The 72089-nt window shown below is 33.5% G+C and overlaps 4 protein-coding genes across 8 annotated transcripts; 2 read left to right on the top strand and 2 right to left on the bottom strand.

The window, feature by feature from the left end:
• The first annotated feature begins 14354 nt into the window (after window positions 1-14354).
• On the top strand, window positions 14355-21727 carry LOC119607527 (tetraspanin-6-like). Its single transcript, XM_037961479.1, has 5 exons — window positions 14355-14619; window positions 14698-14886; window positions 15077-15253; window positions 19388-19513; window positions 21547-21727. Exons 1-5 carry the CDS (start codon window positions 14539-14541, stop codon window positions 21700-21702), a joined length of 729 nt encoding a protein of 242 aa, XP_037817407.1. The 5' UTR covers window positions 14355-14538; the 3' UTR covers window positions 21703-21727.
• A 14-nt stretch (window positions 21728-21741) lies between these two features.
• Window positions 21742-51466, bottom strand: LOC119607526 (G-protein coupled receptor Mth2). 5 transcript variants are annotated; one of them, XM_037961478.1, is made up of 9 exons: window positions 51319-51466; window positions 50718-51220; window positions 47183-48152; window positions 35175-35359; window positions 34833-35088; window positions 34685-34763; window positions 25275-25453; window positions 24816-25202; window positions 21742-24751 (listed from the first exon to the last, which is right to left on the bottom strand). In XM_037961478.1, exons 3-9 carry the CDS (start codon window positions 48135-48137, stop codon window positions 24591-24593), a joined length of 2202 nt encoding a protein of 733 aa, XP_037817406.1. In that variant the 5' UTR covers window positions 48138-48152; window positions 50718-51220; window positions 51319-51466; the 3' UTR covers window positions 21742-24590. The 5 variants fall into 5 exon arrangements, with proteins under 5 accessions (XP_037817406.1, XP_037817401.1, XP_037817402.1 ...); XM_037961473.1 differs by having other exon boundaries at window positions 24591-24751; window positions 50718-50869; XM_037961474.1 differs by having other exon boundaries at window positions 24591-24751; window positions 50718-50869; window positions 51348-51466.
• A 2290-nt stretch (window positions 51467-53756) lies between these two features.
• On the top strand, window positions 53757-56654 carry LOC119607530 (ATP-dependent RNA helicase DHX33). Its single transcript, XM_037961485.1, has 4 exons — window positions 53757-54777; window positions 54842-54917; window positions 55273-56058; window positions 56120-56654. Exons 1-4 carry the CDS (start codon window positions 53879-53881, stop codon window positions 56516-56518), a joined length of 2160 nt encoding a protein of 719 aa, XP_037817413.1. The 5' UTR covers window positions 53757-53878; the 3' UTR covers window positions 56519-56654.
• A 9389-nt stretch (window positions 56655-66043) lies between these two features.
• On the bottom strand, window positions 66044-67097 carry LOC119607531 (the record flags this gene model as incomplete). Its single annotated transcript, XM_037961486.1, has 4 exons — window positions 66044-66596; window positions 66657-66785; window positions 66848-66973; window positions 67036-67097. Coding segments are annotated over 4 exons (870 nt in total), but the record flags the coding sequence as incomplete, so codon positions are not given.
• Between the last annotated feature and the right edge of the window lie 4992 nt (window positions 67098-72089).

The following is a 72089-nucleotide window of genomic DNA, read 5'->3' as shown; positions in this document are numbered from 1 at the left end:
ACATTTGTTAAAAAAAATGATTTGAATATATTTTTTTTTAATAAATAATATGAGCATGTGAATTTAAAAAATTTGACTTATCCTTTGATGTGTTCATAACTTGAGTTAGGGTTCTTTTTAAATTGGTTAGTGCTATGAAGAACAAGGTTGGGAGGGTATAGAGCAAGGGGTTAAGATCTTTCCCCAGTTTTACACAAAATAAATTCCAGTTTAAAGTTCAATTACAGTTATTAATATCTATAGTTTTGTAATTATTTGGGGATCAATAGTTTCTTTTTATTTTTTACTCAATTAAATATCTTCTGAGGGACTCTTTAATAGAACTGTTAATGGTGTTGTTTTTTTTTTTTTTTTTTGTTTGTTTGACATAGGTCAAGAACCAACCCCAACACTGAGTCTAGCTGGTAATAATGGGTCCCACCGATCTAGGGTCAATCAAATATACAAATTCAAAATTTTCTCAATTTCAGAACTTGCCATATATCTCTCCAACAAGGCTTAACTTATCGAGTTATTTTTTTTTCTTTCCATACGGTTAAAGGAAATAAAATAATACACGAACTGTTTTGAAGAAAATTTGAAAGTAGACTTAATTTAAATCTCAAAAAAAACCCAATTACAATTGTCCATTTTCTAAAAATATATTATGCAATAAATTATATACCAAAACAAATGGCAACTATAATGCAATGAAAAGATATATAAACGACTGCTATAACATGAAAACTATAAAAGATATTTGCAACCATATCGGAGCCTTAAATTACCGCATTTCTAAACCTGTACCAATAAATATACCGATCTATCCAATTTTTGTACAAATTCATTATGCCACAAATTATACACCAAAACAAAGTGCAACTGTAATGCTTTAAAATGATGCATAAACGATTGTCCTGGCATGAAAACTGTCAAAGTTATTTGCAACCATATCGGAACCTCAAATCACAGCGTTTTTAAACATAGAACAATAATTCTACCGATCCATCAATTAACAATTTTTTAGAAGAACACATTTTGCGACAAATGATATAACAAGTTAAAGTACAATCGTAATGCATTAAAATGATGCATAAATGATTGTCACAGCATGAAAACTGTCAAAGTTATTCGCTACCATATCGGAACCTCAAATTACCGCCTTTTTAAACCTTCGAAAATAATTCTACCGATCTATCCAATTGGCCATTTTCTAAAAATACATTATGCAATAAATTATATACCAAAACAAATGGCAATTTTAATGCTTTAAAATGGTGCATAAATGACTGTCCTAGCACGAAAACTGCCAAAGTTAATTGCAACCGTATCGGAACCTCAGATTACAGCGTTTATTAAACATTAAACAATAATTCTACCGATCTATCAAATTGACCAATTTGTAAAAACACACATTATGCAACAAATTATATACCATATTAAAGTGCAATCATAATGATTTAAAATGACGCATAAATGACTGTCATAGCATGAAAACTGTCAATGTTATTTGCAACCATATCGGAACCTCAAACTACCGCGTTTTAAAGCTGTGAAAATAATTCTACCGATCTATCCAATTGGCCATTTTCTAAAAATATATTATGGAATAAATTATATACCAAAGCAAATGGCAACTATAATGCAATAAAAAGATATATAAACGACTGCTATAACATGAAAACTATAAAAGATATTTGCAACCATATATCACCAGTTTACAGTCTCGGCAGACTAGAGGTAGTGGTAACACCTCTTTACCCCGGGGTTGCAACACATCAAGATGAGGGTCTTACATCAAGTAATGAATGATCTCTCGGAGACCATAGAGTGTACCATGGGCCCAATAGCCTCCGTGTGTTCTAAATTCACTGAAAAAATTTTGTAGTGTTTCACTGTCCTATCCGTATGCTCTAAATTCATCTGATTCCGTTTCTCCCATTTTGTATACTTGTTTTCGTTAACCTTATTTATTCTTTGTATGCTTCTCGCCCTGATCTCGTTTGGGAAACCCCATAAGACTTAAGGGTCTTACCCACCGTTCAACTTTTCGAAATGGTTGCATGAAATCTCCTTTTTGAGCCCTCATTTTTTAGAACAATTTTGCTTTTCTTTGCATCAGCTTCCTAAAGTCCCCTTTCCTTTGTATCAAGTACATTAGACCGACATTTGCTGTTATGTAATATGATGTTACCCAAAATATTTTGGTTTTAGTGTTGTCCGTTCGTGAGCTGGACAGTTTTCAAAAAAATATCTTATGGGGGACACGATTTTTCATGTTCATTTCAAAATTTTACCCAGCTTCAAAAATATTGGTTTAGTTTTATGATGTTTTTCAAAATATTTTGAGCCTCTCGATGGCCGTTCGTGAGCTGGACCGGTTACAAAAAAGTCCCTTTTTAGTTATTTTTTTTAAATTTTACAGTTTTTTCTTGATCAAAATATACAATGTGTGGTATCATTTTAAATGTTTTTTTGAAGCCGCATCTAGTAGTGTGCAAAATATCCAACATTGTGCATAAATGTTGTTTATATTCATGCAAAACCTAAAAATTTTTAATTTTTTTGGAATACGACAATTATGAGCAGGCGGTTATTTATGATTAATACATCATTGAACGTGGCTTAAAGCCCCCTTTCAAACGATACCCCATATTAAATATATTGTTTCAAAACAAAACTAAAATTTAAAAAAATAATTCACAAATACCTTTTTTATATTTCGTCCAGCTCACGAACGGTCATCGCTAGACTTAAAATATTTTGGGAATCATTATAAAACAAAGCAAGGTACATTATTGAGTCGGTCTAATGTACATACATTCGCTCTTTCTTTGCCGATAATCCCCAAGAGCTACTCATATGATTCAAAGTTTACCATCGGAGGGGCATGCCGTTATGGCTCTCTTAGAGTCAAATACGTCTGCTAAATGTCGGAAAATATGTCATTTTCAATGTAGATCCCCAGAACCCTTTTCAAAGTTTAAAGCTATACGAGTAAACTTTGAGTAACAACATAGAGTTTCCTTTAATGTTCTGCTTTACCAAGAACTATTAAATGGAGCCAATTTCTGTTTCCGGTATACGATCGGTACATATAAGCGTTCAATATGTACAGTATAAATGGATGACGTGTACTGTAACCGTATTTTGTCAATTCGTCTACAGATAAGAGAATATAAACTCTGATCTTCTTGTATCGGTATTATGTTACACTTTTTGTCTGATAATATATAACAAAATAATCGATATTTTAAAACAAATTTTAAACCTATTCGAAAGACTTCGCTAAAACAATGTATAATTATTTCATATTTTCTAAAAGTTACAAGCTTCTCAATACTCCCAACTGTTGAAGTTTGGCGCCTTTATTTAAACTTCTTCCCTCAACAATAACATTTAATTTCTATAAAATATTTATATACAATTTATTTTGCAATCTAGTTACTAGTAGAAAAATCTTGTTTATTGTAGAATAAAGTTGGTAAATATTTGTACAGCAAAACAGAAGAAAGATTTCCAAATTAAACACTGATGTTTAAATTGTTGACTATTTTTAAATAATCTTAAGAAGACAACACACATGTAAATATTTAATTTAGTGAAATGCCACAATTCACAAACTTTGTGTACAGAGTCTTTCCTTAAAATAAATATTGTTGTTTTAAAATTTATATGTTAATAACTTAAATGTTTTATTTGTTTTAAATTTAAGAGAAGAAATAAGTAAGAATATTATGTTCGGCTATGACGACTCTTGTATACCCAACACCATAATGGGTGAATCCAGCAGTTCTACAAAGAGTGAATGCATTCGAAAATTACAATAATTTCCACAAACGTTTAAACACCTCTTTGTCAGGAATTAGTCTTTTGTCACGAACGTACTCTTTGTAAACAAGAGTAAAGACAGTCACTTTAGTGTGCCTTTAGTGTGCAGTAGTCACTTTACCATCACTAAGTAATCTAAAGAGTAGACAATTTGAATAGCTTAAACGAAAAAGTTCATTGTCATGTATTGACTGTTTTGGGAAGCATTTCTGGTTGTTATATAATACGGCCATTTGTCGAGGTGTTACAAACGACTTAACAACATCAAAATATCATCCACCTTTTTTTGTTAGTGGTTATAACAACAGATAAATATTAAATATGCATGCACGTACATATATACGTACCACTGTATGTATTTGTTTTGACACCCATGGAAGTCTTTGTGTGATAGGAGTGCGATTGTTTAATGACAGTCTTGAAAAGTCAATGAAATAATTATCATTCATCCACTTGTTGATGCATTTAGAAGAAATGGCGTTTGTAGAACACACTTATAAATAATTGTCTGTACTATATATTTTAATTTTTATAAATGCTACAGCAACCGACACCATCCCTTTTGGAATAAAAGAACAATATTGTTTGTTTGTAAAATTTGTGATTAAATGACTTGCAGTTCGTGCAAGTCATTTGTCCCGAACAAGTGATTTTACCTAACACGTGGATATGATTAGAGAAATAACAACAACTGCTTTTCATAGCTACTTTGGGGATAGATAAGTTTATATCTGCACTATGAGGCGTACAAAGTTTGTGCACAATGATCCAAAAACTATATAAATTCGGTACACTTTCACTTCTTGTAAAACTGCTGGGCAATTCTTAATCATTTGTGCACAAACTCGCATTTACACATTGCACAGTGGGGCAGAATGGAAATTTTTTGGAAATAAATCTGGCATTTGTAAACGGCTGATCCGATCGGGATAAAATTTGGCGTGAGCGTAGCCAAGGAGTATTCGAGTTTAAGTTTTGAAGATGAACCCTGCAGATGCCCCAGGGACGGCGCTGTGGCGGCTCAAAGTAGGGTACCTACGACATGTAAAATTTTTAAACTCGTGCCATTTTTTTGTTTTTCACCCAAATACAAAGATTTTTATATTTTGTGAAAGCGCTCGACGAGATCTTGAAAAAACATGCTTGGACATACTACTTATCTCTTATAATATCCGAGTTATAGGCATTTAAAAATTTAGTGATACAAAATTTACCATACCTTGGTCCGCCTTTTTTTGAATACCGGGCGTAATTTTGGACCAAATGGTTCTTGTTAGTTAGACAACAAAATTTCCAATAATATACAAAAAATTTCAGATCAATATCGTTTACAGATCCAAAAATATACGTTTTTTAATTTAAAAATTCAAAAAATTTTAGATTTTTGGCGTTTTTTTGCCAAAAATGTGTCTTAACTCTTTTATTAATAAAATAAAATTTTTATTAAGAACATATAACAATTTTATAGTTTTCTAAAAGGTATCTTTACGCAGAACGCTTTGGCGTAAAAAACTTGTCCTATTTTTTGAAAATGTTGCCACTGCGTCCTTCCGAATATGACCTATTTTTTATCAAAACTTCAACTTTGGGCGACATGTTCTAAAATCCCAAAGCTGGGATCAGAAAACAGAAAGCAGTTTTGGAAACCTCAATATGTTTTCTATTTACTCCAAAAGTATTTTCCCAGCCCTGAAAGAAATGTGGACCCTATGGGCAAAAAAGTAAAAAATCCCATTTTTGGGATTTTCATTCCTATTTTTGGGAATTGCGGGATGCCCTTTGACCTTTTCAATTTTTTTTTTTTGCATATTCTTATTTGAAATGACAAATTTAACAAGCGTTGGAAATTTCATTGAGTTTTGTTCATAAATAAAGATTTTGTCATATATTACATATTTGTTTAATTTCTAAAACTATGATTTATATCAAAATTTTAATAGGATCGCAGATAGCTACAACAATTTAGTCCATATTTATCCCTTAATATCATTTTTTAGTTAGATATGGAAATTCTCGACCCTTTACAAAAAATTTCAAGCCAATATCTCAATTACATTCAAAAATATGTTCATTTAAACCTGTGTCCTTTAATTTCATCTTTTTCATATTTTAGTATTAAGTATGACAGCACATATTTAAATCTTATATTTACCTATTTTCTATTTGTTTGCTTATCCTTATAATTGAAAGGTCCTATTATGCTTAAATTTTCAAAAATTTATAATTATTTTTTACCTAAATTTTTTCGACAGATCATTTCGTTCTGTTTCGTTTATGATCATGTAGGTAAAAATATACAGGTAATGATAATTTCGATTCATTCACTAATAAGAAATATCAATGACTGAATTACAGGTTATAGTAATATAGTCCTAAATGTTAATAGGTAGACAATTCGTAATTTTTTACTTTGGAATACCTGTATCGGAAATGACAAGAATTGGTATATAAGTAAACTTCTCAGTATTTAATAAATCTACAATGAAGATTACATTAAAGTACGAAGAGTTGTGTTCCGTTTTATGGAGTATATCTTCAAAAGGGCCAGAAAGAATTGAAGACATTTTAAATTATATAAAAACTACATATAGTAGAAAAGTAGACAAAACAGGCATATCAAAAATTGAAAACTTTTTAAAACTTTTTGATGTAAAAAGTAAGTCTGTGGATGGAAATCAAAAGAAATTTCGATTAAAATTTTGTAGTTGGATGGAAACTACTACGGAAATCTCAACTTACAACACATCAATAGGAGCGCCTTGCAAGTCATACGAAGACTTATGTTCAAGGTAAAAAAAAAGAGGGTCACACAAAAACTTTTTTCAATCTCAAATGAGGAAATTGCTGATACATTTAACGAAATGCTGAAAAAGGAAAACCAACATATGGATGTCGTACATATTGCAACTATTCTTCCTAATGCATCACCAAAACGACTTAAGCGAATTGTGGAAAGTATACCAACTCCAACATCATAATCAAATTTTACTGAAGAGGAAGCAATAGCGCTTATGTTGGAACTGGGTCTCAGTCGAAATAAGTACCAAATATTAAGGAAAGCTCTGCATGAAAAAGGACACAATATATTACCATCATACAAGGCGATCCAGGAAAAAAAACAAACTATCCTACTAAATCAACAAAAAATAATGAAGAATTGAAAGAACTGAGAGCTGCGGAAAAAAGCAGAATCCAAGAAGAATTTAAAGTTCAGATGGGATTAAACATCGACAAACCACTTTCAAGTTGCGGTAGTACAAATGACGGTAATACGTCGAGAAGGTTTTTTCGTGATTTTGAAATTACTTCAAAAATAACTGGAATCGACAAGGAGTTGCTTCGAAGAGTTAAAACTATTTTAATGGCACTGAATAGTAAACATAAAATTAATGAAAATCGTTTTGGGGAGTACACATCTGAAATTTCAAAATTACTTGTATCTCTGTATCCATGGAGGGAACTAACACCAACAGTACACAACCCAGCAAAAAATCTGAAATTTTTGGTAATAGCCAGTAGTTATTTCATACATTACTTGGTAATGAGTGTTCATTATCATCCACCTTATTTTATTTAGTTGAATAGGTTATTACTGGTAAAGAACAAAACAATTTGGATTTGTTATGGCTCAATTGTCTAGGTCGTTTATTTAACAAACAGGGGGTTCGTGGTTCGAGCCCTGCTGGATACTATTTATTTTTTTTTTTCAAAATGACATTCATTTATATATTTTTGTAAAATGCCGTTCTCAAAATTACAAAAAGCAACATGTTAATGGAGCATCGAGTAAGCGGCTGGAGTGAGAAACACAGAAAACAACTGAATGCCTGGGTTCAAATCCCGGCCGAGAATTTTTTTTATTTTTTGTTTTCTACATACAAAGTCGGCCCAAAATAACTAGCTATCACATAACATATTTGTAGGTTTATTTGTAACTAGTTATTTCGCAAAGTTTTTGTAATCAAATTAGTAACCATTTATTAATTTGTTTAAGGTAGGTACATATTATTTGAACCTCGTCGAACAAAAATAATTAGTTATTCACCCCAAAAGTAATTAGTTTCCACGAGATTCCAATATTACTTTCTAGATTACTAGGTAATGAAAATTTTTGCTGGGAAAGTATTGTGTCATGGTCAAATAATAATTGAATCGAATATTCTTCCACTTGGAGAGTTAACAGAAGAAGCCCAGGAAGCGAGGAATCGAGATTTTAAGCATGTTCAACTATTCAGCTCAAGAAAATGCTCCAGGCAATCACAGAATGAAGATATTTTTAATAGTTTACTTCTATCTTCTGATCCTGTTCTTTCAACTATGCGAAAAAGATGGATTTGTTATGAAACTCTATCATCTCAAAACAAGGAAGATTTAAAGGACTTATATTACCTTCTGGATATGTATACCGATATGACAGATTATTTTATAGAAAATAAGTAGTGTTAGGAATTAACTATATAAGGAGGTTGTAAGAATTAATTGTATTATGTTTAAGATAAACAGTTCAAATAAAAAAAGCTATTATACTAACTGATGATATTGTATTAAATTGTGTTTTATATTTCGGTGGGCGGGAAAGGTAATTTGTGTGGGGTGATTTAGGTGTTGTTGTGCGTGGCTCATAATAAAATTATAATTTTTTTTATTTTATATACAATATTATAATAAAATAATTAACTAAATAATTTTTAAAAATTGTCCAAATATTTTATTCAACACCAAATGTATGTTCTGTCATACTTAATACTAAAATATGAAAAAGATGAAATTAAAGGACACAGGTTTAAATGAACATATTTTTGAATGTAATTGAGATATTGGCTTGAAATTTTTTGTAAAGGGTCGAGAATTTCCATATCTAACTAAAAAATGATATTAAGGGATAAATATGGACTAAATTGTTGTAGCTATCTGCGATCCTATTAAAATTTTGATATAAATCATAGTTTTAGAAATTAAACAAATATGTAATATATGACAAAATCTTTATTTATGAACAAAACTCAATGAAATTTCCAACGCTTGTTAAATTTGTCATTTCAAATAAGAATATGCAAAAAAAAAAAAATTTAAAAGGTCAAAGGGCATCCCGCAATTCCCAAAAATAGGAATGAAAATCCCAAAAATGGGATTTTTTACTTCTTTGCCCATAGGGTCCACATTTCTTTCAGGGCTGGGAAAATACTCTTGGAGTAAATAGAAAACATATTGAGGTTTCCAAAACTGCTTTCAGTTTTCTGATCCCAGCTTTGGGATTTTAGAACATGTCGCCCAAAGTTGAAGTTTTGATAAAAAATAGGTCATATTCGGAAGGACGCAGTGGCAACATTTTCAAAAAATAGGACAAGTTTTTTACGCCAAAGCGTTCTGCGTAAAGATACCTTTTAGAAAACTATAAAATTGTTATATGTTCTTAATAAAAATTTTATTTTATTAATAAAAGAGTTAAGACACATTTTTGGCAAAAAAAAACGCCAAAAATCTAAAATTTTTTGAATTTTTAAATTAAAAAACGTATATTTTTGGATCTGTAAACGATATTGATCTGAAATTTTTTGTATATTATTGGAAATTTTGTTGTCTAACTAACAAGAAAAAATTGAATCCATTTGGTCCAAAATTACGCCCGGTATTCAAAAAAAGGCGGACCAAGGTATGGTAAATTTTGTATCACTAAATTTTTAAATGCCTATAACTCGGATATTATAAGAGATAAGTAGTATGTCCAAGCATGTTTTTTCAAGATCTCGTCGAGCGCTTTCACAAAATATAAAAATCTTTGTATTTGGGTGAAAAACAAAAAAATGGCACGAGTTTAAAAATTTTACATGTCGTAGGTACCCTACTTTGAGCCGCCACAGCGCCGTCCCTGGGGCATCTGCAGGGTTCATCTTTAAAACTTAAACTCGAATACTCCTTGGCTACGCTCACGCCAAATTTTATCCCGATCGGATCAGCCGTTTAGAAATGCCAGATTTATTTCCAAAAAATTTCCATTCTGCCCCACTGTGCATTGCTAGGTACAAATATATAAATTATGTATTTTAAATCTGCAATAACAACAATTTAACTTTGTTTACTGTACATTTAAAAAGTCGCACTTTTTATACATATTTATTGTTTGTTTTCATTCAGCCCGATTCTTGTTTTCCAATTTTATAACAATTGAGAACTTTTTAAATCGGAATAATTATATATTCATAATAGAATTGTATTGCCTATTCAGTTAAATTTCACGTTTTCCAAGCAATTTTTTATCCTTCATTACTTTATCAAACTCTTCAGACTTGGATTTAACGCAACTCAAACCTTTAGAAAATTATATCCTGGTATCGTAGTAGATGAGTGCCTTATCCAAAATCTGTCAATTGTCAGGCTAACACTTTGAAGTTGGCTGTCATTCCGTGGATAATCTTTAAATAAGTACAACATGGTGAAAATTTGGGAAACTATTCTTAGGCCCCTGTTGATTAGTATTGATTGAGTATGTCTTGTTATTTGAGAGAAGTTTTTAGAGCTTTTGCAATTTTAAAAGTTCCAGTCGGTTCAGTTCGGTTAACTATATGTTAATTTCTATTCCTTAAGCCACCATGACATGAAAGAGGTATCCAGATTTATATTAATGGCATATTTCAGTCTACCAAATACATTCCTAGATCTTATTGCAGAATCAATACGCCCATCTCAATACTATGGCTGCGCTGACTTTAAGGATGCTCAGACTACTTAATAAAAGTGCTTCTTCATGATCCTGATGAACATGATTCGGTGTCGTGTCATAATGTCCAGTGACATATTATCCAAGGACATTATGACACACTAAATTGAGTCATAATGTCCATGGATGTTATGACAATTTAAAAATTGTCACAATGTCTATGAGTAGAAGCCGTTATTCGAAATACCCCAGAGTTTAAAAAACATGCGCCCGTGCGAAGACAGACTATCCTAGACACTTTTTTAAAGGAATCCAAAACGCAGCATATATGTATCAAATTTGGGAGCAATTCTTTCCTAAATTGTTGTTAAAGTGTCATAACGTACATGGACACTATGACACTTTTTTGTGTCTTAACATGCATGGACATCATGACAATGGATATTATGTCACTGTTCATTAGGGATGCCAAACGGGAATTTAAGGACAGTATAAAACAAAAGCACTTCTCCGGAGATACCCAATATACCATCCCCACTAAGGTGGTGTAGGGTATAAAAAGGGCAATAATCGGATATATAATGGGTGTATTAGAATCTATAATGGAAGTCAACCTATCAATAAGATGGCAAGATGATAATTCCCTTATTTGGGTTTGAGAACACGGGATATAACTAAAAATAATATTGCTAGTACCTTGGCAAAAGCTGGAATTACTATGTCTATAATTTATAGAAACCCATTCTGCAGTATTTCTCTACTGACCATTAAAAAACATATATCCGATATTCAGCTCAAGACGGATGGTCTCATGAGTACATATGTACAGTACAGGTGCTCTATGTAGCCTCGTATGGATCCTCATTACGCATACTATCTAAATATTAGGTTTCATCAAATTTTAAATTTGGAAACCACTGTAAATTTGGATATCATGGGTACCGGGATCCGATATCGGGATTCCGGGATATATTTAAAAATCCCGAGTCCCGGGATTTCTAAATATCAGTTCCGATTGGCATCCCTACTGTTCATTATTACACGCCATTCATGATCAATCATGTTCAAAAATTGAGACCTAAAAGTTCTTTGGAAGTCACTCAGGGGAGAATGGTTGATTCGTATTTACTCGTGTCAGCTCCCACGGCAGATATTTGGGTGGTTTTAACCCCTATTCCAGCCTTTACTACATGGATCTTTCGTGCCAACTGGTGTGACCAAAGTATTGAATCAACTACCAAAAAACAACAAAATTAAAAGAAGATATTGAATCCCTATCTGAAAGCGAGCTAATAGACCTCGGTCTATATGTTATGTAGCAATAGCAGTACTCTAATACCCTCCAAAAACAAGACAAACAAGCAGCATCTATCAGACGCCAATATGGGCGATTTATTGAGGAAAAAGAGAATACGGGGAGAGCGTCAAAACATTATAGCCAAAAGGTGTGAGAAAAGGAGGCTGGCAAGACTAAATGCTGGTGGTGACAGAATACTGCTGATCATGTTTGGTTTACTGATGAGTTCAAAGAAAAATATGATGAAACTTGGGAGGCTATTTTCGGCCGTAACTTCCACATGGTAATCTCTATGGGAAAATATACCTTTATATATATTATAATAGACTGTGTGACATCATTGAATGACTAATATAGTCACAATCTGGATACCTGTCCATGAAGGTCATTCTTGCAATAAAAAGGCTGATTGCCCCGCAAATAGATGCGCTCATTGACCATATAAAGACCCGAACCACAAGCATATGCTATAGAAATATGTAATTGGTATGTCGAATTGGAATTTGCGAGCCACTGGGAAGCTACACCAGGGCTTAGACAGACAAAGCGCTATCACAGAGAAAATGACAAAAGCTGTTATCGCTTAACAAAAGTGAATGCTAACGCGATTGGTCATGGGACACTGCAACTCCGATGTTACCAATTCATCCTAGGAAATGTTATATCGAATTTATGTAGATTCTGTGGTTGTTAGGAAGAAACCTATCACTATGATTTCGCAGAGCAAGAGTTTAAAATGCTGCATCACTGCTTCTCCTACAAATTAAACCAATGGGTTTAAAAATAGAGTCGCAGTGCTTAAAAACTCCTTCCTTCTTGACAAGATTGCTAGATTAGGTTAGGTTGATAGGAGGATGTATAGTACATCAACTCCGAAGAAATACACCTAGGCCACTATCGGGCACATTGTGCGCTTAGGCAGGAATGTTATTTCCGGAATAACATCACTTCCAAGATACTTAGATCTAACTTCGACAAATGCTTGACAGTGGCAAAGAAAGTGCTCCAGAGTTCCACTGTCCTCTCCACATGCTCTACACTCGTCTGAATCCGCACGACCAATTATGTATAGATGTGCCCGTAAGCCTGTGTGTCCACTCAGAATACGTACCATCATACTAACGTCAGACTTGCTCATTTTGAGGAGATTTTTCGTCTTGTTTTCATCAGGGTCACCCCATAGGAGCTTTGTGGTTCTACTTACCGTTTCAATATTCCAAGATTCCTTATGGGATTCTCTCACCCATATTTTTAATTCAGCTTTTGTTGCGTCGAATGGTTTTACGTTCGTCAGGTTAACTACCTTCCCTTTAAAGCTATTACATTCGCCCTTTCGTTGCCGACTACTCCCGAGTGGCCTGGTACCCATGTGATGTAAACCTTACCTCTGGGAGAGTATTCAGTTAAAGCTTTTTTACAATCCAGTACGGACTTAGATTTAATCTTATCACCTGATATCGCCCTGTCGGTAAATATTTTAAGGTCTGTGGGCGACAAGATTGCTAAGAATGCTGCAAATAGTACTTCATACTACGAAAGCGATCGCCCACGAGGAAAATCGTGGCAAATATCAAGTGTTAGAAGCTTAGAACAACAAATTTTTAGAAAATGCACCAGCACGACTAAGGAACAGACCGATGACCCTTTAAGAAGTTTGTGAAATATCATGACTTAGGGAAATAACAAAAATGGTGTTATAAGCCACAGTAACGGAACGGATTCATAGAAGTTATGGAATACTTGCTCATAGAAAGGAACTGTATGTCACCTCGTTTTGATAGCAGGCAGATGACCCCATAACAAGGTGTTGAAAGATCATGGCTTTGGTAAACAACAAAGATGGTGTCAAAGATGGAATTTATGAAAGACTTGCTCACAAATAAGTACAGTATGTCACCTCGTTTTGAAATTACATTTTGTGACCTTTGCCCTCCAATATTTCGCTTAGAGCACAAAGGATTTTGGGTGACTATTAGGCCCTAATATAGACCCTATAGACGAAGATCAATGACAAATTTTATTCAGCTAAGTATTGATGAAATCAATAATTATCAATGGATTTTTATACCTGCCCTCGTATAGTTTGTTGTGGTTACTCTAACAAAAAACAAACGATAATTTCTTAGATGTTATCAACATTAAAGTAAAATTTTCATACTTAGATTTTACCTTAAAATCTTGCTATTTTTTTGCAATATATATTTTAACAGTTTCCATAATGAAATTGTACTTTAACGTTAAGAAAGAAATTAGGTCTATTGTTAGCAAGTTTATTACCTGTTACCGTTTTGAAAACATACAAATATTGTTTTTCTTGTGTTGAAATGAGGCAGAATTTATATTTATTTGTTATTTTTTCTAGATTTACTACGGGTGTACGTGCATGTGCGATTTTAAATAAATATAAGTGTAAATACATATCAATCTACATATGAGTACAAACAAATAAACATAAATATATAGTAGAGTAGAGTATGTGTTTGTTCATTCTTATCATCAATGTTCTTGAATAGATCATTGATCAGCTCAAAAAAAAAAACAAAAACAAAAATGTATTGAATTGAATGCAAGCAAAGCAGTGGCAGCAGAAGCATCAGTGTGTGTAGTATATTTTTAAAAAATGCAGATTTTTAAAATAGTCTTTAAGTGAAGCGAGTCTGGAGCAGAAGAGATTCGTTAAGAGTGCAGTATTGTTTTGTGTTAATAAATTAAAAAGAAATTTAAAATTCTGTGTTTGTTTTACTTTAAAATTTTATTAAATAAAAGAAAAAATATGAATTATTACAATAACGATCGTTATGTTTCATATCCCTGTGTACGAGCTTTACTTATGCTCTTTAATATAGCATTTTGGGTAATGGGAGCTGATCATAAATCTATATATTTAAGAGAAATAACTAAGCAAAACTAATAATGTGTTTGTATTTGTCAGATATCTGGTTTATCGTTAATATGGATTGGCATATGGATGCAAACCGATTTTCAAAATTATCTACAAATCAATTCAGCCTATTCGGATCAAGCCCCCTATGTTTTGCTGATAATCGGTGCTGTAATAGTGTTTGTAAGCTCTTTGGCTTGCTCTTGTATTGTCAAAGTACAATCATCAATGTTAGTTGTTGTAAGTAATTGAAATAGTATCTGTTACTAAATACTTTTACTTAATACCTCCTGGGAAATACTTACTTTATGGTTCTACAAAACTTTGACTTAGTAACATTAAAGATTATAGTTTAAAAATACTTACGTTTTCTATTGTTTGGTTTTATTTTTAATTAATTGTTTCTTCATTTTTTATTTTCTACTATTAGTATGGTGGTTTTTTGATAACAATGCTATTTTCGTTAATTTCGTTATCTGTCTATGTCTACACTTATAAAGATGAATTATTGGACGGCGTCTCGAGTGGCATTAGCAATCAGATTGAAAATTATGATCATCAACATCCCGGGAATTCTGCCAACATAATGGATTTCATTCAAAGAAATGTAAGTACAATTTATAAATATTAAGATTCTTATTCATAAGCTTTTATCAAATCAATTTTTCATACAAAATTTGTTCTATAAACCTCTGATAAATGTTTAGGAATAAGAATAGAATATTTGAATGAAAAAATAATATAAGTAGAATTGTTTTTTTTTTAATTAAAGTAAAAACACTCCATTTTTGTGTTTAATGGTATACGCACAATTGGGACGAACGACGAATTTCGTATAGCACGACGAACTAGTCGACAAAAATTCGTTGCGTAAATTCGTCGAATGGAACACAATCAAATTATTCGTACTGCGAATTCGTTTCAAAATTTGTTTGTTCGAAATTGGAAAAAGTAAGAAAATGGAACAAAAATTATATTTTTGTGAATCTCCACGATTTTGAGATAATTTTAATTTTTTAATTTTATTCGAACATTATTTCGAAATTAGAAAATGTAAGAAATTGGTCTCGAAAAGAACTAAAATTATATTTTTGTGAATATTCCCAATTTTGAGATTATTTTAACAGCTTCAAAATTTTTTCGAACATTATTTCGAATTTTCAAACTTTATTTTAAATATTTCAACATAGCATTGTAGTGTCATCAAGTGACTCCATACTGCCAAATTTCAGACAATTCGGGCCACGAGAACTGGTTTTAATGGCTTTAAAAATTTTTCGAACTTAATTTCGAATTTTCGAAAATTTTATTTTTAGTTTTTATGACCCAGAGATTATTTTAAGAGCATAAAAAATTTTTCGAACATAACATCGAATTTTCGAATATAATTTCAAATATTTGAACATAATATTGTATTGTCATTAGCCGTACTCACAACCGCCAAATTTCAGTAAATTCGGGCTACCGGAATTGGTTTTAAAACAATTTTCCCCAATTAATTCGTCGTTCGTCTGCGTAAGAAATAGAAATAAACCTATCGCATAGTTCGTTACGTACGACGAATTTCGTCATACGCAATAATTGTGTACATTTTCATATATCCAAGTGTGTTCTATTTCTGACGACGAATATTCGTTCCGAAAAAATCGTCGTTCGTCCCAATTGTGCGTATACTATAAAGGCAAATGGTAATGTTATTTGCATACGATAAAATCCCAAGTATTAACTTTAAATGTAGGTCAAAATAAATATACTCAAGAAATGCAGTAGAGAACAGGAAAAAACGTTTATTTCTGTCAGTAAAACTGGTTTTAAGTTCAATATTATAAACAAATTAAATTACACAGGCCGACAAATTTTTAACCCAGATTCCAAAGTATACTTTTCTTAAGGATTGTATGTTTGCCCTTTTTGAGACGTTTTAACTTTACGAATACAACTTTATTTAAAAGATGTTGTATGCCATGTAGAAGCCCATTTTGTCAGCTATAAAATAAAGTTTTAACATCCTTTTGAATTGTTTTAAAATCTGTTGTAGTTGTTGAGATATTTTCCGCCGAAGTTGACGGACGGACAGACATCGTTAAGTCGAATCAAAAAGTGATTTTCAGTCAATTGGAACATTGTCTGATAGATGTGGATCCCATATTTTTATTCGTTATAAACAATATTTACAAAACATGATACTCTCCTCACTATAGTAGTTCAGGTTATGAAAACCATGAATATACCAAAAACTATGAGTTCTTAATTTTTAGATGAGGATTTCTTAAAGAATAAAGAAGATTGTCAAATATTAAGTCTTTATTGAAAGTTCTATTGGAGCTGTTATAACGTCTCAAAAAGGGTTGGCGCCATATTTATTCTAATTCAATTTACACATTGCTCGGACTTCTACCTGGAAGCTTGTGTTATGATTAGGTAAACGATGGTATATTTCTGTTTCTGGGTCTTCAGTATAGAACCCCAGGCCCACTTCTACCGATTTAGAGCCATGCGTGTAACAGCGGATTCCTACTGGTATTTGCTCTAATGTTCCGTTTGGCCAAGACATTCGATCTGGTATCAGCGTTTCAAAGTCCGATGATTGTGTATAACCTTCTAATGTGTCCAGTATCCTAAAGTAAAGAGCCGTTCGGCTATAAGCGACGCTTCATATCTTAAATATTTTTCAATGGGTGGAATATCTAGAAACGTTTCCAGAGCCTTGGTTGAAGTAGTCAACAATACACCACTTATACCCAAGCAGCATGTACGTTAAACTCCCTGTAGTAGTTTGATATTACATTTATTGTTCAAAGCAGTCCACCAGATTATTGAAGAATAAGCTAGAATTAGTCTAATTACACTTTTATAAGGCCAATTTGTCATAGTAGGACTAAGACCCTATAGTTCTCCTACAAATCCCCCAGCACCTTGTTGATCCTATCCTCTATATGATGTCTCCATTTAAATTTCCGGTCAAGGATTACACCTAAGTACTTAACTTTGTCTGTATTTCTTGTGAAAAGACAGATTTCCGTCTTCGCCGGGTTAACATTGAGGCCTCTCGGTTGAGCCCAGCTCAAGGCCGTATTCAGAGTCTCCTCAGCTCTTCTACACAAATAATTTGGATTTTTTCTCTTTAAAAGTATTACGACATCGTCTTCGTAGCAGACAATTATAAATCCTTTCTCGGTTAGGGTCCTTAGGAGGCTATTAATCGTGGTTACCCAGAGTTAAGGTGACAAAATGCCACACTGTGGTATACCGCGATATACCATTTGCCTCATAGTTATATCGTACATCTCGCAGCTTATCCATCTGTTCCTTAGCTTGTAGTTGATCCTGTTACGGAGCACCCAGTCAACATAAAACTGCTCTAGGGATTGGATAAGAGTAACAGTGCACGTTATGAAGGTGCCTTTTATGTCAATGCATATGTATACAGTTAGCTATCGAAGGTTTCACCTATGTAGTGGAAAACTTCGTTTAAAACGCTTTTCACCGATCGTCCCTTTACATAAGTATGCTACTTATATTTAAGGTCATTGTCTGGTATACCGGTTTTAAGCATACTATCCACTATCCATTCCAAGGTTTTAAGTAGGAAGGATGTAAGGCTTATCGGTCGATAGGACTTAGGTGTCGCATAGCTAGGTTTCCAGACAAACAGATGTACGGAAACCAGTCCCGCCTCCATCTGCAAAAGTGCCGGAAAAATGCCATCCGTCCCAGCAGCTTTAGCAAAACTCTTGATTGCCCCTTTAACCATATCAGCCTCCCCTTCCTCCAACATCGGTTCATCAAAGTTATTCGATATAAAGGGTGGGATATGAGAGTCTATTAGGTGTTTCATTGTCTCCTCCATATCCTCCAGCCTCCTCCCCGTATTATCGATTATAGATTCCGGTTGGACATGAGTTTTGGATAGTTTTTTATCTTCGATACGTCATTTACGCTATCTACCTGTTCAAAGAAAAGTTTCCAGGAGTCTCGTTTGGCTTTTCGAATAATTTTTTTTTTTTTATTCACCAAGTTTACTACGATACTCATCCCTGTATACTGCGGTCTTTTTACGCCGTGCCCGATTAAATAGTTTGTGAAGTGTATTCTCAAGGTTCCGGATCTCCCCAGGTATCCAGGGTTTCTCCTGGGCAGATCTCCGCTCTCGCAGAGGGCAGCTATCCTCGAACGATTCAACCAGGGCCCTTGTGAAAGTTTATTCTTTGGCGTTTATCAGCGCAGAAAAGTTGGAAATTTACATGATTTAATCCATTTATGCCCATTACCTAAGGCAAACATTAAAAAATTTACTATAATGCTTTCGATTATCATTTTGAAATATGTATGTATGTATGAACGTTTTAAAGAAATTCAACTTAATTTCATATCAGTCCCACTGAATGATTGTGGTACGCGAATTCGAAAAACAAAAGACTTCTATAATCGCTTATAAAAATTTTATATTTGTAAACATGCATGTCAATCTAAGTCCGAAATTTTCTGATTTAACAAATAGCAACGCCATAATTGTTAATTTAAAATAAATAAACATTTAATTCTATAGGAGAGTTCAACGACTAACTGATATAAGAATAAGATAGGCAAGGAGCAATTTTAATAACAATTAATTTTAATTAAATGCTATAAACAATGTGTTTTTTATTTCCAAAATTTTATATTAAAAATGCTAAAAACACCTCAAGGAGATTCCATATTATTTTAATCAAATAAATTTTGAATTTTTTTTCAATTTCAGCTACAATGTTGCGGCAATGAAAGTTTCCTTGACTGGCCACAAAATTCCATACCATCGTCTTGCTTCCGATCTCAGCGAATGAGTGTTCACAAAACAACTACAGATGCCAATAATGTTTATGAAATTGTAAGTTATTTAAACTATTAAAACCCTTTTTATACCCTCCACCACCATCAGTGGTGATAGAGGGTATATATAACTTTGTCATTCCGTGTGTAACACCAAGAAATATTCATCTGAGACCCAACAAAGTATATATATTCTGGGTCCTTATCAAATTCTGAGTCGATTTAGCTATGTCCGTCTGTCCGTCTGTCCGTCTGTCTGTCTGTCTGCCTAAAACACGCTCACGTTAAAACGAAGCAAAGGAAGTAAACCAAATTCACCGAAAATATTCATTGTTGTCCTAAGCAGTTTGGTATTGAAAATGAGCAAAATCGGTTCACATCGGGAAGAGTTATGAATCAAAATTTAAAACAACCTCGAAAAAAATAAGCATTTTTTACATATTCTGATGTAATTTTCTCGCAAACCATGCAAGATAAATTCATGAAAATCACCATACATAAGTCTCTACATGAGAGCTTGATCCCTGCTGTAAATTTCCAGGATCGGTCCACAATTTCATATACCTCCCATACAAAAGTACATATTCCCAGAAAATGGGTTTTTTGTTAATAACTTCCGTCACAATGTCGATATCTTCACAAAATTTTACATACTAAAATTTTGTGTCAATAGAATTCATTCAAAGGAAATATTTTCTGGATCGGTCCATAATTGGACATAGCTCCCATACAAGGTCCCCTCCCGAAAATCACTTAAACGCACATAATTCATTAATAAATTAAGATATTCATATAGAATTTGGTACAAGTATTGCTTATATGCACAAAAATATTACTGTGAAAATTTTTTCCGATCGGTCCATAATTGGCCATAGCTCCCATACAAGGTCCCCTCCCGAAAATCACTTAAAACCACATAACTCATTAGTTAATGAAGATATCCATATAAAATTTGGTACAAGTATTGCTTATGTGCACAAAAATATTCCTGTTAAATTGTTTTCCTATCGGTCCATAATTGATCACATCTCCCATACAAGATCCCTTTCAGAAAAACACTTAAAGGCACATAGCTCATTGCCTAATAGTGATACCCATTAAATATTTGGCATAAATACTATTTTTGTACACATAAATGTTATTTCAAAATTTTTTCACGATCGGTCCATCCTTGGTCATAGCTCCCATACAAGGTTCCTTCCCGAAAATCACTTAAACGCACATAACTCATTACCAAATATTGGTATCCATACATTTAGCAAAAATATTGATCTTATATACATAAATTATACGATCGGTCCATATTTGGTCATAGCTCTCATACTCAGAAAATCACTTAAATGCACAATATTCATTACCAAATAATGATATAGATACAGAATTTTGAAATTTTGTCTTTGTATACATAATTGGTCATAGCTCCCATACAAATAAAGCTATTGATACAAAATTTGGCACAAATACTAGTTTTGTATACAAAAATTCTATTTCAAGATTTTTTCACGATCGGTTCATAATATGGGTGCGATCGGTCCCATACAAGTTTCCCTTCAGAAAATCACATAAACACTCCTAACTTATTACAAAATTACGATATAGATACAAAATTTGACTGAAATATAGCTCTTATGTACAGAAATTTTGCTTAATTTTTTACGATCGGTCTATAATTGGTCATATCTCCAATACTAGGTCCTGCCTTTAAAAGCGCTTTAACCGTATTTAACTAGTTGCAATATCAATTTGTGTAGAACAAAATTATATATATGTATTTTAAAAATCCTTAAATCTTTCACACACACGCATACATGCAAATTACTAAATATCGCTAAGCGCTATTAAGATATAAAGAAAATGGCGTTTGTAATGTTTAATAAATCTTGGAATTGTAATAGATTTAAGCTGTTTAAATTTGGGATTTTTTCTATTTAAGACATGAGAAAACTTATTTCTGCAAATATTTGATCAATTAGAAAAGTATTAATATAAAAGTAGCTGGTGGAGGGTATTTAAGATTCGGCTCAGCCGAATATAGCACTCTAACTTGTTAACTATTTAATTTAACAATAATTGGTTTTATTATCATTGCAGGGTTGCCAATATAAATTGCGAAGTTTAATCAATAACAATTTTACAACGGTGGGCGTTGCCACCTCAGCGATTGCATTGTTTCCTCTTTTCGGATCAATATTATCGCTCGGTTTGTCGATGATGTACAATAAAGGAGGATACGAAATTATTATATAATAAATATAGTTTTATTAAAACACAATTGAACACTTCTTGTTTTTTTCTTTCTTTATTATTAGCATTTATTTCGATTTTGTTTTAAGCTTATTCTTAGGCATAGATGAAGGTGATTGCGGCATGATTTTGTGTGTAAAATGTTTTAGAGAACATTTAACTAAATAAAATATACATACTAAAGCGAGCTTAAAAGTTAAAAAAAAATCTGAGTTATCACATTCCGTTCTATATGAGGGAATATACACCATCTAGATTCTTAATTATTCAACTTGAAGATGAACTAACATTTAAAGTTCGCTTTTGTATGGAGTCTATATGTCAATTATTAAAAAGTTTTAATAAAGTCTCGAAATTTTCATTAAACTATTAACTTTTCTTGTTGTATATAAATTTGGACTTAATCGATCTTAAATAAATATTTGTAAAACATAAATTAGTATTTCATATAATACTGTTTAGCTTGCTTTATCATTAAGCGATATTGATAGAAAAATATTTTACTTTAATACATACAGTGGAGTTAAAAAGGTAAAATTATGATATTAAATTAAAGATAAATAAAAGCCTCAAATGATAAACAAATTTTTTAATCAATATATAGAAAAATCTTATTCTGTATAAGTTTTCCGGGAATTTGTATACAGATTTTAAAGAGTTAACCTGGGGAAGATAACAAAGACCACAAGAAACGGCAAACCACAAATATCCTAAGGGGTAACTCTAACGAGAAGCCTTCTCAAAATGAACAAGTTTGTGGTTAGTATGATGGAACTTATTCTAAGTGGACACACAGGTTTAGGGATACAATTATACAACATTGAATGAGATGATTCAGACGATGATAGAGCATGAAATTCAGGAATAGTTTCATTGTCATTTCCAGTCTTTCAAAGGAATTCACATATCTTAGGAGATATGTATATGATTCGTTCCTCACGAACACTGATTAGAAAAGTCCAGAAAATTGAGTTTCTTATATCTTTATAGATTTTGGCATTGGATCAGCATAACCTGAGTTTTTCTAGCAGAATTTCCTTAAACGACTAAAATAGGCGGTCCATATCCTTGGACCGCGAAATTGTCAGTCTAGGTATGTGATTGGGTCTCCAAATTCGTTATTAGACAGAACCTGCCAATATTCCATTCCATCCACTGAAATCATCTTAAATAGATTCTTTTTGTTCGAAACTAGATCTAGCAGAAACTTCGGAGATCCTAAAATTAACTTGATCAAGTTTATTAAAAACTAATGCCGGGATAAACGGTATTCTCAACTTAACTAAACTTTTATTTAGGATGAGAGTGCTAAAACTTTTACTATTTACTCTGATCCGAAGTACGACAGTGGAATTTAAAGAACAATAAAATCTAACAAAATTCGTATATATGGACCTCACACACAGCTTTTTAACTTCAGAACTTGGTCACACGATTGTCAGATCTTACAAAGTTGTCCGAAAATTGTTCAGTAAATGTCTAACAACAATTTGAACTTAAAATTTTCGTCTTGCAACCTTGACAGAAAATGCATTGTCAGTATATTGTAAAATTATAATATTGTCAGACATCTGACAATCGTATAAACACATTATGTTACCATTGTCAGATAATTGTCTGACAATTTTTTATACCAGGTGTGTTAATTTTATGTATCTGATAATGGAATCATTGTCAGATAAATGTTTTCTTTTTTCAGGACATGGTCAGGTCAGACGTTTGTCAGGTCTTACAATATTGTCAGAAAAATGTTCAGCAAATATCTGACAACAATGTGAACTTACAATTTTTGTCTTGCAACCTTGACAGAAAAAGCATTGTCAGTATATTGTAAATGAATAATATTGTAAGACATCTAACAACCGTGTAAACACATTACGTCTCCATTACTAGATAATTCTCTGACAAGTTTTATTATCAGATGTGTTAATTTTATGTATCTGATAATGGAATCATTTTCAGATAAATGTTTTCTTTTTAACTTCAGAACATGGTTACACGGTTGTCAGATCATACAATATTGGTAGAAAAATGTTCAGTTAATGTCTAACAACAGTGTGAACTTACAATTTTTGTCTTGCAACCTTGACAGAGAAAGCATAGTCAGTATATTGTAAAACAATAATATTGTCAGACAACTGACAATCGTATAAACACATTATTTTGCCATTGGCAGATAATTGTAAGGTAATTGTGTGACAATTTTTAAAATAGGATCTGGCAACTTTTGGCATACAACAATCTGACAACAGTGTGAACTGACAATTTTTGTTGACAGATAAATATATTGTCTGCCAGACAAAATGTAAGATTTTTAAATATCGTCTGAACTTATAATTTACATTATAAGATCTAACAACCGAGTGTACATAGCTTTAACATACAACTATGGACACTGTAATCATATTTTAGTTGGATATTGTGTTCAATACAAATGATAACAGCAAACAAGTATAGGTTTGTCAGAATCAATTTTATAACTATGGATGCTACATAATATTTAGTAAGAGCAATATACAGCAATTTCTATCATACGCTTGTGGTAACTACATATGTAGACATATATCTGAGGATTACTTTAATAAGTAGAAAACCAATTCAAAATCTTCTTTGTAATGTATAGAGAATAAATATTAGAAAAATGTATCCCTAGACTATGTAGAACTTATTATTTAAAGCAAATGTTTAACTTAAAATGTAAACGAATTCAATTTCACTGTTCTCAAAATGATGAAATAAGGAAAATATGAAACAAAAATAAATAACAAATGATAGATACATAAATGCAAGCATATTTAAAACTAAAAACAATTAAAATGAACAAAATATACAGTAATAATAATGATAAGTATTTACAAAAGCATATGTAGAAACTTAGACTGTCATCAAGTCTACATAGTCGGCATACGGCGTGCTGCATTTGGGCTCAATAGTGTAGTGTTGCCATCGATAGCATTAAGACGTGTCATCGATATATTATTTTGAGTATAAGTGGAATGAGTAGCACCTGTACCAATTGGACCATTCTTCATTGATTCACTCGTTCGTAAACCTAATTAATAGAATGTTATTAAAATCAGTATTGCCAATTGCAAGTAATTTTAACTGTTTCTTACCAACTTTCTCCAAAACCGAATACCATACTCGTTTTTTAAATACGAATATAAAGAATACAAACACACCGAGTAAAACATTAAACGAATCACTAATGGCCCAAAAGAAAATCTTTTTGTGATCGTAAAATACAATACTCAAAAGCTCGAGGAACCATGTAATACCCATTACCACAAACAATTTCGTATTCATGGCAAATCTGGCCTTATCCACAAAGAAACGTCTTTTCAGCACCGGTTTCTCATTATTCGAACTTTGCATGCGAAAGATTTCACGTTTAACACGATTACAATAGCGCAACGTTAATATGAAGAGAATAAAATTGATGAGAAATAATAAGCCAATGGGACCGGAGAAAAATAATAGATTTGCCGAACCCGGAGAATCATCTGGAACAAAAGAAAAATGTGAATTCAAGTAAATACTCGTTTAATAGGTTTGTTAGTTATAAATCCACTTACATGTAAACCAACATCTGCCATGTCCAAAATTCGGTCGTATATTTTCGCTTAAAACTTCGGTCTTTGTTAATGTTACCGTTATGGCTGTTATCAGCGTTGGTAGGCCCCATCCGTATAAAGAGTACAATAAAAATCTTTTTGTTTGATTCTTTTTAAACCCATGTTTCTTTTTAGCGGATCTATAAAACAATGAAACATAATTGATATGGATATATTAAATTAATTTAACATTACATATTCTTATTATAAAATTGTCTTAATTGCTACTCATTAGTAGATATTATATTATATAGATATTTGGCTCCTGATTACGTACCCCCTGAATAAATGTTATCCTTACACACCCTTCCATTTGTATACAGAAGTTCTCCTTATATTTATAAAAATATCAGCTGTTAATGATTATTGACACTTGTTGAAGTACATATTTACCAAATAGTAATAACTTACAAAGAATTTATATATATGTACATGAACTATATATTCCTGAATTACATTAGGGTGGTTATTAAACCAAAAGTAATGTACGGAGTAGTATTGTGGTGACATGAACTTGGTAAAATCTCAAACAGCTGAGATCATCAGCTCTTCACATAACTGGTGCTCTCGAAAAAGTTTCAATAAGGAGTTGCTTTCTTGTTTCGCCTAAACTGGCCAGACATCTGGTAATGTGCTCTACAGTCTAACTGAACATAGATTGCGAAGATTGTTAATCTTCTTAGGAACGCCTGTAGTGCCATGTTTTAATAGAAATTTCTGGTTGTTGTTTCTTGGACTAGAACTCCGGGGGTGACCCCTATACATGCAGTGCATTGTGCTGGAACTGGGAAAATAGGTTGTAAGGAGGAAGATTAGAGAGAGTAGTGTTTGTGAACATTTGATTTAAATGCTTTTACATCGAAAGTGGAGGGGAATATTTTTGCTAGAAGTCTGTTTTACATGCAGACGATACGGCTGAAGACTGAATTTTGCCATAATGTGTTGTGCGATTCACAGGTGTCGTGCAAAAAATCTGTAATATCAGAGTAAGATGGTATCGAAAGAACAGGGAAATACACCCCTCGTTGCGACGATACTCTAGTGAATCAATAAAGTTCACTATATTGTGTACGCGGTCGAGTAGCTCCAAAATAAACTTTGAAACTCCGTCCCATATTTCAGTCGGATATAAGTGATATAAATAATGAGGAGATTAGATGGAGTGAAATATGTCCTAAACCGTTTTAAAAAAAACCGATACACCTGAATACTTCTTTCGATACTTGAAAAATCCATTGGACATCGCACTGTATTTTTATGTCCAGAATATCAAGAGTTTCCGATTCCTTAATATTTACACCACTCATAGATATAGATGGAACAACATCACCTGTCATGTGTATATGATTCAAGAAGCAACATTGAGACTTACGATCGACTCACTTGCTCACTAATTGAAAGTTTGATAAAGAAGGTCGTTAATGAAAATCAGAAACAGAGTAGCGGGAATATAATTGGAAGTTTGATAAAGAAGGAAAATAAGAAACAGAGTAGATGAAATAATGTACCCTTGAGATACTTCTGAATTTATCTTGAACTCGTTTGATGAAATCCCATCTATGACAACTCGCATAAATTGAAGTGCATTGCGTGAACACCTACCGAATTGGCCCTATTTAACGGCAGTACTTTTACAACCACAGGGTGAGCTTATTAGACGAATAATCACAACCCCTTTGTGCTTCTTACAGCCAACATCGCACTATATTCTCATGCCCAGAACATTACGGGTTTCCGATTCTTTAATATTTACACCACTCATAGATATGTAAGGAACAACATCATCCACTATATCTTTATAAGTTAATAAGAAGACCTGAAGATGAAGACTAGATGTATTGGTAGCATCTCTTTACTCTCGGAGTGTAATATCACTAAGATGAGGAAGATCAACATCGTAATATTCCCCGGGAGAAATCAATTCGTATAGTGCGATCTCTGAGAAAGTTTGAAATAACTCGACAGAAATTATTACCAACACCAAATGAAATAACTTTTGATAGAAGTGTACCATGCCACACTCTATCAAATGTCTTCGAAATATCACAACTTCACTTTCAAGAAAATAGTATACCCAGTGGCGCCTTATGAAAGTTAATAAGCCCCTCTATGAAAGCCATACAAGCTTTCCATGACTTTGGAAAGTGTAAAACAAATTGCAATTGGATGGTATTTATCAGGGTTGTTAGCCTCCTCTTTTTTAGGAATTGACATTACATTAGCAACCTTTCAGGATATTTGCCGGCATGGTATAGGATGCTGAAAAGATTGGCCAATGGACAAGTTAGTGTCGAAGAGCACTGTTTTAGAGCTGGTATGTCATCTGGTCCTGAAAATTTGTTTATTTTGAGATCCGCTAAAACCCTTTTAACGCATTCGGAAGTATATTTGTATATAGTTATTGATACCCTTTAGAGCTCAGGCAGTGGTTGATCGCCTTCCGACAAGCAAGAATTACTTGCGAATAATACAGTTAAAAAGTTAGCTTTATCAATCGAGTCACTGAATGTTATGTCGTCCTTGAAAAGTGTTGGAATTAAGGAATTAACATAATCCTTTACACTTTTTATGAACAACCAAAGGTTTTACTATTCTGAGGAACAGGACACATAGCCCACGGGCACTAAGGCGCTGCCCGTATAAATCATTTTCGATTCCTAGAACTCTGGCATACGAAGATCTCATTATGGATTTTTTCTTACAACATATTCTGAAAGTTTCTTCTCTATTATATCCAATTCCCAATTCTTTAACTTTTGACTGTTTCCTGATAGATCAAGAACAAATAGAGGAGTTGGCGGCGATAACTTCATTAAGAAATAAGGAACCAAAACTTCTCTATGACTTAAAGATTGTACTGATATCTATGCAAGGTACTATGTAATAACCAAGTGGGATATCAGCATTTCTGCTATTAAATGCCAGATCGAGTGTCAAAACTGGCCCAAGAATACCGGACGAGTCTAAACGAGATGGCATTTAATAACATCCTTATTTAGGTAAAGGTACACGAAGATATAAATGCTCAATCGCTAGAGTGATGCAGCCTCGTATCGATGCATACAAAACATCCTATCTAGTAGATTGCAGTTAGGCGCTCTGATATCAGTTATCTCTGGACATTGCATATTTGGAAACTATTTAAGGCACAAAGTTAGATAAAGAAGAAACCGAAAATCATCTTCTGCGTTATTGTAAACTTTAAGATAGACTTAACCGATCTGTCAAACGTGCAATTAGAACGGATGAGAATTCATAATTCGCGCGAATCTCGGAATATAGTATGTAATGACACTGCATCTATATTTTATCCTTTCTTAATCCTCCTAATCTTTACACTTTTGTTTTCTCTACTCTTCTACTATATATGTATGTAATTCTTCCCTTTTCCTCCCATAATTCTCTTCAGGCAATATAAAGGAACCTTCTAGACCCAAGTAAAGTTGTACTCTTTAGTATTACGTTCGACTTTTGAAACCTAACCTATTAATATATATTAATATAAATTTGATTAAACCAATTAAAAACTTTATTCAGATATTTATGTTATTTGTTTTGGTGGTGGATTGCATAAGTTGCCAAATACGTTAAACATTATTTTTGGTTCCCTATAATTTCAATGTAAGTACATACAGTGAATCAATTAAGTAATTTGCCTATGTAAAATTTTATAAATTTTAAAAAAAAACTTTATCTGAACAATTATTTTTAGCAAAATAAAGCAATTTGTTTGTTGTATTTTTTAAAGAATATCTTATATTTTAATTTTCTACCATAAAAAGTAAAATCGTGATATTAATTATCGAGATTTTTCATAAAATGTGAACGTATTGTTAATTTTTAAGGTCAATAAAGTATTTTGCTTTTTTAGGTTTTTTGTTCATTTTTTTAATATTGCTGCATTTTTTTATAAAATTTGATATTTTTATTACTCCTATATATTAGAATAACATTTTTTAGATATTTTAGTAGTGGAACGATTAAGTTTGGACATTTCTTAACCGATTTATTATCCTATATACCTATAAGAATTTTCAATATTTGACTTAACATGAAATCTATCGTTTCTTTGATTTAATTTCGAAAATAATAAGTAATTTTGAATTGGATACATAATATATTAGATAATCAATGGATTTGGACCTAGAAAAAATGTTTAGTCGGGTATAAATCTATAGATTATAACAAAAATGATCTGGGTTTTTGGTAATTTTGAATTGATAAACAAAAACTACATTACGGAAACCCCATCTATTTGGGGAGTACTGTGTGAATTTTATTCAGAATTGTATGATATTGATTCTTATTCAATAAAGCTAACACTAAGTACCATCCTAGCCACTCTAAGTATGGGGATATCACCGTATACCACTATAGAACTATTACATGCTAGAATCTTGATATTCTACCTCATATTTTGAATGCATTATTTTATGAATAAAATACAGTAGGCGTAGTTGGATTTGAATAGTTATTCTTGATTTGGGTTCTAACTATATATAAGTGTATGTATTAGCTGAAAAATATTGCTTTTGTGGATCTTAGGTGATGAGAACCGCCTGTATTTGTAAATATCTAAATTAAGTATTTTTCCCGTACCACAGGATAGTTCCCTTTATATTGATTCCAAACAACCTAAGGTCTGTTTAGAGGTCTAAATTTAAACATAGTGTTCTTTTAAGTTCGTATATGGACTTTGGAGAAGATAAATGAGGACTTCAATGGTTTTTGCTTGGATACAAGTCGCTCTCCTTTGGCAGTTAAAGATTTTGAAAGACAACTCAGTGCGTTATTTTAAATAATTCTTTGTGTTATTTCATAAATTTCTATATTTTATATTTTTTAATGATTGATTAAACATCTCATAATTGAATTTCATTGGTTTATACTTGTTCTAAAAATCTAAACTAATTTTTTATATTGGAATTGCCTCATTATTTCCCTTTAAACATTTTTAACGCAAATAACTACACAGTTTCACACAATAAGGATATGATTTTTGAAAAATACTTAACAGGTGTCCTTTTAACAATAAAACAATAAATTCCAAAAAGCAATTAAAATATAATTTGAAAAACCCAACAAAATTAACTGGAAATTTCAATATGCAAAATAATTTATTGACGTGCAAATTCTGATGAAAAATAATAAAATGCAACAACAAATGCACCAAAATTTTTATTTTAATATTTTTTTCTTGGTTTTTTCATTCTACACAATCTCTATTTTCAATTGCAAAACATAAATTTACTATTTACCTGTTTTTTGGAATTTTATTTATGAACAAAAAACAAAATTCTCTTAAAAAAGGTAGGCAAAAAACATAGTTGATACACTGTATGTATTTACATTTAACATTTTTGTCCATTCTCATTCCACGCAATTCTTAAGGAAAAATGTTCTAATAAGCAATTTGTCGTTTGTCACTCCTTCATCAATTGAATAAAAATGGAAATTATATGTATACGTAAAAATGTACATTTACATATTATAAAATTATAAAAGTGGGTGCCACCTTAATGTATACGTAGAATTACATTTTTGGATGTAGAATAAGAATGTAATAGATATGTATTTAATGTACAAATAATAAAAACAACACGCTATTAAATATTGACTTTCATCATTAAGTGGCAATTATTGAACCCACAAAAAATGTCATTAATTTGCGTTAAGTGAACATTTATTTCTGGGGAAAATATAAATTATTTAGTTTTATGACATCCATCATCATTGAATGTAAACAATAAGAGTCGTAAAAATAATTCACAAATATGACAGCAGTTGATAAGAATTACACATTAAAATTTACTTAAATAAATTGTTGTATTCTTAATATTAATAGAATTAAATACTTTCTACGTCATAATAAATTTAACGGTTTTTGTTATATAGTGAACATTAAAAAAACTACTAATTTGTCCATTGGGGGGTATTTTTTAAATGTGCGAAAATTTTGTAATTATTAAGTTAATAAAATTAAGAACATAACGTATAAACAAGCAAAAGTAACAAAAAATAGGTGTTAATTTTTGTATATTTTTTGTTTTGTCTGGGCAATAGTTCATACACAGACCACAGGGGAGTGACTTCATTTCTTTTTTTATGTAAAAATTAATTAAATGACATACTAAATTAGATAAATAGACCAAGCAAAAAAAATATGTGATATACATACATACATATGTACATACATACATAGTACGAAGCAGCTGTGGTATTAATTCGATTCATTTATGTTTCTGCGGCGACTAATCAAAGACCATGAATGGCTATTGTGTGTTTTTTTATTCTTTATAAAAAATAATTTAATTAACCTTTATCAACTAGACAATGTATGAGGAATATTTCGCAACTTTAATATTTATTTACTAAGGGATAGTAAATTTGTATTCATTAGAATTTAAAGCTTTTTTAAATATTCATAAAGATTAATTCTCTCTTAAAGGGTATACATATTTTCCCATTTTTTTATAATTAGGTGTAAATAAAATCTCGAATTTTATCATTATATCGAGCATTATCGGGCTTTAAAGTAATCGTAGACTAAACTATAGAGAAAATACAGCTATTCAGCCTGCTGTGCATGAACAATGTTGGTGGAAAACTTATACATAGAGATCTAGGAAAAAATTCATTCAACATTCAGAAACTTAATTGCGAAGTTTCCAATTACCGTTCCTGAGGGATGTAATATCTGAAATATCATACCAAAATATTTGCATTTAATTTTGATAAAAACTTGACAATGACAGAAAAAGTGTTTTAGCGTTTAACTGTCTTCTCCGCAAGCTCTACATTCGACTGAATCCGTTAGTCCAGTTTTGTATAGTTGTGCCCTTAAACTTGTGTGTCTACTAAGAATAAGTTCCATCCTACTAAATATTGATTATTTTTCTGAGGAGGCTTCTCAACCTTTTCTCATTTGGGTTACCAACTCGATGTTCATTGTTCCTAAAAATTTTACAGCCAGTGTTCCTGAGGGATGTAATAACTGAAACATCATACCAAGATATTTGGATCTGATTTCGACGAATGTTTACGATAACAAAATGACTGTTTCAGCGTTTCACAGTCCTATGTGCATGCTTCAAATTCGTTCAATTTTGTATAGTTGTGCCTGTAAACCTTTGATGATTGAATATTGCTTTACCCCATAAGATTTTAGCGGTTTTATCATTCCATTATATTAAGTGAATATCGGAGCCAACCCTCGTTGCGTCAAACTTTTTTGTATTCGCCAGCAAAACTTCCTTAAACTCAATTCCCTTTAGTATTTTCGCTCTATCATTGCAAAATTATCCATTATATATATGGTGCAGAGCTTACCATAACTCTCACAGTTGGGGCTCTTTTAAACTTCAATAAGGAAGTTAAAGCCCTTATTACCTTCTGTCGTCGACGTAACAGACCTTCTATTTGGCACTTTACCAATTTAAAGTTGACAGCTTCAGAGGAGAATTAAGACATGTTCAAGGCAAGGCTATGGAGTCCTGGTTAACACTAACCCTAAGAATAGTGCCATCAGTATTCTTTTCTGTGAAAACCCTCCACTTCTCCATAGTCAGTTTGAATTTACAGTCTCAACTAGTCCCAGTTTAGTGCCGTATTAAGGAGGGACGCTACCACCAAACTCTTAAGAGAGCAAGCATTCATCATAATGCTCATGCTATATTTTGGTTGTTTGCCCCCACTTATTGTTGACCAAATTTTCTATCTTCTATACTGATCTATAAGAATTTTTCCGATTTCGTCCTGATGTCTTCTCTTGGCTACTTTAGCATAAGATAACTTTGCCCTTTCAATCTTCTACTTCCCCGTTTGCAGGGGATTTCTTTTAGATATCCTTTCCTTTGAAGTTGATTTCGGGGACAAGCTCGCTTTCACATCAACTTGCCTGACTATTTCTCTCTTACTTGTAGAATTTTGTCTGGAAAAAGTATCCCAAATATTCTCCGGATTCTCCTAGAATCTTCTCGAGTATCTTCCCGTTTCGCATTCTTCCCATTTCTCTCGCGTTAGTTGAGGATTCCAACCTCGAAGGTTGATTCCATTACAGCTTGCTTGGTTTTTCCTTTTACTATTACCACTCTGTCTAGAGAAAGAATCCGGAATATCTTAGAATCTTCTCGAGCATCTTCTTCAACTTCATCTGAAGCATCCCAGTAAAAATAAAACGAAGTACTTCCAAAGTAATAACATTTGTCACCACTTCAAAAGTAGCACTTAGTGAATTTTTATAACTTCAGTGAAAGTGATGTTTAATGACTTCCGAAAAAGAGTACATAATTCTATTTTTTCAATGCTGAAGATATATTTTTTGTTCTTACATTTTTGCGAGTTAAAAAAATTTTGTTTTTGGGTTTGTGTATTTCCAAATAACTTTCAAAAAAGAGCATAATAATGAGTTCCTGAGAATGATTTCAGAAGTAGTGAATTTGGAATCAAATAAAAAGAACATCCCTCCTATGACAATCCTGTGTTAAAATCATCATTCTTCAGGTCTTTTTCAGTACTTCCATGGAGTAAATTCTACTTCTTTTTCGCTTCTTTGGAAAATTTTTTTTGCTGGGATATTGTCCTTTTCGCTGGTCGGTACTTTTATATGCTTTTAAACGCCTATTCGATCATACTTCCTTGTCGGGATTAGGTGCTGTTATTATCATTTGAGGATTCAGAGCCGAAATCATAGACTGTATGTGAGGGCTCAGGTTGCTTAGAACTTTCTTTAAGTAAAATCTTCTTTTTCACCTTTCTTTTACCCACCTTCTAAATAGTTTTTTACAGCCGTTACTGAGTTATTTAGCCCGATTTCTTTCTGTTTCCAGAGATTACGCGATTTTTTGCGGTGGTAGGCATTTGGTGAGAGAGAATATATTGTTATACACCTCTCCATACCTAATAACTGGGAATGCACTTGGTAGGAGCTTAGTTTTATAGATTAATAAAAGTTTTTTATTGCTTCCATTCAAATGTATAAATTAATACGAGTTGTATGAATGTTCGGTACTATCGGTTAAAGTGAAAGGAACATTTTATAGAGCAATAAATGTTTTTTAAAATAAAGAATTTATGTCGGATTTTTTGGAATGGCTTTATAAGAAGATAGGGTCAATTGTAGACTGATCCTAATTAGGATTAAGATTACTAAACAATGCATTTAGTTTGTATGATTTCTAGGCATGTAATACTTAAGCTTGCTAAATTATTTAACCCTTAAATGTCTCAAAGTTATTTTGGACTAAAAAGCACGGATCGAGTTACGTCTAATACTCGATGTAAGAAATGCAGCTCTAAAGTATCGAGTTTTTATATCAATACTTAACGGTATTTCCAAAAAGAAAACGTAAAGAGACAAATATTTAACTTACCCAAATGTCTGCCAGATATCGAAACACATGACGTTCATCCAAGAAAATGCTGCCATTAAACAAAAATATATAAAGAAACCTAGAAAACAGAATATTAAAATCCGTAAATAATTCAAATATTTACTCAAAGAAATATTTAAACACTCACCTGATGCAAAACACACAGTATCGTTTGGCGTTGGCATCAGTTGACCCAGGGCAATGCCCAAATATGCTGTAAACAAACTGCTCACCAAACAGATCAATATCTTTCCGGGTAAATTACGCAATTTAGCTATAGACAAATAGACCAACAGCGTAATGGCATAAAATGAACATGATATCAGTAAACCAATGGTGTAGACCTTAAAACGTATACGATCGTTTCCAACCACTTTTGAATCGAAGCAAAGAAATGTGTACAACTAATTTAAAAGTTTTATCGTAAAACATTGAACAATTTTTTTGTTGAGAAATTAGAGTATTGAGAGACCATACTGGTCAAATTTACCTTTTGATCGGCCCACGAGGAGTTGCGTATTTTCTCTACGCAATATTGACCATTTGTGTAGTGTTTTTTGGTTGCCATCACATAGAGGGATCCATCACGTTCACTGATCGTGTGGGCTTCATCGGAATAAGCATCCGGATCTAAACGATATTTGAGACAATCCAAGCTGCGCAAAATTCCAAAAACTGCAATAAAAATAACAATGACATGACATTGTTTAGAATTGTGTTTAACACTATGGCGTGAAAAGTTTTTTAAATGAATATTTTGTTAGCAAACGAAAGATGTTTAAAACTTAAAGACCTGTCATTATTTCAAATACATATATAGTAAAAAATCTGGCATATTAAAAGAAACTAGCACGAATTTGTATATTTCATATTCTCATTTTTTAATATTAATAAAATTCAAGGGATATGGAAATGAATTATTGTATTTTTTATTACTTCCCAAGAAATGCAAATACATACAAATTTTAATTTCTCAGAATCAGCTCCTAATAAATTTATAGTGGATATCGTTTGTTGACCCTCAAATACGTAAACAGTTTAATATTTGTTCATAACCATTTTGAAATAGAAATTTTCGCGAACAAATATTAAATACCACAAATATATATATAAACCGTATTTGATTTGTCTGTGCAAATAATCGTTAACAATTAAATGTTAAATGAATGAATGATTTTAATACCCTCCATTATAAATATATTTGAATACTTTTCTGATATTAATGCAAATCATTAGCAGTAGAGTATTATGGAATAATTCATTTATTTATTTATGATTATTGTGTGTGAAAAGGTAATAAAAGATTTATTAAATTAATAATATTATTATTAATTTAACAACATTTATGCCTAATAATGTACTGATATAATGATATTAAAATTATATATAAACAAGATATAACTGACAATATTGCTGATCATTTAAATTTCATTAATTTGAATAATTAAAAAGATATTGCCATTTGTACAGTCTTGGCTATAGGTTAGTGTTATGATATTTTAATACAATAAAATAAAAACAAACAGCTGATGATATACTCTCGATAAAAATTATCGATAAATTCTAATTGGTAAGATAACTCAAACGTCTAATGTGGTATTTCGCTCTTTAAATTTTACATGTGTTATAGGGATGGTGATAGACAATCTGTCTTCTCTCAGCTATCGTTTCACTTCAGTTTAGGGTCGACAGATAGTTCACCAACTGCGAATCTTATATTCCCCGCGGATGATAAATTGGATACCAGGATGTTCCTCTAAAACAAAAACAAAAAAACTAGGTTAGGTTGATGGGAGAATGTAACTACATGAAATCCGAAGAACCAAAACTAGGTCACTTTCGGGCCTGTTGTGCACTCCTTTTCATGGAAGAAAATAGTTTGTTGGTAAAAAACACAGTCATCACTGAATGTATCATCTTTCGATGTTTAGAAATTCAGTTCCCTGGACGTAATTCTTAGGCATTTTTGTGAGAATGTATCATCTTTCAATGTTCAGAAATTCAATTTTCTGGACGTAATTCCTTAGAATTTTCCAATTAGTGTTCGTGAGAAATGTTATATTCAGAATAATATCACTTCCAAAAAGTGTCCCCGTAATCCTGTATGTCCAATCAGAATAGTTACCATCATACTAACGTCAGACTTGCTCATTTAGATGAGGCTTCTCGTCCTACTCTCGTTAGGGTCACTCCATATGATCTTTGCGGTTCTACCCACCGTTTCATTGTACCAAGAGGCCTTATGGATTTCTCTCATTCAAATTTTTAGTCCTTCCTTCGTTGCGTCAAATGGTTTTCCATTTATCAGGTTAACTACCATGAGCTCCCTTCCCTTTAAAGCTAATACATTCGCTCTTTCGTTTCCGAGTGGCCTGGTACCCATATGATATAAACCTTACTTCTGGGAGAGTATTCTGTTAGAACTTTCTGGCAATCCAATATAATCTTAGATTAAACTTTATCAACTGACAACAACTATGGAAAGTAAAAATAATAATATTAAAGTTATTGTGCAGGGCGTAAATATCCAGTACCGGTGATAAGTGTTGATCTGTTGCGAGTTATGTGTCGTCGCCATCCTGCCATCATCGGTAAAAGACAACTTCACCTATTCAAGGTGAATACCTTGACCTTAGCCGTCAGTAGATCAACTGTACAGCATGCCATAAAATGTAGAGGTAAAAGGGAAGGATGTAATCGGATATAGCTATAAGTTATATGAGTTTTTACTTATAAGTATAATTAGATAATAATATTGAAGTAGAGCGAATAGTGAAGAAGTTGAGTAATGCTTAGCATAGGTACCGACAACCAAAAAACGACTTTATGGAGCACAGAGGAGAATCATAGTGAGTCAATCCCACGACACTCCAAAGAATATAACGAGTTCTATATAAATATCTGAAGCAAACTGCATCAGATCTCCTGAAAAGCTGAAGGCTGAGAACAAATCTAAAGAAGAAAAATAGCTCTCCATCTTCTAATTTACGGACTAGGCCAAGCTATACCTCATTGAAAGGAGTTTTAAATCAGAATCCAGCGGGTAAAGGTAATAAAGCCAAACAAGATCTTCCGAAGATGAGCACGTCAACGAAATCAACCTCGAAGTTAAGAATCCCCAAAGAAAAGAGGAAAAAGAAGCTAGACAGTAAACAAGGAGAAGAGCCACAATCTTACGCCAAAGTTGCCAAGAAAAGACGCCAATACGATCTCTGCTATGCAGTATACATTGCTAGTAATCCCACAGGGAAAATACCAAGTGACCAGTAATGTAGGCTTGCTCTACAATAAGATAGTAGACGCAACCGCTTCAAAGGGCAAACAAGCAATAAAAAGCGTTAGCTGCGAGTTCAGCGTGAGCCTGATATCGATGATGCATCTAAAAAATGTTCAGAGACCCTGAAGAACTAGGTGGAATCCTCCCTGGGACGCCGCCAATCTGGGACTGGTAAAATGATGGGACAGTATAACTACTATTGAAGCTGTCATCTTCAAAATTGGGAAGGTGTCGACTGGGAAGGGAGACAGTATAACTACTATTGAAGCTGTCATCTTCAAAATTGGCAAGGTGTCGACTGGGAAGGGTTATTACACAAGCCTCGACGAAAGGGCAAACAAGCAATAAAAAGCGTTAGCTGCGATTTCAGAGTGAGCCTGATGTCGATGATGTTGGCATCTAACCAATGTTCAGAAACCCTGAAGAACTTGGTGGAATCTTCCCTGGGACGCGCCAATCTGGGACTGGTAAAATGATGGGACAGTACAACTACTATTGAAGCTGTCATCTTCAAAATTAGGAAAGTGTCGACTGGAAAGGGTTATTACACAAGCCTCGACGAAGAGGATGGCTCCGTAAAATCACTAATGAGCGCTTATTGAAACGGCCGTGCAGAAATGAAATGTCTTTTACAGGAAATAAGAACCTGAGGGTACTCTACTTGAAATAGACATCCACCAGAACTCCAAGGATAGTATTGTCAAGAACAAATTTAGGGCTTATTTCTCTTCTAAAGCTGTCATCTTCAAAATTAAGAAGTCGTCGATGGCAAGGACTCTTATAACAAGCAAGACACCGATATACCTAGGGCGGTGCCCACATCAATTACATGTAACGTTGAAGAGTCAAATCCTAAAAGCTCGTCAGAACACATTGTAGCTGTCATTTCCAAACTAGGCAAGGTGTCCATTAAAAAGAACGAGAAGGTGACTATCAACACGGAAGAAGACAGTTTAATTCAATCCCACGAGGTTATCATTATCTAAATATACATCTATCGGAGCGAGAAACAAGAAGAGCACTTTTTTTGTTATTGCCAGGCTTTCTTAAAAATTAGATCCAAATATCTTCGGAGCGATATTATTCTTGATATAACATACTTCACGAACACTAATTGGAAAATTCTTAAGAATTCCATTCGAAAACTGAATTTCTAAACATATGATGATAACATCGTCATAGATCGTATAACGTCTCTTCAAATATGATGTTGTATACACCCTCCTATCTACCTTCATGTAATTCGGTTCATCTGGAAATTATAAAGATCTTTGTCGTGAGAAGATGCCGGAAGAAAGGAAATATTTTGGAAAAATATTTATATAGCTTTAGTGGAACAAGTCGGTTTTAGTGACATTTCTAAAAAAAAACAATATAGAGCATTTTGAGACGATAAAAGATACAACATTTTTTTTGTCGGCCACGCCTACTTTCGAGTGCGCGGGGCTCCAAAGTTTAATACATTTTTGTGTATATCTCGAAAACTGTTTTGCTAACAATAAAAATGTTTACATCAAATTAAAGGTATTAAAAATACCTTTCCAATGATATATATACTAAAATATGGACCGACTTTGGGTTTTTTCCGGAAAATATATATTTTGACCCGACTTTTTTTTCATCTAAATGAAATCGAAAAAAATGTCTATATAATTCTATTATAAATTTTTATATGTTAATAGCCAATGAATTAAGCTTTTATTTAAGGTATAAACCATTTCTGTATCTAATCAAATGAAAGAGATATTTGATTTCAAAAACCATTTATTTTATAATTTAATTTACATATCATCATACTTTTTATATAAATGTCAAACTAAATATATGTTTAGTAAGCTTAAGATAGGGTTGAACATTTAAAAATATTTTTTGTTTACACGGCTTTCTTTGCTTAGTAAAGATTTTCTCCTCTATGGTATGTCCAACACCTGCTTCGCTTAATAAAGATTTCCTAAATAGCCGGTCTACTCCTCTATGGTATGGAGATTCCCTAAATAGACGGCCTACGGCCGAGCGCAAGGATTTTCTTATCTATGGTATGTCCAACACCAGCTTCGCTTAATAAAGATTAGTATACATACGTTTTGTTTTAATAGCAAAATCATAATTAAATTATTAATATCTCAGGAACTATAATACTTACAAAAACATATTATACCTTAATAAAAAGCTCAATATCTTACTATATACTTACCTATAAAGGAATTTTTTTCCGATTTTTTATATAAACCTCAAAAATATCGGGTCAAAAATTATGTTTCCCAAAATTGACCTATAATGGGTCCATTTTGTATATCATGTTACATATATGCCAAACAAATGTATATTTTTCGAGATATAGCCATAAATATTTTGAACTTTAGAGGCCCGCCCACCCTAAAGTAGGCGTGGCCGACAAAAAAATTTTACGTCATTTCACCCACAAATTAACTCTCTATTAGTGGTGAAATTTTCGACGTGATTTGAAAAATGTCACTAAAACCGACTAAGCCGCTTTAGTAAGTTACAACACCGTCATTATGTATTATGAAGTATAAAATTCGTGGAGATATGATACTGAAAAATATAACTTGTCATATAAATGGTTTAAAAATATACCAATACATATTTTGACCACCATGTACCTATACGTCATACAAACATAAATAATGCGTTCTTGATTTTATTATTTTATCTTAAATGCAAAATAAATTTTAGGTGTAATCAGTTGTCAGTATCTGAATTATCAGTATTAAATCAAATTGTCGATGCATTTTATAACAAAAAATCAATAAATAATCTTCGAAAAGTTAATATTAAAGGGAGAAAATTAGTGACAATGAAGTGCCCCATTCATAATAAATTTATGGTTGTTTGTGGGTTATTCGTAGCTTTTTAAAAATAACAACAACAAAATGTTGAAAGATGCTTAGGTTAGGAGCAAAATACATTTACATATTAGAAATACATAGTACCCATTTTGACAGACTTTAAAAATCTTGTCGAAGCATTTTATGTTCGTATTCCTGTTGAAAGTAAAGCTTGGCATTGTTTGGGAGAAACAATAAATCGGTAAATTTTCATTATTGACTTTTTCCCTGACAACGTGGGAAATTTCAATGATGAACATGTTGAGCATTTTTTCAAGAAAACCGATTATGTAGAAATAATTCTATACATAATATCAATATATAAATCCAGCCATTATATTAGTAAACACTGTTAACATAAACACAAATAAATCAGCTGAAATATGTAAGGAATTTGCAAAATTATATGTAAACATTGGAACACCGTCCCTCACTGCCAGTAATCTACAAAGCTATTTTAAAATAGGTCAAAAAAGAAAGACATGTTAAAAGAAAAGAAGACTAAAAAAGACTACTTTCAATACTGGTCCCGCGGCAAGTTACCATGATTATTATCCCCAATTTTTATGAGACTGCAATCCCGGGTTAAAAGAGAATCTACAAGTATCTCTAGTCTACCGGGACTATAAACTGGTGGTGTCAAATGTATTCTCTGCCTTTTCTTGGAATTATTGGTACATCTCAGTATATGTTGGGGAATTGTCAGGTTGACACTTGGTAGTTGTATAATTGTCCAGTCTAAATCAAGGGCCGAATTATTTTATTACCTTTACTAACCAAAATTAGGATCTTATTAGAGATTGGAAAGTGAATATCGGTTATTCCTTCTCTGACCATAGTAGGATTACTTTCACATTGAATTTAAATAAATTTAGGGATCTTAGGAAAAAATACTGGTTAAAATTCTTCAACAGGGTTCGGTCAGCGATGTCGCAGATGAATACAAATATTTTGCGGCCCTTTGACATGAAAACAGTTGTAGACAAATTTACCCCATAAAATTTCCGGGCAAGCATAAGCAACATGATGGAACAGGGAACTACGTGATCAGAGGTCGTCGGTTATAAGGTTGTTTAAAAGGGTCAAGCTTAGTGCACTTTCAGAAAACAGGAACAACTACAAAATTTGCTTTAATAAGTATAATGGCGATCTAAAGAGAACAAAGCAGATCTATGGAGGAATTACTGTGAATCTGTTGGCAATGTTAATGAGATGTTTAGTTTCCGTAGAATTCTAGCCAAAGAGCCCAAGGTCTTAGGTTACATTCAACGTGAGGTAACTCATGAACGGAGTTTAGCTCGGAGACAGTCTACTTGCTTATAGAAATGCTCTTTCCTGGATATGTACACATAGATGATAGGGACTTAGTTCAGGGAGTCCATGGATCTGGGGATTCTAGTTATTCATCTAGTCACATTGATGGAATAGCCACAGGGTGGTGAGAGGTCAGGGTAATTTTTATTCCTAACGTCAGTAAGGTATGCCAATCGAAACCTAAGGATTTTAGACCTATCAGCCTATCGTCTTTTCCACTGAAGACCTTAGAAATTCTGATAGATCGTTATCTAAGGAGCAATATAGATAGCCATCTTATTAGCAACGCTATATCCTGCCTATCTAAAGGTTAAGTCGGTTGAGAGTGCGCTACAAGAGGTAGTTGGTTGTATTGAGCACGGCTTAGAGCATAGGGAATATACTTTAGTCGCAATTTTGGACATTGAGGACGTATTTAATAACATTAGGGAGTTGCTAATCGTAGTCGTGGTTCAGAATTTTTTAGTGAGTTGGATAGTATCGATGCTTGATAGCAGAATTGTCAACTCAACCTTAGGGGATGATAGGATTCGGAAACGAGTTATCAGGGATACATGATGTATCCATGGTATCATACATCACAAGGAGGAGTGTTAGAACCCATACTATGGTTAATGGCTTTCAATTCTATCATTAGGATTTTTGAAACAAAAGGTAGAACGATAGTTGCTTATTCGGATAACATGGTTTAAGGTAAATTTCTTCGACAAACTGTGAAGTCATGCCGTGAGCATTAACTGAACTATGAACCTGGGATAATGGAAATGCGTTGGGCGTAAATCCATCTAAGAGGTAATATGTTGAGAGTGTAGTGGCTAGGAACTAATTTAGACTGTTTGAATCAACTCTAGTAAGACCAAAGGTAGGCCACAAAAGAATACTGTACGAAGGTCTAACAGGTATTGAGGGAAGTACGGAGGGTATTTCTAATCATATGGTTACGACCTTGGATTTCGGAGTGTCACCTTTAATAGTAATACCTAGTGGATTGGGTCCAAAGTACGGTTTGAGAGGTGTGCATTCTTTACTAGTGGATTCAAGATGGAATCCATCACAGTGCCGGAGTTTATCTGGTTGATGACAACGTAAAATTGCTCATAGACTTCCGGATGATTGTGACGTTTTCCAGGCAGAGATCTTTGCGATCTGCAAAGGGGGTCGGAATTAACAATTTGTGTTGATAGTCAGACAGCTCTTAAAGATTTACATTGCCACACTTTACATTCTATCTTGGTAACTAACTGCAAAAGGGACCTGTAAGTGTTAGTCTGATTATACACAGTAGGGCTATTATTACTATAGACTAATCTCCGAAAAATTCAAAAACTTTACCAACCTATCCTGGCATAGTAGGCTTAATTTCTAGGACACTATGACCGAAATTAAATCCAAAAGCAACCAGAGTACTATTAGCACTGGACACGAAGAATATAATGACTTTAGTAGGGGTAATACCTAAGCGGCCACTGCACAATTGTATCCTTTATAGGTAATAGGGTCTGTAAGGCGCAGGATTTTTGTAGGTTGTATTGTATTAAATTGAAATACATATGTCTATACAAATCCAGAAAATAGTACTTTACTTTTTTGTATTATAATACACAAAAAATCCCCGGAGTTAGAATTTTTGTTAATAAATTAACTTAAATTAATTGATTAATTAAAACTATAGTCATAAATCTATCTAATTAATTGCAAAAATATAATATACACAATAATACCCTAAGGAACCATATCACTACCTAAATTTTAAGATTTGTGTTATTTTACAGTTAACGTATTCTACAATAACTGGTAGATGAATGTATTAATTATAAATAAAATAATAGTTTTCAAACTAAAATTAGCTTTCCGCATAAAAATCATATTAAAATTTTTGCAAATCATATTTAATGTGATGTAACGACCACGAGACAAACATTTTACTTTTATGTATTTTTAAATATTAGAATTTATTATTATTTTAACTCTTGAACATAATCAAATAAATAAACAGTCATAAATTATTTTAAATACAACGTGAAAGCTATCAAATTATTTGAAATGATTTTGAAAAGCGAACGAAGAAAATTTAGCCGGTTGGTTTGATGACGTTTCTAAAGTAAATAAATGATGATTTTAACAATTAGTAGCAAACGCATGTGAAATATGTTTATATGTATGTGAAAAATACAAACATATAAACAAACATTTATACATACAGTAGTATTTCTTATAAAGTTTAAAAATACATATTGAAAAATATTTGAATCAATACTAATGATACGTTCTTAACTAATAGATAAATTTGTTTATATTTATTTTATTGTTATATTTGTTTTTGTTTATATACAATACATTTTTCTGTGTTCTTTTTAATATGAATTTAACAAAATTTCTAATAACATACAGGGTGTTCAATAAAGTGTTTATGAATTTGAAAGTTATTGCGAATATTCCAAGAACGATTTTGATAATTATGATGAATATCGTTCAAATTATTTAAATACTTTGAGTCGGTACACGTAAAAAGCAGGATAATATTCAATAGTTTTCAAACTAATATTAGAAGCAATATCGGTCAACAATTTCACCTAAACAAGTTATATTCGAACCTAAATCACTTTAAAAACATTTTGCGAGGAAGGTTCCATAATTAACTCTAATTCTCCAGATAAGGCGTTTTAGGAAAATCATTCTATTGTTAAGAAATAACTTAATTGTGAAAGATAAGATAGGACTTAATGATTTATTTATTATTTACTTTATGAAATTTTGTAGAGTTCTTGATTGGTGTTGATATAATTGGATATCAATTTAATATTTTCGGCATAAATTTGATACATGTAAAAGTGGCGTTACTAAATTCCAAAAGATTGGTTCATATATAGCGAGTTTCAATGTCCTCTTTACATACTCTACATTCGTCTGAATCAGCACGTCAAATTTTCTATAGCTGTACCCGTAATTTTGAGCGTCCAATCAAAATTAAAAGGCTGCTGCTCTCGTTCTACCCACTATTTCATAATTTCTAGAGCCCATAATGTCTCTTCTCTCAGCCCTAGTTTCATGGAATGGTATTGCGTTCATCAGGCTAATGAAGCTCTCTTCTCTTTAAAGCAAATACTCTTTCGTTGCCGACAACTCATTTACCTCTGAGAGAGTATACCCTTAAAGCTTTCTTACAATAAACTTCCGCCTTAGATTGACCTTTATCACATGATATCGCTCTGGGTGTCGGTAGATATGTTAAGCTCTGTGGGTCCCCTATTTATTTTGATCAAATTTACGCATTCTGTTATTGCTCGGACATCTGGAAGCTAGTGTTGTGATTAGGTAAACAGTAGTATATTTATGTACCCGGGTCTTCAATATAGAACCCCAGCCGCACTTTGACTCCCAATTTAGAAACATCTGTGTAGCAACGGATATTTGCTGTAATGTTCCGCTTGACCATGACATTCTATCTGGGACATATTCTGTGTCTGGTAAGCGATATTTGTGTATAGCCTTCCAATGTGTCCAGTACATATTGCTGACGTGCCCTATAACCGCTTTGGTAAGTTCGCCTAAAGTCAATGGATAGAATATATTAAAGCATACATAAGTTAGAATTGGTCTAATTGGTCAATGTTTCATAGTAAGACTTAAGCCCCATTTCATGCCTGTGGCTCTATTTGTGTGCCTTGTTGATCCTATCTTCTATGTGGTGCCTTCATTTTAATTTCCTCTCAAGGATTATACCTAAATACTTTACTATGTAGGCTACAGAGTTCAATGTATTTAGAATTTTTTTCTTTCTTGTGAAAAGACCGATTTCCAGTCGAGGATTACCCTAAGTACTAAACTATGTCTGTCACCGGTATCTTCATGTCCAGGAAGCAAGGTTCAGTCTACGTAGAGATTTTTGTCTTTTTTGTGAAAAGACAGATTTCTGTCTTCGCCGGGTGAACATTGAGTCCTCTCGGTTGCGACCAGCTTCCCCTACGAAGCATTACGATATCGTCAGGTCGAAGTCCTTTCTCGGTTAAAATACTTAGGAAGCTATTAATCGTGGTTACTCAGAGTAAAGGTGCCAAAATCCCACCCTGTGGTCTATCGCGATAGTTCCTTAGCATGTGGTTGATCCAATTACAGAGTATCCGCTCAACATATATACATGGTAATGAAGTATTTCGCTTTAGTTATTTGTTAAGTGTGTACTCTCTAGAATACTTGGGGATAGTAAAGTAAAGACTGCCTCCGCTATTGCACTAAAATTGACACTAAACTGGGGACTATTTACAAAAACTACATTCGAGATGATAGGATTAGAGAGGTGGTTAGACGTTAGTGGAAATGACTGTAATTTTCGGATGTATTGATTCTATCTCGAACTGCTGATCAAATACGTAAACAATCATTAGTTTAGAGAATAATATTCAATAATATTCTACATAAACAGTTATATTTTTTATTAGTTATCGATAGTTTTAAAATACACAGCTCTATTTGTACTACCCTTTAAAAATTCGCTACATTTCTAAATTGATTATGTGCTCTTTTTAAAATAAAATTAATAAAAATGTGTTAACTAATAGTGATTTCCAATCAGATAGTTTTATGCCTCTAATCGTTAGAAGTGTAATTGGACTAATCTTTAAATACAAATTAAGCGTTTGAAAAAGTTTAAGTCTTAGTTCTTGAATTCGTATCGTATGAGATACATTATGACACATTTTGGCTTCTTTTTTTTTCAAAAGCGATGAACTTTGGATATTTATATTATAATAAATGGGTAGAATATTTACAAAAAAATTGAGAACCACTTTCTAGACAAATTCTTGTTCTTGTACTTAAATACATATGTATTTGTTTTTAGTGAGTAGTTGTGGTGTTAAAAGGTAAACAATTCTGTATGTGTATTTAAAGATAAATATGTTTTCTCTACACACAAATTTATATAGATTTTAAATCATTTCAATAACAATACTAAAGCGAATGAATCAATAAGATTTATACAAATAAAATATAAGAATATACAATAAAAATAATACATATTAATAAAACTGAGCATTACATCTCTTAATATTTACCTACCTGAAGGTTTTGAAAAATTGCCACTAATCTCTAGACTTTCGAAACTATGAAAATAGGTATCGGATTCGTCACGCCTGCAGTAGGAGGTGGCATTTCCCTTCGTAAACATTTCACCATCATTGCAGCATCTTCTAATGCATGGCATGCGCCGACATACCGGCAGAATATCATCACAAGTTCGTATTAAATATTGTTGTTCTTGTCTTAAAATGGGATTGTTTGATTGATTATCACCACCATCAGTAATTGGTGTAAGCGCTTCAATGCAATATTCCGAAAAATCGAATTTTTTATTTAAAGTTCTCAAAAATAATTGACCATTGTCGATGGAAAATTTGAAATCATTTAATTGATATTCAACCAAAACTTTATTGCGTGGGCAGGCAAGATTATTTGCATTAAAAATGGCAGCGTTTTTAAATAATTTTCTATATAAATGAAAATTTGCAGAAGCCTCCACACATTTTCGTTGACTGCTATCGTAGATATAGTTGTTGGGACAGCATTTGTGTATGTAACTGAAGGCCCGTAATTTCGTATTGTAATCCGTTATACAGGATATAGCTGCCACACGATCTTCCCCGATTCCCATTAAACATGATAATGAAGGAATTTCAAAATCCTTATCTAATATATGTTCCACAAAGTTTTTACCCTCACACTTTGGTATAGTAGAATTAAGCTCGTGATCTTTAGGTGCCATTATGCCATATCCATAAACGGGTGAACTTTTTTCAAATGGTACAATTGCTGCTTCCAGAGTTTGTGTAATGCTATCCTCCTTTGGTGGAATACAGGTATAGTCGTCGTAACGAAATAAACCTCTTGATATTCTCGCCAATTTCCAATTGGTGGCGGGGCAACATAGTGGCACCGTTGAATGTTCAGGTGCTCCAGCTGTTATACTTTGTATGCCACCGTTTATAAACAACAGACAAAATACGGTGAATAGCATTGATTATGAAACTGTCTGCACACGCAAATGATATAAACAAATTTCGATTTTATTGAGAAATTACTAAAAGAGGTCTTAACAAATTCTATTTTAATTATTGATCAGGTTTTTAAGTGTCTCTACTTAGGTCAATGGTAACTTTAGAATAAGAACTCAGGGAATGGATACATGTGTATATTAAAGAACAGACCGGATATATTTTTAGGATATCTAATTAGGTGTGAGAAATCTCGATAAAGTTAAAGGTCAAAATTATTTTACCAGTTTGTCGAACCTTGCTTATTAGTGATTCTATCAAAGGCTAAACCTAAAAAGGAATTCTTTATATACTTATTCTCGTTTCTTTGAAAGTGGAACAAAAGTATTCATTGACAGTTCTAAGAATAATGTAATGCTAAGAGATAAAATCTTTATAGAAGTCTTTAATGTCAAATTCTCCTTTAGGACATTTCCTTCAGGTAGAAAGTTGATTTTACATTTCTTAGACTCAGATCCGTTTATAACCACGCAGATGTAAAGCCCTCTGTTGAGTCGGCAACAGTAGATGTATTCGGTAGACGAAATCACGAATCCATCAAATAAGATGAGGACTTTGTTCTTACTCACAGAGAACACACTGTGGTTAATCTGGAATGAATAGATTTTTCCCTGAACATACCTGGATAAGGAAGGAAAATTCAAAGGTATCTCTTGTATAAGATACCTTTTATCCATCACCATTCAATCCAGTACACTTTTTATTCATTCGACACACCCATAGAGAATAACATCCGACACACTCACTCTAGGTATACGGGCGGGGAAGACCCGTATACACCTACATTCGTCCTTTCATTTCCAACGCTTAATCCCACAGCCACTCCTCTGTAGGGTTTCTGTTGACTTCGGCAACAGCAGTGAACTTATCCCGAATTATTGATTTCACCCTGAATCAGTCTTTAACCGACATTTTCTTCTCGCGAATTTGGGTTTAAACACAGGCACAAAGACCAAAACCCTGCCCTACGAGCTACCGGTTCCCATGGTACCAAATTATGTACATTTGATTATCACGGTATTGCAATCACACCGGGGAAACTTGTAAATAATGTTTCGAAGTTTCCACTCACTAAGACAAAGATAAGCTCCCTCCATTATGGAGCTTTTAATTACAGGCTAAAATAATAAGTCATTATATAAGGAAGCTATAGAGTCGCAAAAATAACCTTATGGAGAAGCTTCTGTGAATCCATAGATAACACATCTACTTAGCAAAATTCTTTTGAGGCACCAATCTAATCCAACCTTTATTAAAAAGAAAGACTACTCTTAGCCAGAATCTTTAACGGAATATACTGAAAACTTATTTACCTAGCTACCAAAATGCTGTCATGGAACCTGCTAATAGTAGCAGAACTCTATCGGAAATCAATGACAATATCGTCTATCTGAATATAATTCTGGACATTTAAGTCACCAAGGCATTGTAAAGGAGTACATAGAATATTCACGATATGCCTCCCTCTTAAGGACGTGATAGTTTTATTCGCAAAGACACGAGCATTAAAACTCATCCACGATTCGCATATTAGGTAACGACTAGATGGCTCACTGTGGCTGTCAACCAGTTAACACGCCTACCTTAAAGGTTGATCTACAGAGACAGCTCTACATGAGGTTGTGCGAATTTAATGTGTATACTCTAAGGCCCTTCTTAGACATTAAAGGCAATAACGAATCTACTTTTGCATTTCAACAAGCTCTTACTATTCTGAATGTCGAAGAGTATATCAGTCACAGACAGAGACCTAGAGGAAATCCAAGCAAGACAGAACAAAGTCAGGAAGGTAACAATTGCCTACTACAAAACTCGTAAGATGTTCGGGATGAAATGGGAACTTAGTCCCAATATGTATACCGCCAATGGATGTACACAGCAATAGTAATTTATTTTCGTATCCGACTATATTATCCCTCACACGGACCTTGATAGAGTTTATTAACTAAGAGTTCCCTCCAGGAATTACTGAGTTAACTTGCCTAGCGATTATACCACTAGGATTAACACAGATTCTTCTTCTTAAATAAACTTCGGTGTTCGTCCGAAGTTGTGATATTATCAGACTGTAGGGCAATAAATGATCTCAATATAGGCATTTCTTTCATTTAACTCTTACATTACCACTTCCTTATTAGTCAGATAATGCAAGTAAGACTTGTCAAGGCTGGGTCGACTGTCTGACATTACACTAATGATTCAATGACAGAGAAAAGGAAAATACTTCTCTGAGAATACCCTGCCACTAAAATAAACGGATTTCTTGGAAATTACTTCATATCCAAACTTTGTGAGTTATTTGGGTCTAAACTTAATGACCTGTTAAGACTAAACATGACTTCATCTGATAAGTGGAGTTGTCCTGTCAAAAGGACAATGCTAACCATAAAGATTAAGAACCCCAAAAAGGTAGCCTTCATGAAAATCTTTACCCCTTAAAAAACCTTTTTTCTTCATATTAAACAAAATATTTCGTAAATTATTGAAATTATTTTTAATAATTTTCACTTATTCGATTTCATAGCAAACTTTAATATTAGTACCTCTTATAGTAATTTTTTATTACTGCTTGATTAATTTCTTTTGATTATTTTTTGCTTTTTTTATTATTTTTATTTGATCGTTATATTTTAGCACAGCACACTTCATATTCAAGTAAACAATATTCGATCAATTCGATTAATGACGTTTTATTCTGTAACAACAAATAAAATAAACATTGTTGTCTTAAGATAACGATATCAGCTGCATAACGGCCATTGATATTTTCTTTTCAAATGATTCAAACCAAAATGACGAAACTAAACACGATTTTTTTTCAATCACTTTTATAATTTAAAATTAGAATTTTTAACAAATTTTAGCCGTAATATTTATTTCAAAATTTGCATGTATACAATAAGAAGACCGAGTGTATTTAAATCTTATCACTTAAGTAACGGATTTTCAATACGAATACTAGTTTCGATTATTTCGGGATCGTGCAATTCTTTCGTATTTTCTTTTTACATTAAAAATATTCATATTCACAATTATTTCATTAAAACTAGATAAATAAACAAAATTAAAATAAATTTTATTATTGTTGTTTCTGTTGATGGCGGTCGATGGTGATGAGTCCAACAAGTCCAAACAATTTCTTACTTAAGAAATAAAAACAAACAATCACATACACACACAGACTTAAGATACACATACAAAGGAAATCGTTTTATTATATTCGTTAAAAAGAATCCGATTTACAATTCTTCCATACGATTTTTTATCGTCCGCACTGTCCGAGTTCTCTTTATTAACTGATTGTTTGAGAGTTTTGCAGAAGTGTTAAACTGCTAAAAAAAATGTGTATTTTTGTTTAAGTTTTCGTACTCATTATATTGTTTTGGAATTTTGTGGCTGGTCTGCACATTTGTTTATGTTTATGAATGAATTTGTTGTAAACGGAAATAATTGCAGGAACAATGAAAACAACAACAACAATGTTTTCGTTTTGTTCTTATAAAAACTTTAAGAAAAGTTCCCCGTATCAAAAACACTCATCCGCACTTATGAAAATGTGTGTGATCTCTCTTTGGATTAAAATTATTCCCCATAATTTTGTTAGTGATAAAATTAACGATTAATGTTAAATGCGCAAACGCTAATTCCATTAAATTGCATTTCAACATTGAATTAAGCTAATGTACTTATTTAAGGAGCAGTCTTTAGGTAAACGAGTGGCGATTAAATTAAAATTAATTCTTGAGTACTTAGTATTTATGTTTGTTTAGTTTAAGCTTGGAAAAGAAATGATTAGGTTAAATTATTTTGTTTTTAATATCAATTTTAGTTAATTTTTGTATTACACTTACAATTGTCTTCTTCTTTTTATAAAACATGTATTGTTTTGATAGCAAACAGTGACTTTTTCTGTTGTTTTGCATGGCAACACTGTACACAAAATCAGCAAAGTGAATTAACATTAGATTAACTAATCTGATTATTAATTGACATTTAATTCACAACTCAAAAACCCGCTCTAAATGTTTTTTAGTTTAATGAAATTAACTTTTTATGGGAAATGCATTTCTTTATTTTAATACAATAGTTTCTATTTAATAACAGCTTTTGTATGAATTAATTGGTTTGTTTGATATTGTTGTCTAATAATTCAGAAAGGAACTACACAACACAATTTGGTTTGATTCTGCAACACTTTCTTATAAGGTCTTCTCTGAAGTAACGGATGTACGCTTTTAAGCCACAATCTTTAATACACCCAAATTCCAAATACCTTAAACCCTACCTTTGTTTTTTCATTAATACCATGGATACTTGGGTTATGCCTTTTTGCAATTTTTGCAAATATCAAAAATACCATAGCAAGAGCACTTTTTGAAATTTTTGATCACATTCGAGTCATTTAGGACTCTTCTGTACGATTAAAATAATCACATATGCGCTCATTTTCTGATCATAAATGACGTCCAGAGAAAATGGTACAATATCCGCAACAAAATGCATTCTACTTATATATTTAAAACTATAAACGGAATGAGAATTATATTAACTAATTTTAGGCCACACAAAATTGTATGTCATCTCTTCTAAAAGAGTCAGTTTCGACTCATTTTTGAATCATTTTTAAGTGCAATTGTTGTTTTTCGGCTTCAAATAAAAACAATTACATAAGAAACAATTTCAACTCATCCAACTCTTTGATATATGGTCACAATATAAGTTTTTAAAGCCATCATATTTCAAACACCAGGACGATCAATTTATGACTCCTATACAATTTTGTTGTTTTTGTTTTCAAGTAATCGGTTTTATATTATATATCGGAATCATGTTCGAATCATTTTTTAAGCGCGCAACTTATTGATAACTTTTATGTCATCAAACGGAGTAAAAAAAGACTCAGTTTAGTGATTAATCATCCAACAATCTTCCAAATGCTAGCTGGGTTTGCGTAAGTAAATTTTAGCATTTTAACCCCTTACTTTTCAATGCAAGTTTTGGTTGCTATATGTTATCAGCATTGGCCTTGTGAATTCGTTTTTACTCAAAATGAGGTTATGTATTTTATACTGCTAGAGACCATAAAATACTAAGCAGGCTACAGGACGCAATTTTCAATTTAATTTAATATAATTTGGCACATACTCTTCTCTTGATTCAAGAACGATACTTGACCCCAAGGACTAAATAGTAATATCACAATGAAATTCTCCATAAATAACGCAAATTTTAACCTAAAACCCTTGTCCACATATAACATTCTTTCAAAAAATCACTTTTTTGTCATCAAATTGCTAAAAAATATTGAAAATATTAGAAAAATGTTGAAAATAATTTAAAGTTTATATTTATGATCATTTATTATGCGACACCAAAACCTGTTTTTCGGAATCCAAACTATAAACATGTTTATTTGGCAGTTACAAATATAGTTTGAAATAAAAAATATAAATTTCTAACGTCAAAGTTATCGTTGCACTACCATCACTAACACTGAATTTTATTAAATTTGTTTCACCCTGTTCGGTAGTTGCACCCAGCTGATGTTGACATACACACATTCTCTCACATAATATACTCAAGTGAAACGTCAATATATTTTATTTAAATTTTCTTTGGCTTGTTCACGTGTTTGTTTATGTCTCTCAATTAAAGTAATTTTTCCATAAATAAAACTGAATTAGGAACCTCCAGCCTTTTAAAAATGGAGTCCAAATATACACTACCGAGTAAATCGCCCTTAAAAACATTCGGTTCTAACGTGCGCAGTGGTATAATACCGTTAAAAAGAAAACTTCAAAGTCCAGGTGCAGAAAATGGTACTGGTAAAATTTTCAAGTCGGCCAATACAAATGGTCAGACAGCGAACAATAACAAGACTAATGGTGTGGCACAACAAACACAGCAAACACCCACGAAATTAACACCAACAAAATTACAATTGGAGCAACAACGTCAAGCTTTGCCTGTGACAAATTGCCGAAAACGTTTGGTACAAGAGATGCATAAATCTGATATATTGCTGATAATGGGTGAGACAGGTTCTGGTAAAACAACACAATTACCACAGTTTTTATTGGGCGCTGGTTTTGGTAACAAAGGTATGATTGCGGTGACACAGCCACGTCGTGTGGCAGCCATAACAGTGGCGAAACGTGTAGCTCAAGAGCAGCACTGTCAGTTGGGTGAATTGGTGGGCTATACGGTGCGTTTTGAAGATTGTACATCACCAAAAACACGTATACGTTTTATGACTGATGGTTTTCTAATGCGTGAAGCTTTAGCAGATCGTTTACTGCGCAACTATACGGTTATAATGTTAGATGAGGCTCACGAACGTACTGTTAGCACTGATGTTCTCTTCGGTGTTGTTAAGGAAGCTCAAAGACAGCGTAGATTGCGCAGTTTGACCCCCCTAAAGGTAATAGTCACTTCGGCCACCATGGATATTGATCACTTTGGTCGTTATTTTGGTGTTAAGGGCATGTACTTGGAAGGTCGTACACATCCTGTTAAGGTAATGCATGCCAAAGAATCACAGTCAGATTACTTACATGCTACACTTGTAACACTATTCGATATTCATCGTAATACACCAGCTAAGTAAGTGGAATTGTTATCGTTTGTTAAAATTGTTTTATTAAATAATTTCGTTTCTTTTTTTTAGTCATGATGTATTGATTTTCCTAACTGGTCAAGAAGAAATCGAGGCAATGGCTCAACAAATACGTCAAATTGCCAAGGTATGTTTTGAAATTAAAAATTTACTCATTATTTGTTGGAAATTAGAATACAGTAGCTATATATCTTTGTATCGGGTTGTGATGGGCTATCATAATTAAAAGCGACGTAACAAGATCCTAGTTGGTTAGTTTGAAAGAAAAGCCTCCGTCGGACCTAATGCATGCTTCCTTACCCGTGCCTTAAGTGGGAATCAAACCCACGACATCAGGGCTAACAGACTAGAACACTAACCTACCACAGGCCACACTAACTAGAAAATTAAATGTTCATTCCATTAATATTATTTAGAATATATTTTCTTTATAATTGAGTTATTGATTTTTACTAATCTATTGAAATTATCTTTTTTTCTAGACCAATCTCAGCAATATTGCCGGTGTCAGAGTTTTCCCTCTCTATTCTCAATTGCCACAAAATAAACAGCTCGAATGTTTTTTGCCAGCACCAGCTAATGCCCGTAAAATTGTTTTAGCTACAAATATTGCTGAGACATCAGTCACCATACCCGGTATACGTTGTGTCATCGATGCAGGTTTTGTAAAACGTCGCATTTATACTCCCAGTACCGGGCTAGATGTTCTAAGAGTAGTTCGCATATCCCAGGCGCAGGCATGGCAACGTTGTGGTCGTGCTGGCCGCGATGCACCCGGTACATGTTATCGTACCTATACACAAAACGAAATGAATGGATTTGAAAAGATGCCAAAACCGGAAATATTGCGTAGCAATATTTGCTCTACTGTTTTAAACCTATTGGCATTGGGTATCGATTGTAAAAGTTTTGATTTCCTCGATAGACCTTCACCCGAAGCCATGGATACTGCTTATCGTAAGCTTGAGTCTTTAGGTGCTGTACGTAATGCTGCCACTGTGCCAGAACTAACGCCATTGGGTCGGCAAATGGCTCAATTTCCTTTGGATCCTCAGTACAGTAAATTGTTATTGGCTGCTCCACAATTTGGTTGTATGGAAGAGATGTTAAGCTTGGTGGCGGTACTATCCGGTGAAAATGTATTCATTTCGAGTGCTGAAAAACGTGAACAAGCCGCTTTGGCTCATGCCAAATTTCAATCCAAACATGGTGATCATCTAACGCTGCTGAATGTTTTCAGTGCCTTTCAGAAGACTGAAAAAATTAAGGTATAAGAAATAATTATACAATTTTAAAAACAAATTTACTTAAATCCTTATTACTTTACAGTTATGGTGTCATGACAATTTCCTTAACACACGAAATCTTATGTACGCCCGTGAAGTACGCAGCCAACTTTTGGAAATTGTTGAACGTTTGGCTCTACAAGTCAATAGTTGTGGCAATAATTTCGATCAAGTACGCAAATGTTTACTGGTTGGCCTATTCGATAACATAGCCGAATTACAGCGTGACAATTTCTATTTGACCATAACCGGTCGTCAACGTGCCAAAATTCATCCTTCTAGTGTATTTCATGGTAAATATCGTCCGGAATATATAATTTTCTCTGAAATCGTGCTCACCGAACGTAATTTCTTGCGTCAAATAACCGAGATTTCACCGGAATGGGTAGCCGAGGTTGTACCTCACTTTACCCATCTTAGTCGCATTAAAGTGTCATCGTAATTATTGTTACAATTAAAAATTTATTTATGTTTCACTTTTATACATATTTTTCTTTTATTAAATTAGTTCTAAAGTCTTAATTATTCTTTTAGGAGTCACCTTTTTTTTAATAAAAACATATTTTTAAGTTAAATAATTCTAAGTGTTTTCCGTTATGGCAAAATTTTGTATATTTAAACATGTTTTTGTGTTAAATTATACTTTTGAATTTACCATACTTGAAGTGCTTTAAATACCTTATTGTCCTTCTTCCTATATCACAAATTAAATTTTATTTTCTTGCAATCCTTTTTATAGTGAAACATTTTTATTAGGTTAATTTTTATAGTCCTTTTATTATATTTTTTCAGGTTTAAAACTTATAATTATTTTTTATATTATATTTAAGATCTTACTTATTTATAGAAAATAAAAGTTGAATTTTAATTATAAAATTTAAATCAAGAAAAATAAATACTAATTTTATAATATTAGATTTTGGTCAATGGCATGGTATTATGTTGCTTGATTTAAAGGACCTTCTAGGATACGATGGTGCTCCCAATCAGAGGCTTAAAAATTTCTTGGTCCTGATGGCATCTCAATGCTAATGTTAAAGGAACTTGGTAAAGTAGCAATATAATTTCTCACCCACCTTCTTGAACTCTCGTTACGCTAATTGGTTCATATTGCATTTGAAATTGAATCATACCGCCTATTTCTCTTTTATCGCCAGTAGTAAAGGTTTTAGAATCGCTATTATTATCATCCCTGAAAGAGCATTTTTGCTAGCCAACCACCAACATGGCTTCAGGGAATCTCATAATACCACGACAGTAATCAACTTGATAACTACGGTCGATCATTCCAAGCTGATAAGTGACATCTCGAACTCCACTTTACCCAACGATGTTAAACGCTGGATTGTCAATTATCTCTGTGGCAGAAAAGCGTTTGTTGTGTTCAGAGGCCGGAAGTCGAACTATCACAAGATAAAAATGAACATGCCACAAGGAGGAGTACTATCAACTATACTCTTCAACATTTATCTTGCCTCGCTTCCTGAACCACCTCAAGGTGTTTCGATGGTGTCATATGCAGATGATTGTACTGTATTTTCATCTGGCGAAAATATTGACGACATAAGTGCTAAAATATCCCAATACCTGGCCACTATCGTAGACCAATTTCAGGAACGCAAATTACAGTTATCAACTTCCAAATCAAACGTGTACTATTCACTTCATGGACTAAGCAAGTAAGGATGGAACTCAACATCTTAGTCGAAGGCAGACGTATACCTTCGATTCAGAACCCGAAAATTTTAGGGGTAGTCTTTAACAGCTTCCTACAATTCTCTTCGTACGCCACCTAAATCATCGTAAAGTGAAATCCCGAAATAAACTCCTAAAAGCACACGCTGGCAACTCCTGGGGCATAGATAAAAAGACAATCACGGAGAAATATAAAGCAATTGGTTGCTCTCTTCTTAATTGCGCTGTCAAGATGGCAAACGTACACGAGGAAACCAGTAGTCTTCAACAGCTTCCTTCAAATCTCATCGTACGCCACCTACATACATCAACATAAAGTGAAATCCCGAAATAAACTCCTAAAAAAACGCGCTGGCAACTCCTGGGGCATAGATAAGGGGACAATCAAGGAGAAATATAAAACAATTGGTTGCTCTCTTCTTAATTGCGCTGTCAAGATGACAAACGTACACAAGGAAACCAGGATGCTGTCTGTCAAACAACATATTGTGTTTCTGTCTAGTCAATTCCTGGTGGCAATGCATCATTTGATGGAAGATTCCCATCGTCATCCAATCTGACGTCGATAGATTGTCGACAATATACGCACTGAAAGCATTACACCTAGAGGCAATTACCCATGCAAACTCGTTCAACACTCGCACAGTTAAGAGCCGATTGGAGCAGTATTCTCAACTGCTACCAGGAACGATTGTTCCAGGCACACTTAACCGATGCCCTGCCTGTCTCCAAAGCCCTTATAATACGGTACATCTTTTTAACTGCCCCTTTAGAGAATAATTTCAAATTTTATCCGGATATAATTATTTAATAACGAATTAAGTGGTATTAAGTGATTTTCAGGAGTATACTTCCGGAAAAAAAATCCGTAGAATGATTTAAATATACAAAATACACATTTATGTCGAATTTTATAACGATAACATTGATTGTAAATGTGCATTTAAGTATTTTTTGGAAATGATCCTTATATGGGAGTTGTGACCAATTATCGACCGATAAGGAAAAAATTTTGTATAATGATTTACATATACATATGCTATAAAAAATAATCAAGTCGAATTTTACTACAATAGATTTGTTTATCAATAAAATATGTGCGTTTAGGTGATTTTCGGAAGTAGACCTTATATGGAAGCTATGACCAATTGAGGACCGACTGAGATCTACGTTGATAGTATGATTTCTGTTCAAATTATATTTGCATATACAAAATTTTGTGTTGATACCGATATATTAAAGGGAGTTATTAATGATAAACTAATTTTCGGAAATATATACATTTGTATGGGGGCTATGGGAACATAATTGATCACTGCCTTAAAAAAATAATGTGTAACAAAATTCATCGAAATATCTTTGGTAGTTTCTGAGAAAACTTCAAAAGAATTAGGAAAAACACGTAACTTTATTCGAGGTAGCCTGAAATTTTTACTCATAACTTTTTACGTTGTGAACCGATTTTGCTCATTTTCAATACCATACTGCTTAGGATAATAATTTGGTTGATTTCCTTTGCTTAGTTTTAACGTGAGCGTGTTTTACACAGACAGACAGGCGGACACAGCTAAATGGACTCAGAATTTCATAAGGACCCGGAATATACATACTTTTTTGGGTCTTAGATGAATATTTCTTGGTGTTACACACAGAGTTATGTTAAAACTAATTCATGACAAATATTTCCCAACATATTGGTCTAATATATATATTTTTCTCAACACTTTAATATATAAATATTTCCCAACACATTGCACAGTGGGGTCTCCCTGAACAAAACTTGGCATTAACTAAGCTATAATATTTTGGTATAAATTATGGGTATCGATGGATAGAGGAAGTCCTCTAGATACGAAGTAAAAAAGGGAAAAGTTGCACTTAATGCAATTTTTTTGCAAAATTTTCAAAACAAAATTTTTATACCCACCATCAAAAAAGACGGGGGTATATTGATTTTGTCATTCCGTTTGTAACACATCGAAATATTCGTCATATACCCACAAAAGTATATATATTCGGGGTCTAAGACGATCTAGCCATGTCCGTCCGTCTGTCTGTTGAAAACACGATAGAGTCCGAACGGAATGAGCTAGAGGGTTGAAATATTCTCTATAGGTAAGGTTTGTTTGGTATTGAAAATGGGCTAGCCCATTTCAATAGCCCCTATACAAGTGAATCGCCGAAAAACGTCCTTAACGGGCATATATGTTTAAAAATTGTAACTATAGCGATGAAATTCAACATAAATAAGTTTTATATGAGTCAAAAACTCCCTGCCAAATTTTATGAGGATCGGTCCATAATTGAACCTATCCCCCATATAATGTCCCCTTCAAAAAATGACTTTAATGCTCATTACCCGCTTAAAAATACGACTATAGCGATGAAATTTGACATAAGTAAGTATCTTAGGAGCCAAAACCTTTCCACAAAATTTTATGTGGATCGGTCTATAATTGATCCTACCCCCCATATAAGGTCCCCTTCAGAATATTATTTTAACGCTCATTACAGGCTTAAAAATACGAGTACAGTGATGAAATTTGACATCAGAAAATCTCTTATGAACCAAAATCGCTTTACCGAATTTTAAGTGGATCGGTCCATAATTGACCTTACCCCCCATAAAGGTCCCTTCAGAAAACTACTTTAACACTCATTACTGGATTCAAAATACAAGTACAGTGATGATGTTTGACATAAGTAAGTGTTTTACTATCAAAAACACTCTACCACATTGTATGTGGTTCGGTCCATAATTAACCCTACCCCCAATATAAGATCCCCAACAGAAAGTGACTTTAACGCTCATTACTGGCTTAAAAATACGATTATAGTGATGTAATTTAACATAAGTAAGTTACTTTCAAGCCAAAACCTCTCTACCAAATTCTATGTGGATCGGTCCATAATTGAACCTACCTCCCATATAAGGTCCCCTTCAGAAAATTAGTTTAACGCTCATTACTGGCTTAAAAATACGAGTACAGCGATGAAATTTGACATAAGCAAATCTCTTATAAACCAAAATCTCTCCACCGTATTTTATGTGGATCGGTCCATAATTGACCTACCCCCCCTAAAGGTCCCTTCAGAAAATTACACGAATGCTCATTACTGGCTTAGAAGTACGAGTATTCAGATGAAATTCGACATAAGTAGGTTTCTTATGAGCCAAAACCTTTCTCTACTGACTTTTATGGGAATCGGCGTATGATTGATCCCCATATAAGCTCCCCTTCGGAAAATGACATTGTTCATTATTGGCTTAAAAATACGAGTAAAGCGATGAAATTCGATACACATAACTTTTATACGAGTTAAGATCTCTCTACCAAATTTGGTGCGGATCGGTCCACAATTGACCTTACCCCCCCATATAAGGTCATACAAGTGAATCCCCGAAAAACGTCCTTAACGGGCATATATGTTTAAAAATTGTAACTATAGCGATGAAATTCAACATAAATAAGTTTTATATGAGTCAAAAACTCCCTGCCAAATTTTATGAGGATCGGTCCATAATTGAACCTATCCCCCATATAATGTCCCCTTCAAAAAATAACTTTAATGCTCATTACCCGCTTAAAAATACGACTATAGCGATGAAATTTGACATAAGTAAGTATCTTAGGAGCCAAAACCTTTCCACAAAATTTTATGTGGATCGGTCTATAATTGATCCTACCCCCCATATAAGGTCCCCTTCAGAATATTATTTTAACGCTCATTACAGGCATAAAAATACGAGTACAGTGATGAAATTTGACATCAGAAAATCTCTTATGAACCAAAATCGCTTTACGGAATTTTAAGTGGATCGGTCCATAATTGACCTTACCCCCCATAAAGGTCCCTTCAGAAAACTACTTTAACACTCATTACTGGATTCAAAATACAAGTACAGTGATGATGTTTGACATAAGTAAGTGTTTTACTATCAAAAACACTCTACCACATTGTATGTGGTTCGGTCCATAATTGACCCTACCCCCAAAATAAGATCCCCAGCAGAAAGTGACTTTAACGCTCATTACTGGCTTAAAAATACGATTATAGTGATGTAATTTGACATAAGTAAGTTACTTTCAAGCCAAAACCTCTCTACCAAATTCTATGTGGATCGGTCCATAATTAAACCTACCCCCCATATAAGGTCCCTTCAGAAAATTAGTTTAACGCTCATTATTGGCTTAAAAATACGAGTACAGCGACGAAATTTGACATAAGCAAAGATCTTGACCCTACTCCCCATAAAGGTCCCTTCAGAAAGTTACACGAACGCTCATTACTGGCTTAGAAGTACGAGTATTCAGATGAAATTCGACATAAGTAGGTTTCTTAAGAGCCTAAACCTTTCTACTGACTTTTATGGGAATCGGCGTATGATTGATCCCCATATAAGCTCCCCTTCGGAAATGACATTGTTCATTATTGGCTTAAAAATAGGAGTAAAGCGATAAAATAAGTTTTATGCGATACACATAAGATTTATACGAGTTAAGATCTCTCTACCAAATTTGGTGCGGATCAGTCCACAATTGACCCTACCCCCCATATAAGGTCACCTTCAGAAAATTACATTAACGATCATTTCTGGCTTAAAAATACGTGAACATTTATGAAATTTGATATCAGAAACGTTTATAGAAACTTAGACCATCCTACTGAATTTCATGCGGAAATTTAGGTAAAATGAGATAACAGCGATGCTATTCGATGTAAACATGTTTATATGAACCAAAATCGGTCTAAAAAATTTTATGAAAAACGATCAGTTAATTTGGTGAGTGGTCATCGGAATCAGATGAAGTCATCGGAATCAGATGAAGTCATCGGAATCAGATGAAGTTGTAAATATACTCTACCGTGTATATTTTCTGATGCACTTATTATTTTTCACACATGGTAAGTTGGAATTAATGGTACCACTAAGACCATGAACGTTTATATGTATGTACATATGTGTGGGAATCCTCTTTTCTCCCACTGTAAGGAATGCATACATGTAACATTGAACTCTTTAGAATAATTGCCGGTCTACACACGGAAACTTTTTTTGGAAAACTTTTGATTTTGTTTGTGAGAGACAGAGAGAGAAATATATCAATCATGATATGCTTTTCTTTTTCTCTCACACGTAAAATCAAAAGTTTCCTTGTGTAGACCGGCACTAAGACCTGGTCCACACTAGGAAACTTTTGTTGATAAACTTTTTCTTAATTCTCTTTCATTAATGTTCACACATAGAAACTTTTGTTTCAGAAACTACGCATTAATTGCATATATTTGTTGTTGTACGAATGAGAAGAATAGCAAAACAAAACAAGTTTCCGAGTACGAGAAACTCCATACCGCGAGAGAGATGAATGATATTCTTTCTCTTTCTCTCTCACTCAAAATTAAAATTTTCCCAAAAAAAGTTTCCTAGTGTGGACCGGCAGTAAGTATCCTTTTTCAGGAGTTATGTCGAAAGCTACCAATGAAAGTTGATGTAAGTACTGATATTTTCTCAATATCTGCTGTTGCAATTTTAGAGTGACCAATAGGGGGTGTGACATCTCCAAATTTTGCATGAATAACATTGAAATCCATATAAACGTTGTTTCGCCATACAACCTCAGAAGTCAGGAAGTACTAACTTATAACGTTATTGAAATTAGAAAGGATGGATCATGTCTTTTTGGAGCTATATATGTATCCCACTTTATTTATGGTCATCGATTATTTGCAAAAGACATTCGAGACAGGAAAGTAAAATAAGTGGTTGAATTTTTGGAGTTATTTTTCAAGTGCTACATATATGGAAGTGCTATTGAATATATCAGAGTTATGTCTTTTCCCTTCACCTGGATAGTTTATGTGAACTTATCGCTGCCAGACAATAATATCCATATTATTTTGAAGTTTATCGTAATGAACAGCTATATGTGTGTGCATTGAGGTCAATCCAACAAAAAGACTGAGTTTTACAGGAAACTTATCGAAGGTCACTTTGATGCATATGAAGAATAATTTATAAAAAAAATCTAAAAACGAAGAAAACTCAATCTCAGTGTAGAGAAAATTACTTAATTCCATGGATAGTGAGAGTTCAGGAATGAAATACATACAACTAAAATATTAACTATGAAATCGGGTTTCAAATGAAGTCATTTGGTGCAAGAAAAACTTTTGAAATTTTTTAATGCCAACATTTAAAATTCAAGGTCAAGTATTTACTCACTTAATTCGAAGTTTTTTTACCCTCCTAGCAAAATGCACTCTTTTGATAAGGATTTGGTTGTAGCATAAAGAAACGAGTTGTGATAGGGGGCTTTGATAACATGTTAACAGCGCCTTTTAAATACCTTTTATATGATAATTAATTTTAATTTTTTGATTATTTTGAATTACAAATTTACCTTTTTAGCAATAAAAGCTCATATACAAGACATGGATTTTGGAAGATCTGCTTTGCGAAAAAATAAACAATTTCAACAGCATATGCCCAATAACATACAAAAGTACAACATGGAGTAAAAATAAAATGCCGTATTCGGAAGACTTGGCCCAAACAATTGAAACAATTTATACAACATATCACTAGTACTTTGCTTCTCTAACATGAAAAAGGTCAATTTCTGAAATTAAGTAGAGATACGTTATTTTTTGATGCGATAGGCAATGATAAATTTAGTCAAATTTATTTGACTAAATTTTTCTGTACTCATTTATAGCTCACATACGTCAAAAAAGTGATACCAATAGCAGAGATTTTGTTATGCAGCCACTATTCGGATGACATAGAAGGTTAGGTAGGCAGGGGACACACTTGGGTCCAGTATTTTGATCCCTTTGTGATACCTGAAACGAAAGAAAACGGTCAGCGTATTAGTACACTTCGACCTAATCACTCTGGTTTCCTAGACCGAACCAGTTTTTCGCATGAATATAGGAATCTATCTTTCGGATATTGACCTCCGATAGATCCGCTAAGTCATACAGGAAATAGCTACCTAACGACCCATTCTGTGATCAGCTAGGGCGGGACAATGGCAGAGGAAGTGAATTATGCTCTGTTCTTCCTCTCCATCCTGGCAGCTCCTGCAGAATTCATTACTGGGTAAGTTCAGTCTTCTTGCATTGAGTCCGAAAGGCCAGTGGCCAGTAACCACTGCCGTTAAGTTCCGTAGATTAACTCTCGGAATATAGAAAAGGGCTTGGGATCTCTATGGGTTGTAAGATGGCCACATGATCCTTGCCTGTCTGCAGGTGGCTTCAGTCGACCATCTGCATTGCGCAAGCTCATATAGTTTTTCACGTATCGAGCGTTTGTAGGTTGAAAGCGGTATACCGACAAAAGGGTCGGTTTCCTCTCTTGCAAGCGAGGAACCTAACTTGGCAAGAGAGTCCGCGATGGTATTACCAGGAATTTGTTGATGTCCTGGAATCCAGTACAGTCCTATTGTGGAATGTTTCGCCATCTCGTTAAGGGATGCCCGGTTTTCTAGGACTAAATTTGATGTCTTGTAGACACCACTTAGAACCTTAAGGGCTGCCTAGCTGTCGACAGAAATTCGAATATTAGCACCGTATATTCGATAAAACCTGAGCCAGTTTGCAGACCGTTTTATGGCTGATAGTTCAGCCTGAAGAACGCTACATTGGTCAGGAAGCTTGAAGGAGACTTCCGTTCCCGATTATGCTATGTAAAAGCCACTGCCTACACCATGGTTCGATTTTGAGCCTTATACGATCCGTCATGGAGTATTGTTTCCATCACATTTGGATCGCGTTGGATATTCACTAAAAAGCTTATATCAAAAGACGGTTTGTCAGTAATCTCTACTAGACAATTGAGAATGGTAGAGTGACCTGACTGAATCATATGCCACATACCAATTGTGTTGAGTCTAATAGCCGCGTTGAGGGCAATCTCTTGGGCCATTAGATCAATAGATAGCCATCCCATCATGACAAAGAGAGCATTTGATGGGGTGGTGCGAATTGCCCCCGTTATCAACAGAGCTGATGTACGAAGGATTAGCTCAAAACGTTTACGGTTACGGATGACATAGAAACAGGGACCGAAAATAATAATTATTTTTGAATTTTTAAATAAAAAAGCAACGACAAGAAAATATCGGAAAACATCAAGTATACAATTTTGAAATTAAAGAAACCAAACATATTCATAATTTTTTTAATAAAAAAATTTATTTCCGAGACATTAGTTTTACAAAAAAATTTCAATATTACTACTTGGAGTACACAGATTTTTTACAAAATTTTATAAACCTAAAAAGTAACTTTTCAGGGAGCGTGAAATACTTTCAGCCGTATACATTTTCAAGCAAATCTGCCACGACTGTTGGTTGACAGCATTTTCAATTATCTTATCCTTGTTTTCATTCAATACTGAACTAAAATCGAAAAAGCTTTCCGAATACGAAGGGGCCTCTGTGGAGGGAGTGGCTAATTGTCGAGCGGTTTTTGAACCATAAGAAGTTTTATAATCATCTACATCGGAATGAGATATTTCATTTTGTTCCATATTTAAATCACCATCGAATGTGGGTAATTCAGTGGCTGATTCTGTGTTATTGGTTGGGGTTGTTGCCATAACGCTGGTATACATTTCCGATAAAATTATGAAGGGATACTCATAGTAGGAACGATCAGGATATGCTGTAATTAAATAATTTCCTATACATTTCCCAAAGAGTACTTCTGGTATGTAGCGATTATAAAGATGTACCAAATGCACTACCAAAGCCCTTATTTGACTAAACCACATTTTCATAGCACTGACTATATCGTTAACAAAATTGGTAGCGTTTTTTCTGAAAAGAAGATTAATTATTAAAATTACTATTTAAATTTTAGTAAAAATTATTCCTTACAATTGTTGCAGCTGCTTGATATGATCTGTCTTAAAACTCTGCTCAAATGTCATGGATATTTCTCGAACACCCACCAGTAAATGGCGCAGACCCATTAAGAATGTCACTCTAGTGTTTTCAGAAAATGTTCTATAAATAAAAAAAACAAATTTTCATATTGAAGTTACTCTTTTAAATTCTCTAATATTTACCTTGTTTTTACATCGTTTGCAGTAACATTTGGCAGCATTTGTTCCACGGTACCGGCAATATTACTGACACCTCGAAAGAACCACTTGACATCATCCGTTAGCACTGTATAATTATCAGCTAAAGATCTAAATAGAAAAAATATTACATATTTGAAAATATTCGTTATTATAATAATGAAATGCTATACCTTTCTTGATTTTTACTTGGCGCACTGAAACAAATTTGTAAACTATTAAATATAATTAAAGAAACTGAAAATATTTTAAATATTGAGAGTTCCATTGTAGTCTTAATCACAGTAAGCTTGAGAATAAACTAAATTATTTTCGCACATTCACATCTTTAAATATCTTTTAGTAGATCATACCTGCAAAAATTTTCCTCATATTTTCTAAGACTTAATCACTTTTTTACCTGTTTTATTACCCATTAAATATTAATTAACTCTAATTTGCAGATATACTTGGAAAATTTTAAAAATATCCTTAGAAAATCCTTAGAAAATTATTATGGTTTATAAAGGTAAGCAGGTGCTAGAATTACTAAACGGCTAAGCTGATTTGTAGATGTGAGTCTATAATTATTGTGCACACTGTATATCTCCAGTTAAAAATATCAAATAAAAACCTGAATCAGCACATCCAATTTTGTATAGCTGTGACCGTAATCCAGTGTGTTCACTTAGAATACTTAGCATCATACTAACCTCAGACTTGCTCATTTTGAGAAGGTTTCTCGTCCTGCTTTCATTAGGAACATCCTATATGATCTTTGTGGTTCTACCCACCGTTTCGTTATTCCTTATGGGATTCTCTCACCCATATTTGCGTCGAATGGTTTTGCGTTCGTCTTCCCTTTAAAGGTAATACATTCGCCATTTCACTGCCGACTACTCCCGACTGGCCTGATACCTATATGGAATAAACCTTACCTCAGGAAGAGCATTCTGTTAAAGATTTTCGGTGTTAGATTTAACTTTATCACCTTATATCGCCCTAATTGCCTTCTGGCAGTCGCTAAATATGATAACTTTTGTTGGCGCCATATTTATTCTAATTCAATGTACGCATTCCATTATTTCTCGGACTTCTTCCTCAGATTAACTACCTCTAGCTCCCTTTCCTTTAAAGCAATTACATTCGCTCTTTCGTTACCAACTACTCCCGTGTGTCCAGGTATCCATATGATGTAAACCTTACCTCTGGGAGAGTACTCGGTTACAGTTTTTTTATAATCCAAAACGGTCTTAAATTTAACTTTATCTGATATCGCCCTAATTGCCTCCTGGCTGTCGGTAAATATGTTAAATCCTGTGGGCTCCATACTTATTCCAATCCAATTTACGGATTCCGTTATTGCTCGGACTTCTGCCTGGAAGCTTGTGTTGTGATTCAATGTAGAATCCCAGACCCGCTTTGGCCCCTAATTTAGAGCCGTCCGTGTAGCAACGGATTTCCACGGGTATTTGCTCTAATGTTCCGCTTGAACAAGACATTCTATCTGGAATCTGTGTTTCAAAGTTTCCGACATATTTTGTGTCTGGTATGCGATCGGGCACATCCGATGATTGTGTGTATCCTTCTAATGTGTCGAGTATACATTGATGACATGTCCCCTATCTTAAATATGTTTCAATGGGTGGATTATCTAGCAACGTTTCCAGAGCTTTGGTTGACGTAGTACTCATGACACCATTTATACCCAAGCAGCATGCATGTAGAAGTTGTATATTACACTTCTTGTTCAAAGAACTAAACCAGGTTATTGAAGCATAAGCTAGAATTGTTCTAATTGCGCTTTTATTAAGCCAATGTGTAATAGCAGGACTAAGGGACCATTTCATGCCTATGATTCTCCTACATAGCACCCAGCACCAATGTGCCTTGTTAATCCTTTCCTCTATGTGATGCGTCCATCTTAATTTCCGGTCAAGGATTCCACCTAAGTACTTAATTCTGTCGGTCACCGGTATCAGGAAAACAGGGTTCAGCATAAAAGAAATTTTTGTCTTTCTTGTGAAAAGGCATATTTCTATCTTCGCCGGGTTAACATAGAGGCCTCTCGGTTGAGCCCAGCTCAAGGCCGTGTTCAGAGCCTCTTCAGCTCTTCTCATCTACACAAATAATTTGGATAATAAAATTCAGATTTCAGTTAAAGGGGCATTACTAATCTTTTTTTATAAACAGAAAATTGCAATTTTTAGAAAATTAGCTTTCACGTACTTTTTAGAAATGGATATTTTTTACTGAAAAGTACGCAAACAGGCCATATATAATATAATAATTAGTTTTGCGTGTGAGGCGAACATCGCCAAACAAAATTCGATTAAAATAAAAACCGATTTTATTTAATAATATAAATGCGTGGTATCACCACTCCCGTTACCCTAAAAATATGGGTGGAGCACGAGAGGGGAATGCGAAAAAAGATATATTTTTAAGAAATGGAAGACGTATTATAAATGAAACCGGCAGCAACCTCAACAACAACATCATGTACCTCAACAATAACCTGAAAAACAACCTAAAACACCTCCACAAGTGCAACAAAAACCTCAACAAATACAACCTCAAGAAGAATTAAATCAACATCAAGCACTAGCTTATCAGCTAGATGGACCTGTATAGGTCACCCCTGCTCCAGCCCTACAACAAACACCCAAACAAGTACAACAAATACAACCTCAAGAAGAAATATAACAACATCAAGCTCTAGCTTATCAGCTAGATTTAATGGACCTGTGTAGGTCACCCCTATAACAAACAGCTCAAGTACAACAAAAACCTCAAGAAGAATTAAATCGATATCAAGCACTAACTAGATTTGATTGACATGTAAAGGTCACCCCTCCTCCATCCCAACAAGAAACTCCTAAACAAGTATAACAAATAAAACCTCAAAAAGAAATAAAACAACATTGAGCACTAGCTTGTCAGCTAGATTTGATGGACCTGTGTTGGTCACCCCTACAACAAACACCTCAACAATAAAAACCTCAAGAAGAATTAAATCGATATCAAGCACTAACTAGATTTGATTGACATGTATAGGTCACCCCTCTTCCATCCCTTCCAAGAGCAAAAAATTATGTAATTTGATGTTTATGATATATGTTTGTATTTAAGTACGTTCGCTCGTTCTTTTTATAATACCTTACACCTTCTGTTGTAATTTCCACAATATTATCTTCCGACCCTATAAAGTGTACATATTCCGAGTCCGCCTGTCTGTTGAAATCAATTTTCTGAATACCACAGATAACTTCGGGATCAAAATCTTCAATAATTCTGTCAGACATGTTTTCGAGAAGTTTCCTGTTTAAAATCAGCAAAATCCGTTCATAAATAACGGAATTATGAGCAAAAATCCGAGACCTTTGAAAATTTAATTAAAACTAGAACATTTTTAGACTAATATAGAATTCTTACTTGTTTTATCTTCTATACGTCTTTCACGCCATCACAGAAAAGTTTCCTGGAGTCTCGTTGTAGACTTATTCCGAAACTTAATCTTTGTTGGTAGCCGAAGTATTTTCAATCTTTATACCGATGGTCTGAAAAAGAGTGCTTTTCCGAAAATCTCCAATCTTGAATTTCGGTTATAAGTTCTTCTGAACATATACATATGTAGTTATATCTAATACTTCATCTCTGATTCTATTGACAAAGGTAGTTTTATTACCTAAGTTCAATGTGATCAAGCCTTTAGTATTTAGTGTTGCGCTACCCCAAGCTACCACCATGTAGCTGGCATCGCAACCTATCACTATTTTCTTACTTTTCCTTAAAGCCAATCTAATTCCAAGGTTCTTGGATTATCTTACCTATGTTTATTACAGCCAATAGAGCGTTGATAGTCTTCTCCCTCCGATGGACCTTTATTTGAATAACCTTATCATGGTTATCTATTAGACTGTCTTCTATAAAGTTGGTAGTCAGCTGCCTATTATTTGATTTGACTCCTCCGGGTAGCCTGAAGTGATTGTCGATGTAGCGGGTACGCTTAGCAGTCTTTTTAATTGGCACTTTTCCAATTTGGGAAACCACCTCCAACGTTACCAGTATTGGCTAATGATGCTTTGGTCACCGTCTTAGATATTTTAGTGCCCTTGACAGCCCTTTCAATCGGGCTTCCCTTCCCAACTTTGAATATAACAAAGCCCTAGCTTTGTTCTTGGCAAGACTAGCCATGGAGTTCAGAGCAATACCTATTACAAATAAAGTTCCCTCAGACATCCACGGCCAGCTCAGCATTTTGACTTCCAAGAATTTCCAGTACTCGCTCATTAGCCAGTTTACTGCCTCATCCTTTTACGTAGACGGTGAACTTTAAGAACACCAGAAGCTCCCTCTACTTTGCCAGTCTCAGGGAGGAGGGATACTTTCCACAAAACTCCTCAGAGTGGCAACACATTGGTGAGATGCCAACCTCACGTCCATGCTGAACTCACAGCTCACGTTCTTTACATATAGGTTGTTTGCCCTTTGATGAGATTGCGTGGTCCATCTGGTATATCCGAATTTTGCCTGTCGGATTACCGGCATTGTAAACTGCATAGCAGAGGTCGTCCCGCAGTCTCCCCCTGGCGCATTTGGCGTAAGATGGCGGCTGTTTTCCTTTCTTCCTCGTTTTTCGGTGCTTGTTTTGAGACTCCCTTTCATTGGAGACTGATTTCGCCGACGTGTTTGTCTTCTGGCTTGGCATTGTCATACTTGCATCGACTGTATATTTCAAGACGGAGAGCTCTTGTTTTCTTAGGTTTATTCTCAATTGTCAACTCCTCCGGAGACCTGATCCTTTTTGCCTCAGATATTGAGAGAGAATCTGAATCTTTCTTTGGAGTGTCGTGGGATTGACTAACTATGATTTCCTGAAGCATCATTTTCAATTTCCTTCTCTGTGCTCCAGAAAGCTTTTTCATAGTAATACGTAGTTTAGCTATGCTATCACTAACCTTTTTCACCTTTTGCTCTTTTTGGGTCAGGCTGACATCATCATACAATCCGTTACCACTAATTACTAAAATGTGGTTTGAAGAAAATTGGTCACCCCAGTCTCCTGATTTAAATCCGATTGAACGCCTTTGGTCAACCTTAAAAAGGAACTTATTTGCAAAAAAAAAAGACCCAGCTAAAACCATCAATGAACATTGGGAGCGAATAAAAGCGGTTAAAACTGGAAAACGTTAAGATCTGTATCAAGAGTCCATAATTACTCACAGCTAGGGTGTGTAACCTTTTG

Source organism: Lucilia sericata, unplaced genomic scaffold (genome assembly GCF_015586225.1).
Source record: "Lucilia sericata isolate MDLA Ls3-8-SP2 unplaced genomic scaffold, ASM1558622v1 Contig000701F_arrow, whole genome shotgun sequence".
In the NCBI taxonomy this organism is placed as follows: Eukaryota; Metazoa; Arthropoda; class Insecta; order Diptera; family Calliphoridae; genus Lucilia; species Lucilia sericata.
This window is presented reverse-complemented; position numbering and strand designations above follow the sequence as displayed.

Coding starts and splice junctions, on each gene's coding strand:
- LOC119607527 (XM_037961479.1), top strand. CDS start 14,539: ATGAATTATTACAATAACGATCGTTATGTTTCATATCCCTGTGTACGA. Junction 14,620..14,697: donor TCTTTAATATAGCATTTTGG/GTAATGGGAGCT, acceptor TGTATTTGTCAG/ATATCTGGTTTATCGTTAAT. Junction 14,887..15,076: donor AATCATCAATGTTAGTTGTT/GTAAGTAATTGA, acceptor TTCTACTATTAG/TATGGTGGTTTTTTGATAAC.
- LOC119607526 (XM_037961478.1), bottom strand. CDS start 48,137: ATGCTATTCACCGTATTTTGTCTGTTGTTTATAAACGGTGGCATACAA. Junction 25,454..34,684: donor GATATCTGGCAGACATTTGG/GTAAGTTAAATA, acceptor ATTGTTTTATAG/ATCCGCTAAAAAGAAACATG. Junction 24,752..24,815: donor TTCGGTTTTGGAGAAAGTTG/GTAAGAAACAGT, acceptor TCTATTAATTAG/GTTTACGAACGAGTGAATCA.
- LOC119607530 (XM_037961485.1), top strand. CDS start 53,879: ATGGAGTCCAAATATACACTACCGAGTAAATCGCCCTTAAAAACATTC. Junction 54,778..54,841: donor CATCGTAATACACCAGCTAA/GTAAGTGGAATT, acceptor TCTTTTTTTTAG/TCATGATGTATTGATTTTCC. Junction 54,918..55,272: donor AAATACGTCAAATTGCCAAG/GTATGTTTTGAA, acceptor CTTTTTTTCTAG/ACCAATCTCAGCAATATTGC.